General features: G+C 37.7%; 3 protein-coding genes across 5 annotated transcripts; all 3 read right to left on the bottom strand.

Annotated features, from left to right (window-relative positions):
- Positions 1-1,928: 1,928 nt before the first annotated feature.
- LOC117294885 (thyroid transcription factor 1-like) lies at positions 1,929-5,648 on the bottom strand. Its single transcript, XM_033777436.1, has 2 exons — positions 5,035-5,648; positions 1,929-4,146 (listed from the first exon to the last, which is right to left on the bottom strand). The coding sequence occupies exons 1-2, from the start codon at positions 5,375-5,377 to the stop codon at positions 3,368-3,370; spliced, it is 1,122 nt and encodes a 373-aa protein (XP_033633327.1). The 5' UTR covers positions 5,378-5,648; the 3' UTR covers positions 1,929-3,367.
- A 31,034-nt stretch (positions 5,649-36,682) lies between these two features.
- LOC117296040 (golgin-84-like) lies at positions 36,683-47,250 on the bottom strand. Of its 2 annotated transcripts, XM_033778897.1 has the most exons (7): positions 46,949-47,250; positions 43,450-44,099; positions 40,473-40,646; positions 39,055-39,135; positions 38,620-38,705; positions 37,752-37,902; positions 36,683-37,226 (listed from the first exon to the last, which is right to left on the bottom strand). In XM_033778897.1, exons 2-7 carry the CDS (start codon positions 44,095-44,097, stop codon positions 36,783-36,785), a joined length of 1,584 nt encoding a protein of 527 aa, XP_033634788.1. In that variant the 5' UTR covers positions 44,098-44,099; positions 46,949-47,250; the 3' UTR covers positions 36,683-36,782. The 2 variants fall into 2 exon arrangements, with proteins under 2 accessions (XP_033634788.1, XP_033634796.1); XM_033778905.1 differs by lacking the exon at positions 46,949-47,250 and having other exon boundaries at positions 43,450-44,433.
- Positions 47,251-50,953: 3,703 nt separating this feature from the next.
- On the bottom strand, positions 50,954-54,275 carry LOC117296051 (plant intracellular Ras-group-related LRR protein 5-like). Of its 2 annotated transcripts, none has more exons than XM_033778918.1 (3): positions 54,195-54,275; positions 52,207-52,898; positions 50,954-51,288 (listed from the first exon to the last, which is right to left on the bottom strand). In XM_033778918.1, exons 2-3 carry the CDS (start codon positions 52,895-52,897, stop codon positions 51,176-51,178), a joined length of 804 nt encoding a protein of 267 aa, XP_033634809.1. In that variant the 5' UTR covers position 52,898; positions 54,195-54,275; the 3' UTR covers positions 50,954-51,175. The 2 variants fall into 2 exon arrangements, with proteins under 2 accessions (XP_033634809.1, XP_033634816.1); XM_033778925.1 differs by having other exon boundaries at positions 52,207-52,921; positions 54,195-54,268.
- Between the last annotated feature and the right edge of the window lie 17,814 nt (positions 54,276-72,089).

The following is a 72,089-nucleotide window of genomic DNA, read 5'->3' as shown; positions in this document are numbered from 1 at the left end:
TTAAAATATTATGCCAAGCAAAAGAAAACACAATAGTGTCCAAAGAGGAAAACAAATCCCCATAATTAAAAGAAAAAACTAAAAATAAAACAAGCAAAATTGCAACATCAAATCTAGGGGCTAGTAATATTCCAAGGAAACACACGCTTCGTTCATACAAGCTTTACATCAACCGAGGTTTTGATTTTCTCGGCGCATAAACGAATACTTTATCATAATTTCCAACTCAAATGCCTGCGTGATTTGTTTGCACTTACATTACGCTGTGATAAAATATTAACCTATATTGTTTGAAAAATTTACAAATCCTGTTGTTGATTTTCGCAGATAAATATATTTTAAAAAGTCAAATTTTGTTTCAAGGGGTCTTGTGAAACGACTTAATAAACCATTACGAGTAGTTAAAATACTCAAATGTCGTTGCATTTAACATGAACACGGAATCACAACAAAGTATCACCTTGGTTTCGTGAACAGTACCTGTTTTATTATTATTATCTACATCCTCATATTATGTGTCATTATCAAATGACGTCAGTACAAAGGTCCTTTAAATTTATATTATTTATATCATTCTAAAAGTGTCATCTCGACATTTGGACCCTAGTTAAAGATTTTACAAAAACAAATGACAGCAACAATCAATGGTTGCTGCCTTTTTATAATATGGGTATTTCAGGCTTGAGTAATAAATACGCGGAAAAATTAACATTTCGAATTCAAATTTGACAATAAAATTAACCCATGGAAATTGTCCCTTTATACAATGTCTCAATCAAAAAGTACAAGATTGCCCTAATAGGGACATGCATGTTTCAGTGCACAAACTTGGGACCCTTCATCTTATTTAAACGGTGACCATATTGGACTACTGAAAGCTATAAGGGAAATAACTCTTCAACAGACAGGAAAACAGATAACAAAATGACGTAGTCGTTTGTAGTAAAACAATTTTTTTAGCAATTTTACGTAACAAATAGTATTTTTTAAATGTTCTACTTATATCTTGTTCTGCATAATTGAGATTTCAGATGTCTTGTCTGACCCGAGCTGTGCAAGCGCAACCCCGATAACGAACGGTGAGTAAATTTGCCCAGGCGCCTGGTAAATTTACCGTGTTCTTTGTTGCATCGCAAAGGGCCAATTCATTGCATATAATATAGAACATGATTGGAGCTACCAGTACAAGGGACAACTTGACCTGAGGGGTACATATTGGTTTGTTGGGGAGGAAAGATAACTAGGCCAACACTGTGATGAGTTGACGGTTGCCTTAAAAACAGATCCACGTTAAGTCAAGATTGACAATTGCCTGATCTGGTTCTGATATCAAAACATGGCCTAGTTTTAGAATGCTACAATCACGGGTGGTACCAAGGAGCAAGATAGGTTACAAAACGGAAAAGTTGTGATAATGTGGTGTCAAACCCAGTACAAACCCCTCCTCACAAAAAAAGACAGAAAATAAGTGATTTATTTGTAATACTTGAATGTTAATTTATATAAAACAGTTTGAAACATCAATCGGGAAAACAACTTATACAAGGCCTATGAGAAACGGTTCCGAAACTTTCAGTACAAGCAACTCTAGTTTAAAAACAGATATGACAATAGAAAGAACTTGTTGGTAAGGAGGCCCGTTTGTGTAGAGCTTTGAAGGATACGTCCTTTTTCTTATGCATTATTTAGACAATTCCGTAATGTATGCTGTGGATCTTTTCAAACAAATGAAACATTATTTCATTGGTTAATGAACAACTTGTGTACAACACATTGGGTGTGAACAATTATAAAGACAGCCAAGTTTAGTCAGTTCTTGTAGTTTTGAACTCAATCAATGAGTTATTTTAACCCACTCTAACAAATAATGATGATAAATATATAATGATACCAATATTAAAACACAATACAAAAACAAACCAATGAAATAAGAAAGAAAAACAAAGATTTAAAAGAAAATCAAATAAAAGAGGTCTAAATTGATTTTGTTTTTTAAACTGCTGAACGAAACCAAATTATTTGAGGAAATTTTCCTGAAGATGCATCCCGTGATTTTATCTTTCTTATTGGAAATCCCAACAATCTCTAACCCATTTTGTTAGATTAAACTAGAAGGAGACTAAAAATATAAATAAATAAGTTGATAATACAAAAACGTTCGTTGGTTGTTATCAATTTGATTAGATATATTTCTGACCTGCAGTCAGTTAACAAATAGCTGCCATAGATGCAAAAAACAACAAGCATAATGTGGCGACGTGGCGTGATAATCTGATGTATCCGATGTTGTCGTTTTGAAAGAAGATCAAATCTCGGTGTTTTAGTAAGTCATGTCCAAACAAATGAATTAAAGTGTCGAATTTGATAAGCTATACAACATTTTGAATCAGAATGAATGTGTTGTCATCTGCAGTACCTTGATGTTTCACATTTTGTAAGCAATGTTCTCAATATGTTGATAAATTAAGTAGGCTACCACGGGAAAGGTGAGAAAACTAACTTGCTTGGCTTGAAATGATTACGGGCTGTAAATAATTATCTTGTAACTTCTTTCGTATATAACGTTTTTGTGTGTAGACCTTTGGGTGATATTTCTAACTGGACATAAACAGTGGGAAAGGGACAGAACAATAATAAATGAACAGAGTCGGTTCTCCGCTAAGTTTTCTTTCGGTAACCACTCATCAAAAAAAGAATAATGTTTGTTTTCCCAAAAGAAATATTTTTAAACTGTTTTCACAAACTCTTCTACAGACGTGCCCATGAAATACATTATTCCAAACAACAGTAATAAATTATAAGTTCTACTCTTTCTACACACCTGGTACGGGTTCTAAAAGTTAATTCTATAAAAAGAAAAAACAGCCACCGCCCTTCTGATCCCAATTAGTTCAAACAAAACAAAAAGTTTTTACTTGATAGGTAAAGCAGCGAAAATCAGACGTTAATTTCAGGCTGAAATAAGTTCACGCTGGACACATACACGATAGACTCACCTCACCGCAGAGACTAAACTCATCCCAAGTTGTACAAAAACTACACAGAGTGTTTTGATTCCATCATCTGATCAAAGTTTGGCATTCTTGAAACTCTCTTACGAATGTTTCATAATAATAGTATCTGCTTATAATTATAGATACAGTAATGTTACTATGATAACATGTCACCACGCCGTAGTTTCAGAAAATGTTTGGACTCAAATACTCGCGCTCTCACTGGGAGTTCAAACCACCAACCGAATTCGAGGTATTGGGTGGTAAATTGTTTTTTGGTATTATAAAAAAAAAATCAGTTTTTAGTTTTCAACCATTCCAGGGTTACACGGAAAACTAAGAGTTCATATCGAGCTATTTAAAAACGATTATTGTCACCATGTTCTGCCGTGCAAAAGGAACGGTGCGGCTGAGGACATGTTGGTACCATTCATTGAATGGTAAGGGTTCATTGCTACGGGTTGATGGTGCGGGGAATGGGATGAAGTTACCCCCTGCCCCGTGTTAGCGCTGACACCATGTCCGCTGCAAGACGACGTGGAATTCACCGGTACTTGCTTATGAACTGACGGAGTCAGGTGAGCCTGTTGTTGTACGGTCGATGAGATTTGATGTGACGGTACGTGATGGGCACTCGGCATGGTGTTACCGTGGTCGCTACCCGTGCTGTGGGCATCATCTCCGAGTTGAGGACTCGCACTGTCCTGTGCCGAACCACCGCTGCTGCTGCCGTTGGACGAGCCGTTACACGGCTTCCCGTCTTTGACCAGAACGGGGACAGCTACACGTCTTGGTGACTGATGACAAACACTATTGTTGTCTGCCATGTTCTTCTCCTTGGTCTGTCTCTTCATCTTGTACCTATGGTTCTGGAACCAGATCTTGACCTGGGTTGGTGTGAGATTAATGAGGCTAGCTAGGTGCTCCCGCTCTGGGGCTGAGAGGTACTTTTGTTGTTTGAAGCGACGCTCTAGTTCGTAGACTTGGGCTTGAGAGAAGAGCACCCGTCGCTTACGACGCTGAGCAGATGGCAACATTGGCTTGGATAGATCGCCACCGAGGCCCGGCATACTCATGTTCATATTCATATTCATATTCATGTTCATGTTCATGTTCATATTCATTGGAGAGGCTGGATTCATCAAGCGAGAGACTGTTTTAAAAAAAAAAGAACAGAACAGAAAAGAACCGGTTTAATTGGCTATTTTAATTTAACAGTTAGATTATTAAAGTGTTGACAGTACACGAAGAAAGTTCGGTAACCATTTGATTTCGTTAATGTCAATAATGGCAATGAATTTAAATAGTGTTCGGAACATAATGTTCAAATAACAATTTAGAAAACTTTTAATCTATTTTGGATAAATAATTCAGACATGAAGTTGCCAAGACAAATAAATAAAGTATTAACTCATTGGTCTGAGAAATTTAAAGTGTTTGACAGACGCTGCATCTAACATAAAATGGCATGAGATGAAGTATTAGATAAATGCAATATAAGAAACAACTCGGGTATGGTTTGGCATCTAAACATAAACATTACAGAAACATTTTCATGGTACATCAAACAATTTGGATTGAATCTAGCAGTTGGGAAAACCCTCCTAGCTCGCTATAGGGCACTGAGAGGCTAATACCATAACATCAGCGAGGGGTTTGTTAAAAGGACCAAAGACAAGTGATAGTGTTCCACTCATCTGGCAATCTCAACTCCTCTCATACTCTCCTCGTAACCACACTAGAGAAGGAACAAGCACCATTTTGAAGATGGCAAAAGAGGCTTGGGTTTAATGTTCTCCCCCAAGTATCTGGATTGGAGGGGTGCTCTTGCTTAGCCCCTGGAGGAATCTTATGAGAGATGTCATCCAGTCAGGGGGTTGGGTCACTTTGAAGTGACGTTTGGGGTGAAGATGGGAATGCGTCTACAAAGCTATCTAGTTTACATTTATCTGTTGAACCAACATCGAGCGGTAAAGGGTTGCGATTGTACAATTACAGACGTGTTTTATGTGTCTTTTAAGTGGTTGTGTGTTTTACTTACTTGAAAATCTTGGGTCCGGGTTAGCGCCGTACCAGCTCGAAGCCGATTGCCGAACATGCTCGTTGTAGTGGGAGAGTTCTCCGACGGACCCGTTGCAGTACGTGGTCCCGAGAGGCGGATGGGAAAGCTGAGGGACGTGCATGTGGTACGGGTTGCTCACGGGTACGTTCATAGACGACTGCATGTTCTGTGAGTGTTGCGGGCTACGGTAGGTGGGCTGCATGGTGGTCATGAAGTTCCCACTTGGATCCAGCATGGATTTCCTGTAGCCAAATTCCTCTAGCGGACTCAGGATGTCTGTGACCGAGAATGGAGTCGAATGTGTCTTGGGGCTCAATGACATGACTTGCCGGCGCGGAGCGGGCAGCGAACGGGATCGACGAAACTCGACCACTCACTCCCGGTGTGTCCCTGGTTAGTAGATTAGCTTAGAGTGGATCAGCGCTGGTTTTTATCTTGCTTGAGTCTCCTTGCACGATACGTGTGTGTGTGTGATGACGGTGGGTGAATTCCCCCCGTGCTCAGTACTCACTCACGTATTGTGGATGGATGGATGGACCGGCCCACGTCAAGAACTACCACACTGCATACTTGAACGGGCTGTTTACTATCACCATCAGTTAGCTGCAGGGTCTGGTTGGGTGGCGCTGTAACGCTGCGGGCGATATACTCGGCTTTACTGCATTGCCCCGTTGATGCGGTGGCTAAGTGGGCGTGACCGCTCTATTATAAATACACGCATTTAAATAAGATGACGGTGACATGTCACGCGGGACGCCATTGGTGCTCTACATGTGATGACATGATTGACATCGTCATTGATTTACGGAACGTGTGGCCATCCGTTGGTTCAACTGAACACCCCTGTTTAGGATCTCCTTCACTACCCGATACGTCAAACAAATAATGATGGTACCTCATACTTGATATTGGAATCTCATTTCTACCTCTTACTCTCTACCCGAAAAAAATTCCGCGACTGTTTTGTCTCTTAATTAGTCCCGTTCACACTCAGCAGCGACTCTAAAGTTAAAGGGACACACCGGCTCACCGTTTACGCAATTTAGGGGTGTAGAATCATAAATAATGTTTTTATAGATGGTTGCTGTAAAAAAAAAATCATCATACCTGTTGATATTATAGCGTAACTTGAAGGAACGTAAGCGTAGCTGAGTATCTGCGTAGCTTGGAACAGAACCAATTCAAAAATTCAATTTTTTTTGACAAAATAATGCTATGATGAATTTTTTTTTTATCATTATTTTTGTTTCAACCTTTTACAAAATTCTTATTCCTCTGTCCGTTTTTTGTTATCCTTTTTTCTTCTTTGTAAAACATTTTTGAGCTACTCACACAATAACACTGTCAATGTAACACAATGCGGTATTCCTAAGTTTAGACATAATCAATCTTTTTTAATTACCGGAAAACTAACAAAAAGAAACTAGGAGCCATGAAACAAAACAGAGCATTATGCGATCATAAGAAATAACGGAGGTGTACCGACTGACAAACCCACGATGACAAACATGTACTTTGATGTTTGGCCCCCAACCCCTTCCAAGCTAACGGCGAGACCCGCACGCTTGGAGTTCATAGCGCCTGGGATTACACCTCCAGCCCCCCACGAGACACGGCATGTGCGGTACGGTGTAAGCCCCGAGGCTTACGTTCTGATTGCTCCACGTCGTGGGGCCATATAACAAGCTTCCGTTACACGGACTCTTTGAATGCGAATCTTACGTTAGATTTTTCACCATTACATGTATTTACATTTTGTAGCGATAATTTGAATACATGATCTTTTTCGTCAATTATTCGTTAATAATTTTGTAAACAAAATATTTAAATTTGGTTTGGTAAGTTACTTTTAGACGGCTGGAAGTAAAACTAGCTCGGAAGGTCACGTGATTGTTTGTACCACTTTTTGGTTAGAACAATCACGCGACCTGCGTTTTTGTCTTAAAATGCTCAAAATAGGCTAAATTTGATGATTTGTTTTAAGGACTGTCCTTTTTCATTCCTGCAAGACCGTTGAAGTCATATCTTAGTCTATTTTGTAGCCCAAATAGCCCAATTGTGCCGGTGTGTCCCTGTAAAAGAAAAGTGTATTGGTCAACCGTGAAGCTATATATGGTACCACTAACAGTCGTAATACAATATAGGCTGCATACTCAGGTATACTTACACACAGCACAGTGTATATATTTTGTGTGATGTTAGGGTGCTTAGCCATGGAGTGTTCACTTAAACTATATCGTCACAGCGAAGTAGTTTTGCAATAAGAGCAGAGCGGTTCCTCTCCACACATCGTAGGATGGTTCTTTCCCCACACTCTGAAGAATACAAGCGATCAAAGTGACGGGTAAATAAAGTAGTCTTGCGAGCCGACGATGGCGCACTATGTGCAGAAATCTAATCACGCTTTAAATGCGCGAGATAGTGTTACCCACACTTGAATATTTTAATATTTGCACTTGGCCACTTCACGCGGGAAAATACTTCTCTTCAACGCAAAAAGTAGATGGATTTTCCCCCTATATCTTTTACTGCGGTTAACATTTGATACGATGTGGTGATATTTTTTTTCCTTCTAAAGGACATCACTATCGCCTTTCGCCATTGCTGGCCAAGGTGTGTTTTACGATCCAACTAGAGGTTTTTGCCCTTCAAGTAATTTAATGGAAACCTTCCCCAAAGAGAGAGATTACGAATAGTTGTTATTGTGTTATTTTAAGGAACATAGAGTCATACAGTGATTGATATGAAACCACTAAAACTTAGTTTGTGTTGTGTATCAAACACAATGTTCTGAGACTGATGCGGTTGCATGAAACTATTCAAATTGTGTAACCAGACATAATATTCATTTTACTTATTTCCAATTTTGTTTTTCCTTGGCAAAAAAAAGTGCAATTGACCAGCCTGACAAAAGTCTACACCATGTTTACATTGTTTAGGTCAGCCCTTTATGTGCTCATTAAAATTTGCCAACTGTTTCCAGGGACCACATATCATACCTGCCAACGTATTTCATAACTATTAAGAATCTACAAATTCACTCTTGCCCAGGCATGATGTTCTTCTTACTGTTATCTGATTTCCGAACTTGTTCCCCTCAAAAATGTCTTTTAAAGTTTTATTTTATATGCTGGAAAATATCTATAAAATCCTATACTTAGTATACATGTGGGCAAGCCCTTGTACTCAACGTCAACTTATATGCCTGCTTTTGCCCTTCCACGTGAGGGACTCTTTTTACCTATAACAGTGATAAATTGAATTGTCCTAAACGAAGCAAAATTGCCATCCAGAGTGAAACACGAACACATTATCATTGCAATTGTTCTGAAGTAAACATAGTTATACAGGGCCTACTTCCGAACCTGTTAGTTTTAGATGATAAATATCCACCAAGGGCTTTTTCATGTTTAATAGAACATGACCGTCTCACTTGTAAGTATTAAGGCTAAGCCTAATATACTTTTATTTGATGAGCTTCGGTATAATAAAAAATAGTGTGTTCCGGTCTCTATGTTAGTTCATTCCCATGATTTGTCCACCAAATGATTTATAAAATAAACGAAGTTATAAAGACTTTTACTTTCTAGCTCAAGGTTACCGAGGTATATATGCCCCCATTATGCCCGCATGTTTACAAGGTCTCACAGGCTTTATTTATTTTATTGTCGAGACCAATAGCGGATGAATCAACAATTACAGAAATCAACATCTCAATTGTTACATCTCATTGAACAAGAACATGTTAAATCAGTTTCTTACAAAATCTTTAGCGAGAAAGAACAAAAGTAGGATGATTATTTTAAGGTTGTCCTTCTCTTTCCATTTGCTCTTTTATTTTAAGTTAATTATACAATTAAAATTTGCATACTGGAATGATGGGAAGACCAAGGTTGTTTTTGTATTTTCTTTGTTTAATTGTTTTTGTTATGTAAAATATATCTATTACATAATTTAGACTGTTAGTTGCCGTTACCTTTAATCATCACCAATGTGTAAATTGCATTATATGTTTATTAGCCTATACATCTAATATTCATCAACATCTCAGATTGCTATATGCAGGACCATTTTATTGGTATTGGTCTTTAGTAAAGTGCAGGTGATGGTACATAATAAAAGCATCCACCAGTACGCACAGCAATAAAAAGTTTGAATGAATAATATAGTCAACCCCAAAATCATTTACAAATTTACCCAGTCAGTCTCCCTTGTGGTTTATATTGATATCTGAAACAAAAAGTCGCATCCCCTTAAGGTGATCCCTAGCTGCCGCTTCCCAGGTTGTATCGTAATTTGGGTGTGATCCCTGGCTACACGGCAGTTAACGGTTGTATGGCTTCTGACTGGCACCCCCGAACAAACATAGTGACAAAATAGGGACACCGCAAATATAGGGCTAGATAGCTCAGTTGGTAGAGCGCCGGCACGTTAATCCGGAGGTCGTTGGTTCCAATCCCACTCTAATCAATTCTTTGTTAAACCCAAAAATCATTGAATAATATAGTATCCAATCTATAAACGCATCAATGTTATATAGTCCTATAATTGTTTTAAGAATCGCGTTATAGATGATCCGGGTGAAAGATACTGGTTGTAGGAACTTGGGGAGTCGCACGGGCTGCCCCGGTTCGAGATGGGTCTCTAACCCCCCCCCCCCCCCCCCCGGTTCATGATGGGTCTCTGCTCCCCCTGGTTCGAGAGGAGTCTCTACACCCCCCCCCCCCCCCGGTTCGAGATGGGTCTCTACTCCCCTGTTCGAGATGGGTTTCTATTCAGCATTGGAAAACAGGAAGATTGTGCCTGAAATGATGGCCTGAATTGTATAGAAGAGCACGTGGACCCGAGCACTATGCTCACACAATGTAGTCACTAATGATGTCCCCCTGGTCAGTTATGCATGGCGTTGGTTCCTGTTCTCAATCCGGAGATTGTCTGGACCTTACAATTCTACCGGGTACTTGCCACTGATTTCATCGGAACAGGACATGACCCGAGGAGTTGTTTTCATAAAATCATAAAAGGCAAACGACCCGCTAGGGTGTATGCGCGCCACCATCAATGCGGTAATTTTATACACTTTTATTTTCTAATTTCATCTCTGACTGCACGCAAGAAAAATTAATAAAAAATGCCATACGAGTTGCCTGGGTCAGATTTCGGGTGGAATTTCAGTCTTACGTTTTTCTTTCTCAGGATGATCAGAACCTGCAGGGTTTGGCCCCCGTGAGTCTTAGAAGTCGTATTGTTGGTGTTTCTCATGCGACTCGTTGTAGTGATGATGGTAGTGTCCGCCGGGGCCGAACCACGGCCGAGTCTCTCCCCCGTTAGATCGCCCGGGAGATGCTCCGAGGCGTGTGGTATACATACAGCAGGAAATGACTGGCGTTTGCCATCCGTTCGAGCCGTGCCTGCCCCGGCTTCCGATCTCGAGCCCCGGGCCGCCGTGACGGACGGACGGTCGGTCAGCTAGCTCGGCGTTATGCTGGAGAAACTGAGAGGTTTCCCATTTCGGTGGACATAATTACCTCGCTAAATTAATGGGTTTCTTGGTTTCTTTCTGTCTTTACTTATTTTATAGAACATTTGAAAATAAATGAAATTATAGTTTCGTGGTTTAGGAGGTGTATTTGAAAATACAACTGTAACACATTCCGTTGACTTAACATTGTCATTCGAGTAAAAATTAATCAAATTGTGTTAGGCGAATCGACATAATGTTTGCATTTATGGCATGAATTTGTAATATACATATTTGCCTTAGGCCTATATTATTTGATTATAATGATTTTTGAGATATACTAATCACATCTCAAGTGCCGCCCGGGTGAACTGATAACAATGTCTTTTAGAACAAACCACAATTTGACGATGACAAGAAAACACTATTTACTCTCTAATGCTTGATGTCACAACTCCTTTTTTCAGTTTTAAATCTACTTGGCTTTCTTTCTGCCCCACTTTCTTATTGTTTGAGGATTGCTACATGAGATATTCTTATATCTTAGAGCACTAATCATTCTTAAAACACATTTGAAACTTAACTCTGACTGGTCAACCCCAGGTGACAACACATAATAAATCCTTCCGTTTCATCAAAGTTTCAAGCCTCCTTGCTATGTATAATGATTGACACGTCACCTACGGGACTCTTGTCAGATAGAACACCCAAATTGCGATTCGTCAATAGGCTCTTTATCAAATTAAACTGTGACATCCACTGGTGTTACCCGCAATCGCACACCACATAAACCACCCTTTCTTTTTCCCCAGCGACTGAAAACACACCCAGAGGATCACAGAAGCTAAGGTCCGCGTAATTCGGTGGCAAGAGCGGTAGCCACCTATTATCAACCATAAGACTATTGACAAACAGCTTTAAGAGGAAATTCCTTTCAAGTGTAAATACACAGCAATTAAGAAGTCGAAAAGGTGTCAAAAATAAAGCGGCATAATTGATTTTTCTCCCTCCGTCTTTACGAGGCAAGCGATTCGCTTTATTAAGAACATAGATCATAGAACAATGACATAACAGAGTGGTCTTCGTAATGGCGAATGGCGGTGTTGGAATAAACAATGATCTTTCGTGGTGCTGTATCAGATGGGTATACATGTAGAAGCCAGGGGTAGAATTAGAAGAAAAAAACTCCACGGTAAACCTGTATACCACGTTGTGTGGTATGTGTTCTTTGATTGTATATTCTGTCCCGTTCATCAACACACATCAGTCTATAACACAATTAACTATTTGTTTAATCTTTCGGCCCTTCTTTTCTATATCTTAAGTCCATTGAGGCAAACTTTACACAGGTGTGCGATAAAAGGGGGGTACTACCCAACCCGCTTCACCACGTACTTAACATTTACCCACACCATTCAGGGCTCAGTGTTCTGGTATTGTGGGTGGGATTTACCGAGGTGCGAATGGGTCCGCCCCATGAACAGTTACCCCCTCTGTATAATGTGCTCAATTACGGACATTAAGTTCATTAGCAAGTCTCTCCCGGATTTAAAGAAGGATTTTGAGGTTTGGTGTTAAGCGTTGCTGATTGACAGTCTTTTCTCTAATGCTGAATGATGGACAGTTCGGTGAGCTTAAGGTGGATTGAGCGAACTTGGATGGAATTTTATGTTGCAAGGTTGATCATGGAGGAAGAAAGTAGATTCATACTTAAAAGCTATATTAAGACGCACAGACCTTCTTGGCTGTTGTAATACGAGTAAAACCTTGAGATTTGCCCCATACAATATTAATTGACAGCAATGGTGCAAATTCGCGTGTCCGAACAATGCGTTTTCTTTACTTTGTAACTTAATTTTAATTCACATAGAAAAACCCAAACGTATAAATGGAAATGTGGATACTATTTATACAATTTGTTCGCAAAAAAATTTCCCACCTGTGCATAGAAGACGTCTCTATATAAGGGAAAATAAACAGTTCAAATAAGTTGCGTTGTAAACACTAACCATGGAGGTAGAACTTTTACAATTTACAATTGCAGTAAACGCCAGGATTGATAATTTCACACACACTATAAGTCCTCTTTTTCAAACTAGATTTAAAAAGTACCTCTTTTAGTATTATAGGTGATACACTATAACTGTCGTGTTTGACACCATGGACATTGTCACAAAAGAGAGCATAAGAAATGCACCATGTAGTGTTTAAATAACACCGTGTGTGATGGCAGAAATTAGTGTTATTTTGACACTAATGATGCTTTTAATATTTGTTTTTGTAAACCATACAGTTTTTGCAGTAGTTCTATGTGTTTATCAAATGAGGGGAAAACACTTTAATAAAATTAAACATGACTGAAAATGGCACACATTTGCTTGCCGAAAATAAAACACCATGACATTGATGAGAAGAAGAAAAACAATTCCAAAACTAAAAGTAGTTGTGGTCTTTTAGATATGTTGGTGTATATTTTATGTAAAGCTTTATATCCGAGACGACACTGAGGATAACTGCTTCGCTTAGAAATTTAGCAGCCTTGCTTATTCGTTACTAGCGTTATCTGACGTCACACTTCGAGGCTCGTGAATAACACCAGAGAGTGCAGAGACCTGCCTCCAGACTGGAGTGCACTTTCACCTTTGACCTTCATTCATTTTCCATGGAGATACGCAGTCAAATTCCATTGCGGTCGTGACAGCAGTGTACTGTTTGGGCATGGGAAGCCCATGTCACTGCACGTATCTAATGATATCATTGTATCAAATGGAATCATTGGATCTCTGATATCAGGGAACTAAGACAGGAGCCCAGTAAAATATTTCGTTACCAGATATGGTTCACTTTGCAGGCACTGTTGTGAGAGGGAGGGCGCTGTTGGTACTCATCGTCATCGTCATTCAGCCAAAGTCTAAACCTTAGCAGTAAAAACAAACTTTAAAAAAGAGCTCTACCTTGTTGACTTTTGTTTCACATTGACGATAAGGTCGTCCTATGATTAACAATCGTTGATGCACAATCGTTGAAACTACGACTCGCAGTGCGTATCAATATGAGTACTAATTAATATAGTCTTATAGACCTGTAACATAATTAGTCAGTGGCAACAATACAAATGTATTGTTAGTACACATTATTTTTAGTAAAGTAGTCGTACGGTTTACTAGTACAGTAATTGTAAGTTCATTTTTGCCGGTATACAAGAAAGAGACAGAGAATATAACTCTGTGGAGTAACTGCACTTTTATTGTTGCGCGGTATTTCTTTCTTGCATGATCCATCAAATTAGAGCGACAACAATATCATTCTGGGTCATTAAAGCGGCGGCGTGTTCACGCCTGCTTTTGCATGAATGGTATCAGGACGATGGAGTGTAAAGCCGCCTTTAGAAACAAGACACGAGTCCTAGATTTGTATCAATCAATGTCATGTATGATTTCACGCCACAAACCAAGGAGCAAATACGGCTAGACAATGTATTTTATTTCTCTTTCCCATTTGGTTCACACTGTTGGCTGTAGCTGTACTAATCGTATAATCTTTATCATCACACCATCGTCATCATATACATTTATCATTGTCAGAAGCCCGCCGTTGTGTACGGCGCGCGACCAGATTGAATGATCACTGCTAGCTCCAGAGAAATTAATTTGGAATTGGGAGTGGCCGCTGATAGCTCGTGGACTCTCAATAGAATTAAACATATTGAATGAACATAAATAGAACAAGGTTGTGTTTAGGCATTATGTGAAGACCTACTCGCAAAGTGCAGAACCGTATACCTTCTCAATATGGGAGGTTCTATGACGATGCGATTGTTTGTTATGCTGTTGTTGTTGTTGTTGTTGTTGTTGTTGTTGTTGTTGTTGTTGTTAATGTCAATGTTACCGTTGTCGTCATCATCGTTGTTGTTGTTAGTGTTGTTGTTGTTGTTTTTCTTGTTTTGTTGTTGTTTTGTCGGGGTTCACAAAACCTACTTTAACTTATCTTCATTAACTCCCTTTTTTTAGTTGTCTGTTTCAAATTAAGGTGGTTGCTAGTTTCATTAATTTATTTGTTTGGTTAATTTGGCTTGTTTGATTGTGTTGTTGTTGTTTGTACTGGGGGACATAAACCAAGCTGTTTTAGACTTGTTTGTAACGATGTCGTGTCAGTAATGAAACAGACAACGATGGTATAGCTTCGACATGATGGTGTATTGAGGGTTGATATCGATTATGCTCTCCGTGAACACTGTTGACTAAGATTTCTTAAGAACTTCAAAATAAGTGATAAATTTGAATGATTTTAATCTTTCAAAAAAGTTTTTTTCTCGGTTCTAATGACAAAAAAAGCAATAATATTTCTTGCTCATGTGTCAGTGCCCTGTGTGAGGTACTCGTGTGTCCCCACATTCAAACTGGGCATTGTGACGAATGTTATTGATTATATACTTGTAATCTCCACTGTCCCAACCAGTAGCAAACCACGCGCCTAAGGTGAACAAACAGAAGTGACGGATGTGATTAATTAAGAAAACGAACCTTTTAACAGAAATTATGCAAACGAGCTGCCTGTGTGTAGTGGTGCTCCCTAGAGGCGATGGAGCCGAGCGTGGCTGCACCAGCGTTGAATGGGGTTTGGTAGGCGATATGAACAGAGCCACAATGAGCCAATCCGTACGGTGGTTTTAAAGTTACATGCAGCAACAATATTGGCCGCTTCAATCGAGACGCTGGTTATCTGTCTCCGGAGTATGGTAGGTCTGGGCCCTGAGGCTGTACATGAGCGATCTGTTGGTGTTTCTGGCTAGTATTAGACAATACTATAACAGTTATATATCCCCAGCAACAGATCTCTTAAGGCAAGAATGTACCAAACAAATGAAGAAGAATAAAATACGATAGTCATGAAATTATTGGTGCATGAGGCAGCCACGCTCATTATAACAAAACACATGTCGGCTCGAGTCTTTCAATTTGGATTTACAGGATCGTACACATTGAAACTAAAGTCCCCGTAAGACATGGGAAACAAAAATATTTAAACTGCCCAGTTAATATATCGATACTCAGCCTGGATTACCCCCCTTTGTTACCCTTACTGGCACGGCATTAAGAAAAATGACATGCGATATGTTTATATACTTAGCCGAGAACTTAAGTGCAACAATCACAAATTAATTTACCGTCTTGGCAGAATGAGGCCAGCGGCATAATGTTTCCATGCAGCACAATAAAAAGTGGCTCTTAACAAAAGCGCATGCATCAACAAAAATAACACAACTTTAGGAAACCCCAAATGAAAAAAAATATAAATAGAGAAATAAAAGCTAGATCGCTCGCTCCTTTGCTGTCTCTCAGCTCCTCGACGGAGATCTACTTTCAGCACCGTCTAACTCACTAAGGAGGACTCTCCAAAAACCTGTATTTGTTTTCGCCATCGTTTTATAAACTATCGATTCGTCTTTTGTCAAGAAATTAACATTTCAATAATCCTGGGCAATTGGAAGGGTGGGTAGTGGTAGGGGGACCCGAGTTAGTCTTTCTCAATGCGTTTTCAATTAAGGCTCTCTGGGTCTAGCGTGCACCGGGCACTCTGTGTTTACTCTCCCCGGCTGACAACTCCTCTTGCACGGCCAAAAGCCACCGCGACACGAACGCTTTCCTTTCAGCTGAACTCCCCCTTCAACACACGCTGGTCATAGTTAAGGTGGAATTAGATGATTAACCGGATGAAACAAGTCCTTGTGCAAATCATGAGAAAGTCATAACCGAGATCCGGTACAGGCTCCACAAATTTCATGAGTTATAGGCCTACCATATGCAGGAGAGTTGAAATAATAATAATAAATCACCCACATTTTGAACATAACAGCACCTCAGCATTCCGCATCTTCAACTTTCACTACTCCTCAATCTTGCAACATCAACAGCCTTGGGTTGTGTGTTTGTTTTTGTCAGTAAGATGCTTGTTTTATAATTTTAAACTTTGAACGCCTTTTAAGCTTTCAACTTTTAACAGTAACTTAAACAAGTCACAAGTTGGGCTAGAATTGATTCTCAAAGAAAGTGGTGATGCTTTAATCGGCATCGCAATTTGCACGGTAATCACATTTCAGGTTTTATAATGCCCTGAATAAAAACTGATTTATTTTGTCTTGCGTGTCATCGTTCAATATAAATGGCCCAAGAAGAAACAATGTTCGGTTGTTACCGTCAGCTCGTCTTTTTTTATTATTATTATATGGGCTACCTATCTCCATGAGCAGATTCAGACAACGCAGTCCCATTTGAGGTGTTCTTTTAACAACTTCTTACTTCGGGAATCAAGAAAAATAACCAACAGTTAAGAGAAAAACAAATGAACCTTGCTATAGTAAGAAACAGCGTTTTGAATGCCAGGAGTTGTCCCTGCCCAGCCCTGGAGATAGACTTCGATAACCACTACACCTTCATCGCTTCTCGACAGCTCTTAGCTTGAACCCCGAGGGCCGAGTGAATTCTCAGCAATGATGGTAGTCTTCAAGTAGTCCACAAGTGACCAGGATATGTGTGTTTTTATACTCCAACACAGCGCAGCAACGACACCAAGTGCTCTGCGTTTTTAGTTCAAGTTTGTTTGAACAAAAACCACTTTCAAATTGTGCGAAATCATAACATAACACAGATTCTTGCAAAGCTTTTTAAATCGACCAAATCAAATTTTTGTGGATGTCAGATCTCAAACTTATAAGAGATAATGAATGACAATATTTCATTATGCTGAACAGTATTTATAAATCCCCGCTGCAAATATCCGTCTACTTAAAGAGCTATTATACAAGACTTCGGATGGGAGTTTCACATCCTTTAAAACATGCAATATTTTTATGCACGTTTGGTTTCTGAATAACACTTTATTCTCCTAAAATAAAATATAACCTTAAACCCTACAAAAAAAACTCATTTTGCTTAGAGGATAACGTACCGTTAACACCTTCTCTTAAACAGTCAATGATCTGTTTTAAACTCGGCAAACAACGGGGACAACTCCACACACTCCCCAAGCATCGTCCCCCATCGCACTACTGCCTCATAAGAACGCTCCCCAAAATAAACACCCACTGCCAGAGAATAAATACGATTGCAATAATTGGTAAGAGCCAAAAGGTTTTTTCCTCCTACTTTTTTTTCTCCCCTCGCTTTATCTACTGACTATTGACAAGGCAGTTAAGCCGACAATCCAGCGGGTGCTATCTGAGCTGATTGAACCGTTGAATCGGCTCAAGTTTCGGGTCTGTCCTGCCCGGCTCTCGGTGGATTTTTTCAGCTGCCTGAAGAGCTACTTCAAGGAAGATTGCATTTAAACAGGCGCCCGTTCCTTCCATTCTGGCACGAAAGAGAGAAAGAGGGAGAGGGAAAAAGTTCCAATCAAGCGGGGAAATGCCCTCTATATAAAATATGGATCTGCTGGACGTTAAGACGACCCGGTTTGCATGACGGATCGCCACCTTATCCGCACCGTTGAGGCTGTACTTGAGATAGATTGACAGGGGAGCTTTTACCTGGGTTATAGAACATTCGGACTAGCTACAGTGTCTACTTTTTCCGATTCTCTTGTTTTCTTTTTTTCGTCTTGTCATTGAAAGACTGCCAACAAAGAGGCCAAGAGCCCGCGGAAAAATCCCAAGCAGGCTCGATAAGTGGGGGATGCTACACAAACAATTAAAATCTCGGCAGTGGTTTCAGGCTGGGTGATGATGGTTATAGTATTGGGTTTATGCCGAAACAGTTATTGAGGATTTCCCCTCCTTTTTAATCAAAGTTGACGCGGATGTTACAAATTGTGGGGCTGCTCAGAGCAATGTGTGAATGAAAACTGCAGTGGGATGCCACTGTGGATGGTTGCTGATCTAAGCAGATAGGCAGGCTTTGATACGCAATATTTGTGACAGCATCCCAAAAAGATGGTTTGGGCCAAGGAAAACACTTGATATGAAGGCGGCAATTGAAGGTTTCAAATGGAAACTCCAATGTGCAGGTACCGTCTTTGAAGGTGGCTGAGAGGCAAATGATGTCTTGACACGCTGCTTGTCTTTCTGCATACACCCTGGGCTGTTCATTTTATTATTGTTGGCTGAAACACATACAGCAGACGTAACACGTTCAATCGTGGATCATTTGGGAACGTGTAACATTGTTTCATATACCCGTTGGACAAATTAAGAATGACGAAATGACGTCACTTGACGCTCGTTGTTCTTTAATAATTCAGTGTCTCGTTAATGACACCCACTTTGAGTGATTTGATAAACTTGTTAGCGTCACTGAAACGCAAGAGTTCACCATACTGCATGGGCTCACTTCATAGAGCTGCTTAAAGGCAGTGAACACTATTGGTCATTACTCAAAATAATTATTAGCAATAAAACCGTTGGTAACGAGTAATGGGGAGAGGTTGATAGTATAAAACATTGTAAGAAACGGCTCCCCCGAAGTAACGTAGTTTTCGAGAAAGAAGTAATTTTCCACGAGATTTCGAGACCTCAAAATTAAATTTTGAAATAAAGCATGAAAGCACACAACTCGTGTGACAAGGGTGTTTTTCTTCCATATTTATCCCACAACTTCGACGACTTATTGAGCCAAAATTTCCACAGATTTGTTGTTCTATGCAAATGTTGAGATGCACCAAGTGAGAAGACTGGTCTTTGACAATTACCAATAGTGCCTTTAAGCACTAATTGCAAACTAATTTCTGCTAGATATTAGTAGGATACCAGTCACAAATGGTAAGCAAGGTTTCGACTGGTAATCTATATCTGGTAAGCATACTCGTTTTTGTTGAGCTAGTTTTTGTGCTTAGCTCTATGAAATTTGACACAGTTGCAACTGTTGCAATCATAGGCCATGTGCGGTACTTTGCAAGCGTTGAACATGATCATCTTAAACACCTAACGTCTTCGTCTAACGTCTAAACACCTTCGTCTCTTTAATTGTTCCCTCATTCTTGGTGTTTTTTTTACTGTTTCCTCTCTCCTTTACTCCTGGACTTATATGCCATGTTTCTTCTGCTGTATCCGGCTGGTATTAGAACCAGTCTTCTTGTCTGAACGTGATGCTTCCGGTGGTGTGGGAAGTCAGTCGCGTCTGACTCTGCCGTAATAGCTCAACCGTAAAATGAGATGACACCGTGAGTTTGGCACGATCGACCCGCTCAGCAGATTGGAATTAAAGCGACTGGTAGTGGCCATGCGTTTTGGCTAATTACTCCAAACTATTTGCTGAATTTGTGCTGGCATTTGTTGGACAATTAAGCTTTTATTTGGATTGATTGGTTGTTAAGAAAAACATAGCCTAAATGTAGGCGCTGGGGTACCAATGTTTATAATTAGTTAACGCAAGATATTGAAGTGTGACATGCATGATTGGTATTGTGCAAAGGGAAACAACATCGACATGACAAGGAGAAACACGTTATTGTTTAAATTAAACTGCATACCTATACAGAGTGTTCCAATTAATATCCATCTAAAATACCACTATATATGCCGAATGTTAACTTATCTTAATTTTGGACAAATCTGAACATCTATTTTTACATTAATTGCTGGTATACAGTACTATCCCTGTTCATTAGTCCGTGGCGTGTCCTTAGCACTGGACTGATACAAGTCTACGCCTGTTATTTCTGCTTCACAAGTCTTTGCCGAGTGTTATGAGTTGGTTTGTTCACATCATTGTTAGCAACCATATTATAAAATAAAGATATTAATAAATATCTGGACTCATTTTAAGATGAACTATTAATATCAGTACAAGCTGCATTTCGTAAAGACATAAAGTAAATCTATCAACTTGTTAAACTTTGATAGGCCTATGCAAGCTGCAATACAAATTTCACCAGGTTTATCAGGTCTTCAATTTGTTCAATTGGATTGTTTTAAATACGTGGATCAAAATTATTATCTGGTAGTGGTAGAGCGAGAAAGTATGTCTGAGGGAATTAATTTTTCAATTATGAATTAAAAAAAAAAAATCGTTTTTATGTTGTCATGCAAAATCTAAAACAAAAACATTTCTTTTAAAGCTTGTGTGTCGGCTCGCTTATGAAATGGTAACTACATGTATAATATAGGGCCGTGGGATCGAATCCCACCCGAGTAACATGCATGTGATATTTTTTCACATGACTCGGGAAAATACTGAGTATACAGTGCTAACACACATCGGCGTATGGGTAAAAAAAAGCAAAAAAATTATCTTCTTTATCCCCGATGCAAATTTAACATTATCTTATGTTTAATATTCTTCCCAATTGCAAAGGGGGCAATGGATAATTTCCCCCCCCCTTTTTTCCCAAAGAGTTGGTTAATTCCTGTCTTCATCCCATCCCCAATTTCATAAAGTCGTTACAAGCGCAAAACGGTTGATGTTTTGCGATTTCGATTGAAAAAAAACAACCGTTGGAAGCCTTTGCTTTGTTTAATGCTCGTGAGCTTATTTTAATTGCAAAACAATCCGCAACAGTAATTTAATTTAAACTCTTAAAGTGCGCTTTTTTTTTTAAGTTGGCTGTTTTCAAACGAAAACATTTCTCTGGAAAATTAACAAATTGATTTGTCGATGATTACCAATCCGTAAATACTTTTTTGTTTTTAATAGTAATTAGTGCTAGGCAAACTATGGGAATTAGGGGTTGGTCTATATGGATACATTTACGTTGTCAACAACTTAAACTAAACGACACTAACAACCTGTCTTCTTTAAACATTTAAACATTTAAATTTGGCGGGATCTATTAGCTGACAATTATTATCTTGTTGAGCCAAGTTCTTGTTGAGCCATAAAATTTAACTTCACCCAATATATACAGCCATAATAACACGACTCTCTGGCGACGGTTTAGGCAACTCAATAAAAATTCATGTTGCAATTCCCCCCTAAGAATTTCGATGGAGTGGTTTGAAAGTGTTTCCCTACATTTATTCATAAACCGTATTATACAATCGCAGTACGGTTTATCTATACATCATGAATTGAACTCTCAAAACAGACAAAACAAGTACTAGGGGTGAAGGAAAAGCCCGCGAGTTGCTACGGCAGGGGCATTACTTGTCTCTGATGGAGCAATAATCTACATTTCTGTCCCCTTGGTAACTGCTCTCGGCGTTTGCCAATCATGTGTCCCTTAGCATAAGACCGAGCGAGAGGCTCGCCTTACGGTGAGCGGGCTGACGTGCGCTGCGATGAGGGTCCTTCAGACGAGCAGATGGTCCGTTACTGCTCGCCGTATGCAAACACATGGTGACATATTGAAGGTATCACCCAGCCACGCGTATTATGAGCAGTTATACTCCTGATGATATACCAGATTACCAGGCGTAAAGACGTGTGCAGCAAGTTTTGCCTTTCTCGCCCGAGGTGGTAACTCCGGGCCCTGTCTATACAAACGCAACAGATACCTTCGGTTAGAATGGAAGAAACTGGTACATTGTGTTGCCTTAGGGCGTTTTCGCACCGCACAGATGATAGCAAATTAATAAAAAGTTTGAGAAAACAGTTTAGCCAAACCAGTATATAGTTTCCAACTTAATTCGCCGACCGTATACAGGCTTCTATGGGTTTGTATAATCGTGCAACGTAACACCTTAGATAGTTTGTTTGATTTAACTATCACATAACAAGTAACCCTAAACAGCACACAAATGAATTAACTTTTTTAAGTTTAACAGTGTTTATGAGTGGAGGTAGAGATTGTATCCAGTTTGTAAAGACTAAGGTTCCAGTGTTTCATTATGACTGTACATTGTCTAGAACTAATTCATAGTGCAAATCACACAATTAACAGACACGTTCAATAAATTAAAGCTCGTTGAGTGCGCAAAAGTTACAGAGCTTCAGGTGACACATAAACGGGATCAATGCAAATGTCAGCAGGGTAGAAATTCAAAAATATCAAAATTTAGATAATATCACCAAATTTGAAAAGTATTCTGGAATCATCTCTGATTTTGGACTCGAGATACAACGGAATCCTTTGCGGCGTTGTTTATCACTCTTCAACAGGTAGTTTCTATTGTTAACATGAATTGTAGTTCAGCAATGCTACAGGATTGAATGTCCTCTAGAATCGATTTTCATCATAGAAAATCTATAGCACCCTGGTATAGCCAATCCTGATCAGGACCGTACTTCTGCATAGAGGTGTATCCCATAAAGGTTTGTTGATACTTGCCTGTTTTGACCGTCCCCGACCTTTCAACCCTATACAAAGGTACCGTCCAGCTGCAATTTTCCGATGATCCACTCATGCCCCCCTCCCCCCCCCCCCCCCACACAAACAAAAATCAATTATATAGTTACGCCACTATATGCTCACTCTTATTTTAATAAACACTATAATGCCTACAAGGTATACAAAATGATATTTTCCTCAACTGTCGGGTTTTTGCGTTGAATGATCACATTAGTAAAAAATAACTTTTTATCCACAGAGTTTTCGTATGAGGCAGTTATTCAGACGGATTCAAATGTATCTTCGGATGCGTCTTACAGTTACAGCAAAACACAATTTCGTCATCTATCATCTGTTGTATATGGCCCGGCACACCCCCGTATTGATCCAGCCATTCGTTCTCATTATACCCAACAGAGGGAACAGTTCCGGTACAGTCTATACCCAGTCGATATGTATACCACATTAACCATTGCAGTATATCGGTTTTCTGTAATTCTTAAATGACTAACATTTGAAATGTCACAATGAGCAATCATCGATTTATCCCCACAGCGCTTCACTTCCTCTGTAAGTTGTTTTCGTTCTCAGCATGTTGAAGCCCTCATGTGAAGTAAATGAGTGCAGTGTAGCATTTTGTATGAAACGATACCACACGGAGACAATTTTTAGATGAGATGGTTTGTTTGTGTACAAGTGGAGCCTTGTGTTCTCCTTGTTGCCCCCCCCCCCCCACCACCACCAAACAATCTTAGGACATAGCGACTTCATTTAAATAGGTGCTTCATCTTAATGCATAGATAATTAAGAAGATCTTGACTCGATCGTACAATATATTACTCAATCAAACGGGCCTAACTATTTCAAGCAGTAGAAACAACAATTTGAGCATTGTTTACATTCAGATGTAAACAATTAGGTATGCATGGTTTGTTAATAAATTCGTTTTTCAAATGTTATAGTTTGTGAATTAAGAGATGTTAAATTTGCATCGGGGATGAAGAATATTCATTTTGTTTTTTACCCATCCACCGATGGGTTCGAATACCACCCGAGCAACATGCCTGTGATATTTTTTTCACAGGACTCGGAAAAGTACTGAGTATACAGTGCTAACACACATCGGTGTATGGGTAAAAAACCAAAATTAATATAGTTTGTGAATTGTTTAAATGCTACTGATACCCCTTTTACCAATGTCAATTGCATGATAACAAATTTGTTAAGTCATTGAATCTTGATTTTGTTTTACTTTTGCCAATGCATAGCCATTAACCAATGTACTTAAATTTGTGTGGGCACAGCAGGAGGAAAAGCATTCAAAGGCAAATTTTTACCAGTAACTACCATTGTTATTGTGAATGCATTGAAACTGATAATAGCATCATAAACGACCAACGTAATAAAAAATGTATGAATTAATAGAAAGAAGCGTCGACTTAATGATACTTCTGCTGGTCATTATTGAACCAAAATAGTAGACACAAAGCGGTACCTTTTCGTTTGAGATTTAGAAGAGTAATAAAACTTCTATTCATAAATACCTCAGACAGTTTCGCTATTCCTATTGGTGGAGAGCGCATCACGTGGGTGTGTATAAACCCTTGTTAATGACCAGTAAAAAGTGTTGAAACATGGGCGTGACACGCGAGCTTGCACCTGTGCTTATAAGACGGTTTCTTCATTCCTATTGGCCGAGAGCAACGACCGGAACAGTTGTGCCACTTTACGCGATACGCGCGACGCGCACATAATTCCCTTATAAGGAGTTGTAACCCCGAGGGCCTTATCATTGAACAATTATAATTTTTGCATTTGTTTTACTTTTTGACCAAAAAGTGTTGATGTTTTTTGACCGAAAGGTATTTATGAATGGGAATCAAAGTGTGTTGAATCGGTTTTCAACTATAGTGATTTAAACCCGCCGAGGCCTGGTTCTTGATAATTTACCTGGACTTCGTCTCGGTAAAATTATCAAAACCAGGCCTCGTTGGGTTTGAATCACCGGTTGAAAACCTCTTCACCACACATTGATTCCCTTAGTTGGTGCGTTTGCATGACCTTACAATATAGATTAAAATAGATTTAAAACTTTTCCGAAATGAGCAAAAGCTGCGGTAACTTATTAAAGGCAGTGACACTTTTGGTAATTACTCAAAATAATTATTAGCATAAAACCTTACTTGGTACCGAGTAATGTGGAGAGGTTGATAGTATAAAACATGGTGAGAAACGGCTCCCTCTGAAGTGACGTAGTTTTCGAGAAAGAAGTAATTTTCCACAAATTTTATTTCAAGACCTCAGATTTAGTTCTCGAAATCAAGCATCTGAAAGCACACAACTTCGTGTGACTAGGGTGTTTTTTTTTCTTTCATAGTTATCTCGCAACTCCGACGACCAATCGAGCTCAAATTCTCACAGGTTTGTTATTTTATGCATATGTTGAGATTATCCAAGTGAAAAGACTGGTCTTTGCTAGTTACCAACAGTTTCCACTGCCTTTAATGCAGTACGGTAGACGGTGAGTTGAAATGAGGTAGAATATTATGTTGTTTTGATGTTCTAATCCCGCAAGATACAGTATAAGCTGATAACACCTTCTTATTTTCCATGACATTTGAGACCCAAATCCCCAGGGCCTGACGTTAAGACCTCTCTATGAAAGAAGAACAAAAATGAACATTAATTTTGTTTATTCGTTGGGTATTGGCTTGGTTTAATCTAGACGATAAAATACATTAAGAGATTATAACTAAATCACTGTATCTAAAGCAGGTCCCATTGGGAATGCTTTACTTGCTAATCATGTGGCGAGTAGTCTGGCGCCGGACAACCACTCATCTCTGTACTTGAGATCTTCGCTAGAGGATGCGGCGGGGTTCGGGTTATCGGGTTATATACATACATACACTATATTAAGGATTGACTGTGAGGTTGTCATGGAAAGATTATAAGCGAAAGGATGCAATTAAAGAACATGTCTTGCATTATGTAAGGGATGTGTGTGTTGAGAATCGAAAAGGATATTTTGTATATATATAAATAACTTAAAGAAAGACGTTATTTTCCACCAAACTCTGATTAGTATTTCATGATGATCGCTGGCCCGTACGTACGTTTGCTGTTCCGTACAGTTTATTTTTAGCAACTCGATTTGAATTAAAAAGGATATTTTGTTTATATAAAAATATCATAAAGAAAGACGTTATTCTCCACCAAACTCTGATTAGTATTTCATGATAATCCCTGGCACTCCGTACGTTTGCTGTTCCGTACAGTTTATTTTTAGCAACTCGATTAAAAAAAGTTACCAGTAAAATGTCCAAAAGGAAGTTTGAATCAACTATTAACATGTAAAAATTTGGCTCAATTGGTCATCGAAGTCGCAAGAAAATAATGAAAGAGAAAAACACCCTTGTTACTACATTATAATATTGTGTGCTTTCAGATGCTTGAGAAAGGCTTCATGACTGAAGTCTGTCTAAATTTTCTCAGACTCGAAATTGTTGGTAAAAAATTACCGTCTTTTGCTTAAACTGTCAAATGGGTCGTTTCTAAATATGTTTTGTACTATCAACAGCTTTCCAGTGCATTCTCCTAATAGATACGTTTTACGGTCATCAACTTGTGCAGCAGTGTCGAAAAGTAGGTTTACCTACATACGTCTGTTATCATTGCAAGAAAAACATTGTTTAAATCTGAGAGTTTTCAATCTGAGAGAAGTTCACCAAAATAAACCAACTTTTTGAAAGTTATTCCCGTCTTAATAAATACTACAACATACATCGAGGAACAATATTTAGAACTATCGCGATCGAGTTAATCGGAATCAAACCCACTGTGTAGTGCAATGGTAGTAAGAACATGTGAACGAATCGACTTTTCTGAGCTAGTGCAACTTTAGTTTTTGGAAGGGGTTGTTGTTGGGTTTTTTTCCCAAGCCGTCACTCGAATTCTAAACCGTGCAGTGGGCCCGATGCAGCCGAAGTAAAGACAGCTAGAGTTGTGTCAGCCTGGTGTATAACTGTATGGTGCCGTATGTCACTGTACACGGCGATCATACTTCATGTGCAGGTAAACACTCACAACAGCTGATACATCTCAGTGATACACTTTCAACAATACAAACAAAAGTAACCAGAATGTTGTAGGGTTCTTTCTCATGCATCAAGTCCACCCCACAGTATTATTAATCATCACTCTGGCATCATTTGAGACACGAGAGAAACCAATTCCTGGCATGGTCGCTCCGTATCCACGACAGGGCGAACCACCGTTCAAGTTGTTTCGAGGGTGGTCGAGTGGCGGACACGCCGACCAAGAGTGCCTCTCCACGGCTGATAATTTGCCGGAAAGACAAACAAAATTCCGTTATTGTCGCAGTTGAGACCAACACAATTAAGCTTGTTACAAGCACTGATGGGGGAGGTATTATTTGACAAGTGATTAATTAAAAACTAGATGAGCGTGTTGAAACCGCTTATATTATACTCAAAGATGAGATTTTCTGTTTTGAAAGGAAAGGTGCATTATCGGGGTTTGTGTGCCATGTATAATAGGTCGTAAGGCTTTTATGCACAAATGATTCTCAATATCTTTAAACATAGACCTGAAATGGTGATTGTGTTTCTAAAACAATTGACCTAGATCTAAAGTGACCTAGATCTAAATTTCCTTTTTTTTTATGAGAGACGAAAGAATAGCCTGTACTTATTAATATTCAATGTTTCGATACTGTTAACAGCCTGCAGGCAAAATCTATACAATTAAAACCTGAACGATATTACCCTGGTATTGAATCAAATTAAGATGTTTTGACTTTTATTTTTTAATGAGCTCCGAAGTTTCTGCAATCGTGACACATAGTATTGTATAGAAAACATCCATTTCCGAATTAAATTGTTGATTACAATGACTAGGCAGTCGACCTCCTGTACTTTCATTTGTGTGGGTGGATTCGTACTTGATCACTGAGCAATGATCACGAGTGCCGTGGTCGGGGTATGCGAAACTTATTAGTAACTATCAAACTATCACAGAAAACTGCATGAACTGTCGGACAGTTTCAAAGTTAGCTGATGGAGGCCACCTTTTCTTTCTGAGCTCCATTCTCGAGTTATTTTGTATAATATACTTAATAATAGGTATATGGTTAATATTATGACTCGGAAAAGCTTTTGCTGCTGGGATGGGGTTTAACAGATTTTGACATGTTGTTTTGGTTTTTTTTTCCATCTGTTGTAGCTCCAAAGTATTTTAATTAGGCCTAACTGTTTTTTTCTTCAAAGCATCAACAATAAACCAAAATAATTAAATATCGAGTCTGTCTGCGGACCTACCCGTCACGTGACATACCCCCATAGAAGATCATCCTGGGCCCCATTTCATATAGCCTGTAAGCTAAAAGAATCTGCTTAGCATGAGATTTATTCCTTGATAAAACAGGATTACCAACCAAATTTCCACGTGATTTTCAGGATTTAGCAAATAACATTTAAATACCAATATCTAGCAATATGCAACAAAAGAAAATTTGGTTCGTAATCCTGTTTTTATCAAGGAAGAAGTTTCATGCTAAGCAAATTTTCGTGCTTAATACAGGCTTTATGAAATTGGGCCCTGGATTGTGATCGAAAAAAAGTGCAAGTTTAATAACCACGACGTATATAACAGAGTAAAGTGTGAGAGTGAGATTGGGTGTCACACTATCCAAGAGATGAAACCTAATGTGTTGTGCGAGGTCTTGGAAGAAAGTATCAAACTGTAGGCATAGTGTAAGTGACAAAACAAGAGTGATTAAAGGCAGTGGACACTATTGGTAAGTTCTCAAAATAATTTTTAGCATAAAACCTTACTTGGTTACAGATATAGAGAGCTGTTGATAGTATAACACATTGTGAGAAACGGCTCCCTCTGAGAAAGAAGTAATTTTCCACGAATTTGATCTCGAGACCTCAGATTTAGAATTTGAAGTCTCGAAATCAAGCATCTGAAAGCACACAACTTCGTGTAACAAGGGTGTTTTCTCTTTCATTATTATCTCGCAACTTCGACGACCAATTGAGCTCAAATTTTCACAGGGTTGTTGTTTTTTGCATAATGTTGAGATACACCAAGTGAGAAGACTGGTCTTTGACAATTACCAATAGTGTCCAGTGTCTTTAACTATCAGCTATTTTGTACTTTGTGCATAGAGGATAAAAAACAAGTACTAGTTCTTGCCCTTTCAACTTAAGCAAAAAATCTCCCGGGTTGGAATTGAACCGGGACCTGACCCATTTCCCGGTCGGTATGACCCGAATCTGGGTGTCAGAATTACACAGATGGTCGAAGTTCAAAAACAACCCTTATAGAACCAGTTTTCTTGAAAGCCTGATCCACAAATGAGTCAGGCCCCCGGGACTGCGGGTCAACTCTGACCCGGGAACTTTTAAGAGTGGCAGACCGGTGAGTTGTGAAGCATTGCGCTTGAAGTAATAAGTACAGGAAAACAAAAAGTTTGGGTTTGAAAAATTGACTCGAGCAGGACTTGAACCTTCGGCCTCCAGATTAACAAACAGACGCTATACCAACTGAGCTACCCAGCACACTGTTGGCAGTCTCTCTATATTTTAACATTATTATTCAGGGTGCCATTCAGAAGCCAGAACAAATGTTAGGACTAGGTTACAGAATATTTGCAGTGCCTTGAATATGGAACCCTGCCTCATCTTGCCCTCCAAGTAAATCCAGTATATTAGAATTGAGATTTACATCTAACCCTGTCACATGTATGATGGAGCTCTTTATCAAGGAGTCCATCAAGGGAAAGAAAATACTGAATACGGCGATACAGTTTATTCATTTATTGTTTCTAGTGACCGTGGACAGATAAACTGACCGCCAATTTCAATGGAGTGTCGGTGTTATTTTCTGGGAATTAAACCTTCAAAAGTCAAAACAACACTCGAATCAGACAATACGCACATCACAGACAGCGATGAAATAAAGATCCCAGCAACTAGATAGAATCTCGCGATAGTCAAAAACAGCATTGCTTGCTTGATTGACGTTTTCAGATGCACTGCGGCTGCTAGACCATTTTAGCATTGTACACCTTTGGTAATTGTCAAAGACCAGAATTCTCACTTGGTGTATCCCAACATTTGTATGCATAAAATAACATAACCTGTGAAAATTTAGGCTCAATTGGTCATCGAAGTTGCAAGAACGCAATGACAGGGAAAAAAAACATTGTTGCACAACATCAGGCCTGAAGTCTTTCAATCTTTGAGTAAGAAATTACATATTTCAAAAAAATAAAGTTACTTCAGAGGAAGCTGTTTTTATCACTATGTTTTATACTATCAACAGCTCTCCATTGCTTGTTGCCAAGTACATTTTTATGCCAAATTGAGTAATTACCAAATAGTGTCTAGTGCATTTAAAGACAAAGAGGGGTATTGGTGCATGTAAACAAAATTTAACAGTGGTTCTGTATAAAGGCTGACTTTTTCTAGAGTACCTAACCTCCTGCAAGCCTTTTCCCTTCTCAAAATACTGTCACAATTGAGAACATTTATTATTATTGCTGAAATAAACCCGCATGAATGCGAACAAACTCTCTGACGAGACGTCACTAAAATTTGACGACCTGGCCTGTTTCACATTTTGGTTGCGTTTATAGTTGCAGTTATATTTAGTTGTGTGTATAATAGTGTGCATTCAGGATTGAAAAGAATACTCTTCCAGAAAACAATTATTGTCATACCGTAACTGGAAAAAGAAGCAGCGAATCAATGGGCATTATCGCATTATCATCCGATTACCTACTTATTACTTCAAACACAGAACTCTTCAATTTCTCAAACATATTCGTTGGTATACTTGTGATAGTATTTTAACCAAAGTTAATTTTTTTTTTTTTTTTTTTTACAACATAAAGTGGCATCTCTGACTTTTTTCGATTGCTACAATCGAATAAGCAGTTGGTATTATGGCATGGGTCTTTAAAAGATATAGACTGTTAAAAAAGTTTTATATTTTTGAAAAAGCAGCTTTAAAAAACTGCTTTTCCACAAAAAGTATACCAGTCTTTTAGCCGATTTTTTTTTTAAAGATGATCGACCTTGCCTTCCATCGAGGAACGCTGTCAGAACATGCTGACATGTTATTATTTCATTGTCTTAAATCATTGCATTAAAGGCAGTGGACACTGTTGGTAATTACTCAAATTAATGTGCATTAAACTTTAATTAGTAAAGAGTAATTGGGAGCTTTTGATAGTATAAACCATTGTAAGACACGGCTACCTCTGAAGTAACATAGTATTTGATAAAGAAGTAATTTTCCACGAATTTGATTTCGAGACCTCGGAATTAGATTTTGAGTTCTTGAAATCACGCATCTGAAAGCACACAACCTCATAAGACGAGGGTGTTTTTTTTTCACTATTTCACAACTTCGATGACCAACTGAGCTCAAATATTTTCACAGGTTTGTTATTAATGCAACGATGTTGAGAAGACTGGTCTTTGCCATTACCGATAGTGTCCAGTGTCTTTAACCTCGTCGTACACACCAGTCAGCTCATACCTTGATATCCTGAGCTGGACCATGCCACAGATCATAGAGGGGTGTCAATATTAAGGGTCAGTTATTTGAGAGGGAACAGGAAAACAACTCTGTATCCTTTGTTTCAAATCGGTATATCAAAGGTGTATGAAGCAACAATGCGTATTATTTATAAAACCAAAAAGCTTTAATGAATCTAGGCAATACCTTGATTTGATAAAAAAACAATATTGTTGAGAAAGTGCAAAACACACCCTCGTAACGTATGGAAAACGCTTTTGGAAGCATGTGCCGACAAGATCAGTACTTGAGCTCTCATATTGATACTCTGTTTTATTTATTTATTTATTTAATTTATTCATTTTTATGGGTTGCAAATCCTGCAATTTATCTTTAACCTCAGAGCTCAAAGGGTAGCTTTGACTAGGTTTAACTGTAGTCTTTATGGCAGTACTATTTGCTTGAGTTTTATTTGCTTGGGAAACTTAAATAACGTTTAATGCTGCTAAGCACTTCTTGAAATTTACACACAAACGACTTTATTTCTATGAACAGGTATAGCGCTATTGCTGTTATTAAACAGACATGTTAAAACGTTGTTTTAATATTTCAAAGTTTCAATATTTTTTTAAACGTTGAAATGTCGTTGTTCTCATGAACACAGTTTATGTATATTCTCCTGTTGTTTTAATAAAGAATTACATTTAATCTGGTATTGTTGCAGTAACAAAAAATAAAGTATAACGACTATGAAGGCGCATCGGGTTCAATGAAACAATCACAAGAGGGCGACATTTTAATTTGATGTTGATCTACAGGTTTTCCTCCAATCCGGTTTTATTTCTTTTCCTATCTTTTAAGGCAAGAAAATGAATAATATATCAAAAGAAAAAGCTAACATTGATATTGCTATACGTGACTCTTTCAAAAAACCTATGCAACCGTTTTGTTGTCATTACACAAGTTTGCATGCACTATTCAAATTTGTTTTTAACTTTAAATCCATAATAACTTATGTAAAATATACAGAAGGGCCTACTTAAAACTACCATTTTGGTACTAACAGTCCGTTCTGTGATACAGTAAACACAACTTAGTGTTGTGGTCTTCTGCTAATTTTGTTTTGACCTGTCGAAATGAGAATAATATAATGGCACTTTAATACGCTCATTCATTTTTGTGTAACAAAAAATATCGAAAATGAAAGACACACTTAAAACTAGTCAACAGAGGGCGCACTTTGTATTTCAATTCCAGTCAAGATAAACTTTTTGAACCATAAGGATAATTACCAAGCGGCATTTTTTAGTAAAAGTTGATATACCCGTTTCTGCTAGTTTGTGGTGCTGAATCAGAAAATGGAAGATAACAACCAAACTTTAGTCCTTGGAACTGAAAAACCAATTTCGAAACATAAACAATCCAATTGGTTATCTTCATGGTTGTGAGAAGCTGCGTCTGCTTGGCTAAATACTGTAGTATTCTGGCTGGTAGGTCACTCACAAATTCGTAATATTTTGAGGGTTTTGATTAGATGACTTAAGCTAGGGGTATTCAAGTTTCTTCCATTCAATAATTTTATTATTAATCTCCGAAAGTCATCAAATAGGGTTGTCACAGTTTGAAACACAAAGAAAAAGATTTTAGTGCTCAAATGACTAATTTTAGTTTCAGCAATTAAGCAACTAAGTTGATCCACCTACATCATGAATGCACAATCCTCTGAGATAACTTAATATGAAGTGCTTGTATTTTATTGCTTCAGGCCCTTTTACCATCAAATACCACCTTGGGATTCTCAATGGAAGACATGTGACATCATCCAACTGGAGAAGAAACTACCTACAATTTCAGGGAGAGTAAGTCCAAACTATTTAAAGGCACTGGACACTATTGGTAAATACTTAAAATAATTATTTGCATAAAACCTTACTTGGTAATGAGTAATTGGGAGAGGTTGGTGGTATAAAACATTTTGAGAAACGGCTCCCTCTGAAGTAACGTAGTTTCTGAGAAAGAAGTAATACTCCATGAATTGGATTTCAAGACCTCAGATTTAGAATTTGAGGTCTCGAAAGCAAGCATCTGAAAGCACACAACTTCGTGTGACAAAAGGGTGTGTTATTTTGTGCACCTATGTTTAGAAACACCAAGTGAGAAGACTGGTCTTTGACAATTACCAGTAGTGTGTCCAGTGTCTTTCAACCTTTATCCTTTGCTTTTGTATTTTGTTTTAAACAATTTCTCATTTAGTTTAGCCTTTTAATTTCTATCAGCAAGGCAAAATGTAATGAGTAGTGCAACAACATCAACTATGTAAATGAACAGAATGAAAATTAGAATCGGATGGAAGGCTCTTCAAAAGAAAACAAAGAAAAGATACAATGTACATGTATTTTGTATCCCGTAAACATTCAGCTGATTAATGTAAGAAGGAGGTTCATGCTCACAGCATTTGAAGTACAATCTCTTCCTCAGTTTAGTTTTTGACAAAAGAGACTTCTTCTTATCGTTTCCACACACTAGATGTTGGGTTTCAGCCAGAACTGAACACAGCTCCTTGCCATATCATTGTACTATGCAAGGTCCTCAATTTCATTCTTGCTCCAGTAGGGGGCATCTCAAGAAGGGGTCCATAGTTTGTGGCTCTGTCTTACATATGCAGGTCACGTCTTCAAAAGAGACTGGAAGACTGTTTTATAGGTGGATGGCAGAGTGAATATAAACTTTATTCCAGGCAGCAAAGTTTGCAGCTGGTCAAGATCAAGAGTGTGTTCAGGAAAAGATACACAGTATAACAACTTAGCCTTTTCAATTTCGAAAGGTATTTTAATAAAATGAAACTATAGTTATTAAGTTAGTCAGCAGAAGTATTGTTTATACAACCAAAGAATTGCATTTAAAACAAAAAATAATCACATACAGATACTGGCCAAACATATTCCCCATACAATTAGCCTTGTTTATATACAATGTGACCTGAGACATCACATGTTTACAAAAAAGCCACAAAGCCTGGACTTCCTACAAGCACAGTTTGTACACGGTCCAATGGAAGGAAACATAAAATCTTATATTTTATGGAGATTGCACTGTCCAATTCTTATCAACTTTTGATATGATGAAAGGGGGGCACATCTCTAAACTTATCTAGCTTTTACTTTAATAATTCTTGGATTTATGTGGAAGTTATGACACCAAATGTCAACTTTCCCATATGACCAGTGCAGTATCTTGCCTGCCAGACTAACTAAAGAATGTACAAGGTCACACTTATTGAAAACAGAGTTCACATGGTTTAAAAAAAAACAATTGAATTGCATCATATAAGGGAGAACCAGCTTTAGGTTTATTTTTTCAAACAAAGTGAAATTTCAATGTAATTGTTTATTTTTGTCATCCTTTTTTCATTGTCCGCTAAAACACTTTGCCAATGAACCACTGAGCATTTCATCAAGTTATATATGCAATCCTTTTATGAAAGCGATGACAAAATTGTAAATGTTAAGATATTTTTTTCAGCTTCAGACATTATTATTGCAAAGGGCACTTCCATTGGAAAAACTTAAAAGCAATGGGAAAGTTTTAAAGGGCATCCAGGCCAAGACCAGGGACAACAGAGGGCATGTTACTTTCCAAATAAATGATACCCTGGATGGCCTACTGGTTAATACTACTGGTAGGCCTACTGGTTAATACTACTTGCAAAATCCATAATTTGTGTTATTTCAGATTGAAATTATTCTATTTTAATGCTTTTCCAATAGTCATCAATCCTGAACACTGACTTCAACTAAACCATACCTCCAATACTGAACATAGCTCACATGAAATCAAAATGTACCTAGTACACAGAATGTGCTGCGTAACTTTGGCCCCCAATGAGTTGTTAAAGGCAGTGGACACTATTGGTTATTACTCAAAATAATAATTACCATAAAACTTTACTTGGTAACGAGTAATGGGAGAGGTTGATAGTAAAATACATTGTGAGAAAAGGCTCCCTTTGTAGTGACATAGTTTACGAGAAAGAAGTAATTTTCCGCGAATTTGATTTCGAGACCTCAGTTTTAGAATTTGAGGTCTCGAAATCAAGCATCTGAAAGCACACAACTTCGTGTGACAAGGGTGTTTTTTCTTTCATTTTTATCTCGCAACTTCAACGACCAATTGAGCTGAAATTTGTTCACAAGTTTGTTATTTTATGCATATGTTGAGATACACCAAGTCAGAAGACTGGTCTTTGACAATTACCAATAGTGTCCATTGTCTTTAACTTGATCATCTTGCAATGTTGTGATTTTACTTGAGAAAGTTTGTACAAATAAGCGGCTCCCAGGCTTCTCTTAATAGTAAGGTTTTTCCAGGAGAAATCTTTTTGGATACAACAAAGCAAATAAAACAATTTTAAGGTTTCATACAGAATTGAAAGAGCTGACAATGTTGCAGATAATAACAAACCTATGAAAATTTAGGCTTAATATGTTGTGCGAGTCAGGAGAAAAAAAGTGAAAAACCATGCCCCTTTTCAGCATGTAAACAACTGTCCCAGTAACCAAAAATCAGCTGTTGTGTTTTGTTTAGGTTTTCAGGTTAATGTTTTCTGGATTTCAGAGGGAAATATTTCACACACAAAAATGGTTAGAAGTATGAACTTCCTAATCAGTAAGCTTTCAATTATTCATCCTTACCAATCCTGTATTTATAACATATGTATGAAAAGTGTGTTTGTGTGTTAAATAATCAAAAGCTTTTGTTTATTTTACATTATGTACATGGACCCTGAGAAAGAATGGTTAGTGTTTAGTGTTTCATTTCAACACTAACAATTTTGTTTAAGATCACACATTTACTAATAACTAATATCTCCACCCCCCCCCCCCCCCCCCCCCAACTTGAAAACAACCCAACATATAAATTGCTTTAAATTATTTGTGTATTGAATGGTACTGGCCATAATAGTTGCTGGAAACTCGGAGATGTAAAGTAGTTTGCTTAAAGATTTTCCAGAAGAATTTAAAAGGTGTTGATTGATAGGGCTGGCTTGTAGCTTTTCCATCACATGCAGTATGAATTTTTAATAAACCATGATGTCGATTTAAAAAAAGAAAACTTGCTAGAATGTCTGACCTAATCATCTGTTTCAACCAATTCAGTTAAACAAAACACCCTCAGCCTTTTCACATGTGGCAGCATTGGTGTTATACGTATAGATTTGAAACTGGAAGTATTTTGTTTACTAAGGAAGGTTTGCAGTAACACCATGTGAACATCTCTTTTGAGTATTGTTGGTTCTTTAGAACCGTTAGTTATCAACTCAATGTTTTGAGCAGTACTGTTTGATCCTGAAGACGATCAGGGCATACTGATCAAAACGTCAAGTTTTTAACCACTAGTTCTTTTGAGAACCAACACTACTCAGAAGAGATATTCACATGGTGTTACCACAAACCTCCCTTAGCATTGGTGTTCATGTCACTGCACAGGGGCAACAGTTCTGGTATAAATATTCAAACTACATCACTGAGCATGTAGAACTGACAGTTCTTGTTTGTGCAGCAGAGTCCTGCCAACTAGCATCATTGCCGTGGGTGTTTGTGTTCAGTTGGGCACCCTCCGATGAACCCCTACTATGGTCACTCTCACTCTTAGGGGAAGAGTTTACTGTGGAAGAACTGAAGCTGAGATATTTCTTTGCTGCTGGTGATGTGCGACCCTTATCTTTTCCTGACAAGGAACGATTCAACTGAGCTTGCTGGTTGATGCTTAGGTCTCCGGGTGATTTGAAACGATCAAGGCTCACATGGGAGCGCATGGAAGCCTGCCTGTTAAGCGTTGCATTTGGAGAGTGCGCAGAGTTTGTTTGATTCTTCAGTTGGCTTAAGGCAACAGACAGTTGGGTTTCAAGCTGCTTGATCTTTTCCTTGTGTTTTTTCTTTTGGGCTTCTAACGATGATATCTGTCAGAGAGAAGAGGAAGGTTGAGTTCATCAAATATGAAAGAATGGAAATAGACTCAACGTCTTCTTATGTTAAGGAGTATGAACAAGAGGATGTAGATTGGTGAATAAAATGTCAAGCTTGGGTTAAAAGTACCACAGCAAACTAAAGAATACTGTAAAAGTTTTATGTGCTTTTCAGTTTCCAGATTTGTATTAATTTTGTTTAAACAAAGACTACTTTATCTCAAATGCATACTGTTTATGTGTAAATGTTGTCGTTATTCAAGGCATTTTTTAGCATTGTGACTCACTTTCTTAAAAAGAAACAATAATTTTGAGCAGAAGTTTTTTTCAGAGCGATCATTACTTGATAAATGTTACATATACTTGAGCTTTTAGGAACCAACTTGCACTGCTATTTCTTTGATGTTAAAAAGATACACAACTCTTGTACTCTTGTACAACTCATGTACTCTGCCTAAAGTTGAGTATTAATCTGGTTTGTTTTGAGTAAGGGCTACAAAGTTATACACGTAGGCCTACCTCTTCTTTGGCATCAGTTGCATCCATGTCCTTCTCAAACAGCATCTGTTCTGCCTTCTTCAGGTCAACCTGACATTTACGGAGATTGGTCTTCAGGATATAATCATCATTCTCATTCTCTGTAGATGACTTGAAGCTTGATGCTCGTTTCCTACAGGTTCAAACCAAAAGAAACTCATGATAAAGAGTGTATCAAAGAGTTGCATCAGAAATTTCAGGTTTTGTGCCAACTATATCAGTTGCCAAGAAGTCGTGAAACTCGTGTTATGAAAAGCGCTGCTCTTACACAGAATCTGTTATGGGTATTGATAAGTTGTACCAACATCTCATGAATGTATGCCAAGTTGCCATTTGGGAATTCTTTGGTAATACCCACAAAACTGTAATGACCAGCAGGGAAATTGACTTATTGTGATGATAAGACAATGTGAACTTTGTCAATATCAATTACTGTGAATGTGAAGAACTTCACAAAATCTTGTGGATGAAGAGAAGTTGTTTCTCCAATTTCACTGAATGATCCATTCACATCCATATTAAAGGGAAATAGTTTGGAAGATTTGTTTCATTCCCATCCTCAATAAGCACAGAATGCAGTTTCCAACTACAGGGAAAACGTCATCAAACCATTTTAAATGTGTTTTAGCAACACGAAAAAACAGTCCTTCTGTGTTAGTGAGTTTGATGTGCATGTTCAAGAGAGCCAATCAAAATAGCCAATGGTGATTTTATTTGAGTGGTCTTCAAAATGCAATTGTCTTCTCTTGGAGGACCTGTAGTATAAGCTTTCTTAACAACAAACTTCTTGATAAAGCTGATTTTTCTTTAAATGTCCTAAACATGTACTACTTCTTATATTTCACCATACCTTGATCCAACGCTTTTCACATCAAAGCCTGCCCTCTCTAGACGTTCCTTGTCCAATTCAAGTTCTTGTTGTAGTGTGTCCAATTGCTACATTAAAAAAGCAATGAACAACATTTCATACAATTTATGTCTTACCCTGCAGTAAGTGCTAATCATGAAATTTATAATGAGACAATATAATACATGTAAGCTGTTACAAGCTGCTCACCAACCAAACAAAATGATCTTTGTTTGGTGTAAATGCAAAAAAAATGTGAATAATAACCTAGCAGAGTCTTTCTCAAAAAAGTATTGACAACACAACAAACATTAACAGATATTGTGTTGTCATTGAGCCTTCCTACCGTCAAAACGTCAGGACAATAACTTTGTTTTGACATTTTTAACGAAATCTAACTTTGTACATTGCAGTATCAATACAGTTTGCTATACTTACATCATCAAGGCGTCTAAGGTCCTCCTCCTTGCTATTACAAAGCTGTTGTCTTCTGTCAAGGTATCGTTCTATTTCTTCAATCTATAAAGAATAATAATGTATACAAACTTTGTAATGATTTGTTTATGGCCTATACTAATTACTTTGTGTTGATCTGAATTTTTTTTTCTTTCGAAGATTGTAAGCTCAAATTGTGAACCAGGGGGCATGGAGGCTTTAGGGGGCTTCATCTTCTAGTACAAGTGTAGACCCAGGCCCACTCTAGTTTTTTGTGGTAATAAATTTGGAGAAAGTAAAACTTTTGCAAAACTGAAGGAAGTTTTCATCAGGGGGCTTCAGCTTATGGACCGAGAGTCGGTCCCTGACCACTTCATACAGCACAAAACTGACAAACTGTAGAATGCTTTTAAGCATAAGGTCCTGGACTAAATTTCATTAAACTTTCAGAAAATACACCTTTTAACAAATTGTCCATTGCTAAGTGGAACAAAAATTGCAACAATGTAAATTTTGTGGAATGATGGCTGGTTATCTGTTACTGCTTAGCATGATAAGTCTGTGCTTACACTTTATGTTGCTTAGTAATTGTTAGGATCATACCTTTACAACACTTGAGATTTAACCAAAAGGGAAACATTGCTGTTACAAAAATGGAGTTAATGAAACTGAATGTAACATAACCTCCAGGGAATAATGGCAATTTACCCTAGGTCTGCCCCAGCAAATGGGGTACCCTGAGGAACAGCCACCCCTGCCCTGGAGTAGGGGTAAGCATTAAATCCCTAGGGTATTCTTGAAACCGGGACAGTGCGAAAAGGGTTTGTGGGTATCTCAATCTTTACCCCCGAAAATTGGGCACACCCAGCCACCACTGCTTCGAAGTAGGGGTAAGCGTTAAAACTTGGGAAATTCTTGCCTTGCTTTTGTTTTAACCAAAAGATTCAAAATATCAATGGGACTATGATATTTTTGTAAGAGCAATGGGACTATGCCCATTTCTCTTAATATTTTTATATGGAGCTGATCTACTGTTGTAATTGCCTGTAAAGGATGATTAAAGTGTTTCTAATAGAATTTGAATTGAATTGACACAAAGGTCCCAGTGCCTTCCCGAAGCCTCTCAAAGGGATAATACATGTAGATACAGTGCGAACAGGGCCCAATTTCATAGAGCTGCTAAGCTCGCAAATTTTCTTAGCATGAAATTTCTTCCTTGATAAAAACAGGATTACCAACAAAATTTCATTTGTTGCATAGTGCTTATTACTGGTAATCAGATGTTGTTTGCTTATCCTGAAAATCACATGGAAATGTGGTTGGTAATCCTGTTTTTATCAAGGCAAAACATTTCATGCTAAGCAAATTGTTGTGCTTGGCAGCTCTATGAAATTGGGCCCTGGTCTTTGGGTATCTCCTACCTCTGCCTCATATTCCATACACTGCTGGAATCTAGAATCCAGCTCCTGTCTGATGTCCGTTAATTCTTCCATACGTTGACTCAGTGCTTCATGTTGCTCATCTAGCTGTAGGTTTGTCATCTTGCTCAGATAGTCCTGACGTTTGTCATTCAGTTCAGTCTCATACTGAGCAATCTGTAAAGACAATCAAAGACACAGTACATGTTGATATTATTTTATTTTTTTTCTAATGCAAGTTTTCCCCAAGCAAGGCTCAAGGGGTAAGGGGGCTACAAGAACAAACAGGACTTCCAGAAAAGGGACTGAGGTCAAACTAGGGTGAAACTTTTAGGGGGCATAAAGATGAGCACCGTTTTCTGACCAATTCTAAGTGCATTTTTTCTTAATTTCTATTGATATTCTGTGAGAACAATCAAAGATACATTACTTGGAGTTATTATATTTTTTTTTTTTCGAAAGCAAGTTTGCTCCAAACAAGGCTCAAAGGGTAAGGGGGCTACAAGAAGAGACAGAACTTCCAGAAAAGGGACTGAGGCCAAAGTAAGGTACAACTTTTGGGGGTCCTAAAAAGATGAGCACCATTTTCTGACTGTTTCAAGCTGTACTTTCTATGTACATTTTTTATTAAACCAGGCAGATAGAAACCTCCCTTTCTATCCCATTGAGGCCCATTAATATTTTGAATGGGCTTCAATGGTATCCCATTGTTTTAATGTGATTCAATTGGGTCCAATGGGATCCTCTGTGGATCCCATTGGATGACATTTAATATGTCCAAAATTCAACACCAATCCCATTGAATCCCATTAATCCAATTCAAATTTTAATGGGATCCCATTATTTCCCATTGATTATTTTGTCAATGGGTATTTTTTCATAGTCCCTTTTGCCGGGTGTTGTTTGTTTGTGAGACAATTTTGGAGGTAAAAACAAACGCATTGTATGCAGGCAAATTTAAACAAATTGTTTTAAAAACTTTTGATTTGCCACATGAAATTTAACAATGAATCTGCTGATTGTTAATCTGAGAAGTCAAGATTCGGAGTTCTCAAGAGGGTACAAAATCAATTGATGATGTACATGCCTAAACCACTACCTAACTTCACTGAAAAGAGAAACAAATTAATGGACCGAATATCCCAAGAACTAACGTTGACAGAGCTGAGCCTATTTCAAGTTTCATAATGTCATTTGAAGTAGCTACCCAAACTTAGGTCACAAAAAACAGTGCCCCATCAAATTCATCCAATTGTAGTCACACACAGATTCAACCTTAGAATGATAACCTAGTTTGTTTAAGACTGAAGTTCACACTGAACAAAAAGAAAGAAATGGTGTATGCAAATACAGCAGCTGCTATTTATTATATCTAGTGTGATCGGTTGACAATTAACGCTCGCATTGCTAAACGGGTAAATAAGACCCTTGGATATTTGTAAAAGCAATACAAATACTATGAGCTGGTCAGGCCAGTGCTGACTGTTAATTGGGGCAAAAACTACTGTTCATCAATGGCAATAGTGAAGTGATGTAAAGTCTTTTAAAACTTTTTCATAAAACTGTTTCATCACAACAGTGTTTTTAAACTTTGTGGAAGTTGTTTTAAATTGATAACTAATCATTGTCTTTGAGACAAAATTCAATCTCATCCTCTAGTTTTAAGAACAAGTGAACAACCAACCATGACAATTTCATCCCTGTTTAGTAAAAATTGTTTTGTCTTATTATTTGTCAATAGAAGGGTAAACCAATATTATCATATTTCCCTTATTTACAAAATTAACCCCTATTCAATATTTTGTCTTGCCAGCAACTTTTTTTGCACACTTCATACACTTGCATGATTGTGTACAGTAGTGCAACAGTATAGACCAATCTTTTTAAGCCCTTACACGTCACTGATGGGACGCTACTACTACTACTAGCAGGGCAAGATTTTGTACACAAAGACATGGGAAAATGTTGTTTGTTTTACTATTTATGTTTTTTATAGAATTTCCTGACATAACAGGACAGCCTGACATGAAGATATAGAACATACTTTTAGAGAAAGTCAATACTAAAATTCCGACAAAGAAACTTGATGGTGTAGCGCATTTAAAGGGCTATGTACTTTTTGTAGGACAAAAAACACAATGTCCACAGATTTACATTAAACTTACACAGTTTGAAGATAATGATAGTAGAAAGCTTCCCTGAAAACATTACGTACTGAGGTGCTGTAGTTTTTTGAGAAATGAGTAAAACAATGTCATGAAAATAATTTTCGTCTCAATCATGAGACAAAAATAATTTTAGCATGTAAAAACGTCGTTTCATGACAATGTTTTACTCATTTCTCAAAAACTACAGCACCTCAGCCACTAATATTTTAAGGTACGCTTTCTACTATCATTATCTTTAAACGGTGTAATTTTAATGTAAATCTGTGGACATTATAAGTTATCACACAAGCGCGAGTGGAATACGGAAAAATATAGCGCATCTGTGTCCCATATCCAACTAGGCCGACGTGCTTTGTTTTCCGTATTTCCACAGGCGCGCGTGTGATAACGTATTTATCTTTAAGCAAACTTGGCGTGTGACATAGAACACACAAGACGCAGGTAGTGACATTAGCCGTGCAATATAGGTTTTTATCATCACTCCCTTCTGCAAATCTGATTGGGGGATTAGCGCGTACTTGAAGATATTGTGTTTTGTGTTAAAAAAAAGTACCCAAATCCTTTAAACCAGACCGTGCAGTTTCCATATCCATTCTCACCTATGTATTGCCTGTGTCATTTGCAACATACTGGGCATGAACTTGGACATAAGAATATTGAACTCAGTTGATAAGATTCTGTATAATGTTCTTGACTAATTTTCTTTTCCTTGTTAATGTTGTTGTTGTTTCATATAGGACCTACATTTAGTGAACATCAGTGTGTTAAGTTTGTTAGTGAAATGAAAACTGAAACTCATTTGCAAAGCCTACCTCCTCCTTAACGTTTCTCCTGGCTTTCTCCATCTTGGCTCTCAGTTGTTGTTTCTCAGCAGCATACTTTTCTTTCTCATTCAGCAATTTCTTCTTGATCTTCTTTTCCTCCTTGTGCAGTCTGTCTTTATCTGATGATACCGTGAAGCTGTCCACATGAACCACAGAGATTTCTGCATCATCCTCACTTTGGTTTTCAGGATCAGCAGTCATGGCAGTATCTACAGAGTTCTTCTTTGCAAGATTGCTGTGTTTTTTCCGATGTTTCCCAGCACTGCCTGACCAAGTCCATGAGTTTGATCTCTCTTTGGAAGCATCCTTATCCTGGTGTTTAGATTTATGCCGACTTCGGCTTTTCCTCGAGCTTGAGCTACTACCACTACCATGTCGGGATCTATGACTGTGGGTGCTACCCCTCCGTAAGTCTGTATCAGTTTCACCGTTGACTAGATTCAGCGCTGTTGCATCACTTGAGTTCTCTTTAACTTCATTACCACCTAATGGGGACCTTCTACCTTCTGTTTGAGCAACACTGGATTGATCGACTGTGATACTTTCCTCTTCTTGTTTAGAACTATCTGGTGCAACGACCTCCTTGCTTTCACCTCTGCCTTGTTTGACATTGTCCACTTCATCCATATCGCCCATTTCTGATTGTAATAAGAGGAATGTATGATATCAACTATTGTGTGGATTTTATAAAACTTAAATTGTCATCAGATCACTGTTTATTGATGAGTGACTGCAGTCTATGGCATTAACATCCAAAACCCAAATCTCATCTTGTTCTGAGGGTCAGCAGATTGAGATTAGACAGGATTAGACGTCAATTTCACTCTCTCTTGAATTAACCCATTCTTGATTTCCCTTTGCAATCTTCAGGCACTGAGTACAAGATCAAATGGAGTCAGACAACCTGAGTGAAAACAAGACAAAAGTGTCATCCTAACTGAAAATACAGCGTCGACAGGTTGACTTGACGAGTTCATGACCTTTTTATCAGGTAGGTTTATATGATTGGTCTGTCCTTTCATAGTCAAGTTATTAAATTCTTTATAAAATAGATGTTCAACATGGCGGGGAACAACATGTTCGTTTTACCCTTACACCGATGTATGTTAAGCACTGTAATATTCAGAACTTTCTCGAGTTTTGTAAAGAAAAAAAAAGTTCACAGAAATTGAGAAAGTACTGAGTGTGAAGTGCTTACACACATATCGGTTGTACAAGGGTACAACCAAATCATACTCTTTATCCCCAATGCAAATATAACATCTTTTATTAAATCGCTTTGATACCTGCCGTTAAATAATATCGGATTCAAACTGCATAATGTAGCTACAGGGCATTTTCAGTGTTCTAGTTGGTAAATAAGACATCCTCTCTAGAATGCCAAGGCTAATGGGTTTGAATCTTATCCAAGTTATATGCCTGTGATTTGTCCAGGGAACTTTGGGAAAAAAACAGAGTATACAGTGTTTACACACAATGGTGTAAGGGTAAAAAAATTCCAAATCTCATTTTAAATCAGTACACATTGTTTGACAGCATAACCAATTGGAAGAAAAAACACCATAAAGTATAAGAGGTCCCTGTGTACCTTACCTATTCAAGAAGTTTGTTTTTCTGTTGCAAAAATGTTGATAAATCACCTGAGATTTTGTACTCATTCATATCAGGATTGTTTGGTGTAAGCTTATAAAACCAAATAATGTTCAAAACCACATTTTTTTAATCTGTACAAATTTTTTGACAGCATAAATTGAAAAGAAAAAAAAGAGAAAAAGAGGTCCCTGTGTACCTGACTTTGATCATGTGGTTTGTTTCATGATGAAAAACGGTTGATATTTATCTGAGATTTTGTGCAGGACTAAATTGTTTGGTCGTGGCAATCAAAATGAGCAGCAGTGATGTTCACTTTTTAAACATGATGTTGGACACTCTGCTCCTTTGCCACTTTGTACCCAGGACACTTCGTACCTTCGGGACACTTCACACCGTAACCAAACTGGTCACTTCGTACTGTGGGCAGGGTACGAAGTGACTATCATCTGTGTCACTTTGTACCGTCAGCCGAGTTATTTCACAATCATCTGAACACAAAGCACAAAATAATCATAAACGATGCCGAAATCCTGATTCAGTACGAGGTATGAAGTGTCTTGTAAGAAGGTACGAAGTGTTCAAGGTCTGCTTCGTACCTTGCAAAGGTCAAAGTGACAAAGGTACAAAGTGTCCTGACACCTTTAAACACTATATCCTTCACTTTGAGAGTATTTCAGATAAAGCTGTTTCTCTGCCGGATATGATCCTGATTTAACAGTGAGCTTTTGAATGTTTGTTTTATTCCAGGTTTTTGTCTTGAAAGCAATTAGCTGATTGATTGCTTGTAAATATAACCACAAGTGTACATAGTGAAGCTCACAGGACATGAAACAACAAAAAGGTATTGATTGCAAAGTTAGTGTAAATTAAGTTCATTCAGCTCATTCCTCATTATAATTAACAGCACTCATGCCTATTACTTAGGGAGTGATAACAGTACATGGGGTAGCATTCAACAATTTCCGTCAGAACTAAACTCATCATTAGCCGCCTTTTTGGTTTTCTCTCTCTATCTTTGTCTTTCCATTTTGTACTTGCATGGCTCAAATTTGTGGGTAAACTAAAAAAGGTCAAGGTCACTGAGCTTATAGTCAAAATGTTTACTTGAGTCTTGACCAGATGTTTCTGTGAGACAAGATTCACATTGAGCCTATACTCTGCACATTTAACTCTCTTATAGACACTGGACACTATTGGTAATTGTCAAAGACCAGTCTTCTCACTTTGTGTATCTCAACATATACGAACAAAAACAAACCTGTGAAAATTTGAGCTCAATCAGTCCTCGAAGCTGCGAGATAATAATGAAAGAAGAAACACCCGTGTAACACAAAGTTGTGTGCTTTCAGATGCTTGATATCGAGACCTCAAATTCTAAATCTGAGGTCTCAAAATCAAATTCGTGGAGAATTACTTCTTTCTCGAAAACTACGTTACTTCAGATATACTCACAATATTTTATACCACCAACCTCTCCCCATTACTCATGACCAAGTAAGGTTTTATGCTAATAATTATTTTGAGTAATTACCAATAGTGGCCACTGCCTTTAAACTGTTTAGACTTGAAGAAGCACTGAGAGAAGGTTCATTGATCCTCCTGGCCAAATGCTTGTTAAAACACCTATGAATAATCTTGTGGTCTGGCCGGCTAATTCAGTGTTGCAGAAGAACATAATATTGCACTGTCCAAGGAGAACAGTTAAAACTTTTAAGATCAACAAGTAGAATAAATAGCATGACAGTTCTCTAAAAGAACAAAAACTCCACCTGGCAAGTACATACACACATTGTTACCGCAAACAAAATATATAACAAAGAAATAGTTTGTCAACATGTTTATCAACAAAATATACCAACACCAATTGTACACATCTTTAATAACAAACACTCACCTCATGGACTCAAAACAAATTCATCTCTGCCATCAATCATAGTTTCTTATTATATCCAAACAGCAATAAAAACACATTCACCACCAATCCACAATCGTCAACAAAAGTAACATGCAGTCACAACAAAACTGTTTTCTGATGGATAACCCCTATCATATCACAACAATCCTGCATGATGAATCCTATAGGTGCAACAGTATGTCCATATTGTGATTGCACTAGTGAGCAAACACCATGCGTTAATCAATGGGGGCAGTAGAAGAGTAGTGACAAATTAGCATAATAACAGGTAGTTCCTTAGCAACTGGGTACATGTACTTCAGAAGCCAACCCCATTCAGCTTGTTGGAGGGGGTGTAGTATGTGAGCATTAGTAATCCTGAAACTTCATTGACTGTACTCACAAAAACTGGCTTAGTCTATGCACAAACTCCTTGAAACTAATTATATGTTCCTTTTCATTGCAACAAAAGTTGCTACATGCAGGATCAACCTGAATCAGCCAGCCTGAAATCATCCTTGAAAACTTTTTATCTCTGAGAAAATGAAAGTGTTGTGGAAAACGACAAGTACATTGAGTATTGGGACATACTTAATGTTGTCGGTCACTAAGTACCCATGACACTTCAAACCCAAAATATCATATCCAAGTCACTTCGTACCAAAAATATCATACCCAAGTCACTTCGTACCCAGGACACTTTTTCCAATCATTTCATGATAACTTGAGATGCCAATTTACAACAGATTGTTGAAAGGTTGTTGAAAGAGTCTTGATACTTAAAGGCAGTGGACACTATTGGTAATTACTCAAATTAAATATTAGCATAAAACCTTACTTGGTAACAAGTTATGGGGAGAGGTTGATAGTAAAAAACATTGATAGAAACTGAATTGACATAGTTTTCGAGAAAGAAGTAATCTTCCACAAATTTGATTTCGAGACTTCAGAATTAGTCAATTTTTAGGTCTCAAAATCAAGCATCTGAAAGCACACAACTTCGTGTGACAAGGGTGTTTTTTCTTTCATTATTATCTCGCAACTTTGACAACCAATTGAGCTCAAATTTTCACAGGTTTGTTATTTTATGCATAATGTTGAGATACACCAAGTGAGAAGACTGGTCTTTAACAATTACCAATAGTGTCTTTAAGTAATAATCAGTTTTTCCAACTTCCCCCAAAATCCTGGCCCTGGTTTTTCCTGATTCTTATGGATTCTGTCAATCCTACTATGCTTGGCATAACACCAGATCTTTGATAAGACTTTATTGGATGTTAAAATTCTATAGGCTGCAATGTTTTCATGGGAAGGGTTGCCTACAAGAATAAATCCAATCCCTTGGCTTGTATTTGGAAGTATTATAACTTTTGGAGGAGTAAAAACTGTAACAGAATTGGGAAATATAGAAAAACAAATTGGTCTCAGTCTGGAAGCTCAATGATTGTAAAGTTTGTAAAGTTCAGAGTACGCCGAATCCCGGCCTTATTCCCCGTTTTTCAATAAATTTGTAGAATACAATTGGATGCTTATCTTTGTGCTTATTGTGTTCGTTCATGAGGGTAAAACTGTTTTTTATGCGTATGAGCCAGTGTTGTAGTCGAGACTTCTAAGTCCAAGACCAAGACTGAGACCTCCCCATCCGAGACCGAGACCAAGGGGGAGACCAGCCCTTCCGAGACCGAGAACAGCCCTCGGAGGGGGAGACCTGGTCTCGAGACCTACAACACTGGTATGAGCGTAGCGAAGGAGGATGAAATTGTAAAGTTTGTACCAGTATAAATCCTTTGCAAAGCAATTGATTAAGTCAAGAAAAAAGCACCATAAATCTCACTGTTGCTTATTTTGTGCGCTGTTTTGTCATTTAGTTTGAGAAAGACTCTGCCATGGCCAGGTCGAAACGTCAGACCATTACCTATATTTTGATTGTATTAATTGTCACAATTGAAATAAACCTTGATGTTGACGGTCACAAAATCTTTCACAAAAAGCAAATTGTATGAATTCAATCAATTACAAGGTTGAAAGACCAATCCTAATGAATAGTGGTACAAGTAGGATTTGAAATGACCTGCCCTTGCTTGCAATGGGTCATTTAATCATGTCCTTGCCATTTTACACACAAAAAAACAGCTCGATAACATGCAGGAATAATACCTTAGGTCAGGGCTAAATTTTAGAGAAGATTTTCCTAAAAACAACCAAGCTTGAATGTCAAAAGGTTCAGCGGAACAGAATTTTTTCTACAAGACGAGAATCAAAATGAGGGAAATCTTTTACACAGTTTAACAATACAATAAACTGTTTTATTTGAACAAAACACTAGATAAATTCTCTGAATTGTTTTTAGAAGAAATGAAAAACATTTTCAGTATCAAGATTACAGTGGCGTCAATATATGAACATTCTTTAGTGTAAATAAAGATGATTTTATTATCATTTGAAAAACACAACAACGCTGGACTTTTCTGGTGACCAGTTTACTGGCCAAATGCTGAAATCACTGGCCTCAGCCTCTGGTCAAGTTTAATTTCTATCCCTGCAGCTGCAGCGCTAGAAATGTTCACACATATGAGATTTCTCCTCTAGTGCTACATTTTTGTTTCATTCTAGTGAGTAGCTGTTGGAGACGAGGCTTACGAGGGGGGGGGGGCAATATTTCAGTAGCACACACTGAACTTTTTTATTGGTAATGTAGAAAGTTTGGTGCATGAATATCAACAATATCTGAACGATCAACTTTCAGAAAATTCCAAGATAAGAAAAACCCATTCCAAGAAAAAGTCAGCACTGGTGTTTACTCTTGTTGCTATTAAATTGGAAAGGAAGTAATCAAACAGTCATCAACAAGTGAACTTTTGAATTTTTATAAATGTGAACATGATAAATAACCCAGAAATTTTAAAAGCTGTTTACTGTGGATAAAATGCTACTAGATAGACAGACCTTAGCATTCATCCAGCATGTCATAGCCAAGTGGTATTTTCCAACAAATGCAATATCTGCTCATGGCGCTTATGTGCTTGTACAAGGTCCCCATAATTGCTTCTCTTAACCCAGATGCACAACTGGTACAGTAATGTGTTTGATTAACTCAATGGGGGGGGGGTCTAGATGATGACATGATGACATCAATGGTCTATATCCTTGGGGGTGGATTTCACAAAGAGTTAAGACTAGTCTTATTTCGAGTTGGGACAAGTTACTCATCCTAACTTAGGAATAGCTACAAGTTTTTGAGTATCTATAATACCAGGTTCAGAAATGCGCTCAAGAGTCGCGGCAAACCAAATAGATTAGGAGCTACATTACTCTGGGTCGACCCAACTAAGTTTTGGTTTCAGACAGGCAAACTTAACATAACATTTACATTAGGTTTGGCTCATGACAAGTTCCAGAGTCGTTCCAACTGACTGCAACAGTCGATCTTTCGACTTCTAGCGTGTCCACCGCTACTAACTTTTTCAGTCGTCAAACTTGTTATGGACTTTGTTCAGAATTTTGTTTGGCATGACTCTGGGGCGCCTGTCTGAAATGGGCGTAACTCTTTGTGAAATTGACCCCAGGAGTAATTATAACAAGCTTTAAGAAATTAAATATCAATCACTGTTTGAAATATCAAGACTTTACTACATCTCAACTATGATTCCACTCAGAGCCAGCACTTCTCTTAAAGACAGTGGACACTATTGGTAATTGTCAAAGACCAGTCTTCTCACTTGGTGTATCTCAACATATGCATAAAATAACAAACCTGTGAAAATTTGGGCTCAATTGGTGGTCGAATAATAATGAAAGAAAAAACACCCTTGTCACACGAAGTTGTGTGCTTTCAGCAGATACTTTATTTCGAGACCTCAAAATCTAATTCTGAGGTCTCGTAATCAAATTCGTGAAAAAATTACTTCTTTCTCAAAAACTATGTTACTTCAGAGAAAGCCATTTCTCACAATGTTTTAATCTATCAACAGCTCCCCATAACTTGTTACCAAGTAAGGTTCTATGCTAATAATTATTTTAAGTAACTACCAATAGTGTCCACTGCCTTGAACAGAGAGTTTATTCACATGTTTGTTACCCGTGATCCTACTCAGTTAAGATCCTTGTGATGACAAAAGACAAAAGTGAACAGACTTTACCCAGAGTCCATGTAGTCATAGACTGCTGTCAATCCAAAGACTTTTTGCCTTAACTGTTACTAAGTCACACTTTGCAGAGTCTGCTTCTTTATGGTGGATACACATAACTGTACAGTTTCTCCAGAGCCTTGCATCCAAAGCTTGACTGTTCCTTGGCAGGCACACCTGGTATATGTGGCGGGCACATCATCCAATCATTACCTGGCGAAGAAAAACATTACATTGGTAAAAATGGGAATCACTCTTACAATTAAAACTTTTGGATAGAAGCCTACAGCAGCTTTCAATAAAGCATTTTGAGAAAAATGTCAAATCAAATCAAATCAAAGTAATTTTTGTTGACAATTTTTTTTATATCAATATTTTAAGTTCTGATGCAAGATTTATTTTAAAGCAATTTTTACCCGTCATGGGGGGAGTGATTAGGGTCCATTCAGTTTGCTTGGCTGGGTCGACCCAGGTGTGCTTAAATCTCGGTCAGCCCCTAACAACATCTAATTGATTCCACTGCTAATTTGGTTATTATATGCACACGTCTGAAACCCTTCACGAATTAGATACTGTACAAGATAGTTTTGCTCATTGTGAAATTTCAAGGTTAATTGGTTTTACAAGCCCAGATCAGTACAGGTGAACACAGCTCGAATACAATAGCTGAATACTCAAAAAGTCACTGTTTTGAGCGTGCAATGTGTCAAATCGGGTTTCATTTGGTCTGACCCAGATCAGCCATGACATTGAACGCACTCGAACACACTGGGGTTACTCAGGAACACAAATTCAACACACCCAAAGTAACTACAAAGAACACTGGGCCTTCCTTATAGTGGCTTTTGGAAAATGTTCAGGCCTTTTCATTCCCATCGTTATGTATAATTTAGGCGTGAAGTTTTACTCAGAACAATAAAGATGGTTTTCAACTTCACATTTAAAACAATGACAAAACCAACAGTTCACAATTAAAGCTTTTTTATAACCTTTTTTTTTCCTTCTCATCTTTCTACAAGTTTGTATTTCCAACTTAAACATTCAACAGCATTCTTAAACATACTACATTTTTCCTCTCATGTTAAAGGCACATGCCCTATAAAAAAATGTTCAAATGGTTGAAATACCCACCAGCATGATGGAAGGCTTTTAGTTTCCTCAGTGACCTCATTGTCGACGGCAAATAACGACAGCAATTTTCACTCAAGTCCAGCTCTTCCAAGTTGTGCATTAAGCCTGCTTCTGCTGGGAGAGTCCTAATCAAGTTTCCACCGAGCTTCAGAGTGATCAAACTACAAGACATCCTCCCTGCAAATATCTCTCCTGGAACATCCCGAAGGAGGTTCTTAGTCAAGTCCAGTACCTTCAGACGAGCCAAGTCACCGATGCAAGACGGTAGAACCACAATCTTATTATGAGCTGCCGTGAGCTCCTCAAGACTCTGCAGGCAGCTGATTGTCTTGGGTAGGGTTATCACCCTGTTGAAACTGACATCTAAGGTGATAAGTCGGGTCAATTCTTCACAGATTCGTTGAGGTATCTCATTAATGGCATTCTGCGAGATGTCCAGTGTTTCTAAATGATGAAGTCGGGTGAGACATGATGGAAGAGGCCCTCTAAGTCCACAGCCACTTAAGTACAGATGTTTCAGGCAGTTCAACTTGTCCACTAGTTCACTTGGTAGGCGTTGAAGTTTAATTTGATTTAGGATCAAGCAACCATGCACCCTGGCTTCTTTTATCTTTAGGTGAACAACAGCTTCAGTGGAAGGATCATCCCTATGACTACTTTGTCCAGTCTTTTTCAATCCAGTTGCTGGCATACTAAGGAAAGATTTTTAAAGATTCTTAAAAGAAGGATAAACACCAACAATTAAGATTGTGATTGAAAGGTACAACATGCCACGGATTTCATCTTGTACATGGCAAGGCCACTTAGTTTCAAAAGGTCACTTCTATTGGAAATCTTTAAAGTCTATGGGAAAATGTTGAAGGGGCACCAAGGACAAGAACAGGGCAAGGAAGGTCATGGGTTTAAAGTAATTCCAGGTCTGTTACAAAACCTAACGGTAACAGCGGATTTGGACCATTTTAAAAGTTTGTTTTCAGTCTTGAAGTTTGAAGATGTACCTTGGTTTGAAAATGTACCTTGGTTTGAAATTATAATAAACATTTGAGAAAAAAACATATTCAGTAGTGTTTGTGTAAAGATTTACTAAATGACTATTATAGACCCAGCAGTAACTATGGTTATTGAAAATACGTACTACAAAAACTACAAATGAATACTGTATCATCAGTAGCAAAAGGTCTGAAACTTGTAGCAAAAGGTCTGAAACTTGAAACAAAATGAAAACAACAATTCTTTTCAATTAATTAGGAAATTAAGAAAGTCTGATGACATTTACCTTCGTATAGCTTATATCTCCGTTTTTACTAGTCCGAGTTACTGGACCTGGGACTAGACAACGCCTTAGTCTTGAACATTTTGGACATTATCTGGTGTTTATTATACATTGTAGATGAATTTAGAAATACCCCAAATCATGTCAGAAAGGAAATGTCGTTTTTAAAAACATGCATTGTTTGGTTGGGTTGGGTCTAGCATCGCCCCACTTGTGCGGCCAAGCTGCCAAGGCTAGCTGAATTCGCTGAATTCAGCTAGCCTTGGCCTAGGTCTTGCCTAGCCCTGCGTAGGACGGCAGTCAATGCCATAGGCCCACTTGTATTTACACTTCGGTTCAGCTCAAAGCCAAAGGTTGGGTATGACACCTCCATCATCATCATGATCATGGTGGTATGATTACACCTAAATGTTCTCATTCTGCCGATTGTTTTTGATTCATTGTGCACCAAATATGTTTTTTTTTTATCTCATGCTACTGTGTTTCTTGGGTAAATACAACATAATGTGCTTTTTGTAGTGAATTACAGCATTTAATTTTGCAATAAATGTTATTGAAAAAAAAAATTATGGTTGGTTGGGTCCAGAATTAAACTCGGATTTGACTTTCACAAAATGTTTAATGAAATCCAGGATCGCGGTTTAAAATGTGATTCTAACCCGTCCTCCTTAACTTAATTAAAAAATAACAAAGATGCTTTTTATTTAGAGAATACCTTTTGTTTGTGTGGAGATTATCAGCCTTGCACGTGTTGATCCACGTACTTCCGTCAACAAACCAACATCAACGATCAGAGAACTGTCAAAGTAAAGTGGAAAAGGCCCTCAAGAGGTGGAAATGCGTCAGTCCTCACCTTAAAGGGAATTTCTCTCTCTCTGCGCCTCGTTTTATTAGGGCGGGGGGGGGGGTGCTATGTTATGATGTTACCATAGAACTATATTAGCTCTATGGATGTTACCCATACTTTTTTGTTTGTTTCGAGTTATTAATCTCTCATCCCTTGGTTAGCTAGTGTTTGGAATGGAAATAAAGTGAAATAATTATATAATCTAATTTTTGAGAACAATACCGTACAGACACACTGCACTGTACATTGTTTGAACCAACTGCAGGTCTCAGCCTCATCAGTTGATGGCTAGATCTCTTCAGAGATGACAACCCTCGCTGTACCAAAGAACATGCTACTTAGTTAGCTTTAATAAGACAAGTAATGAAACACATAGTTTGGGATCAGAATTGGTAAGAACCAAAAATCGTGAAGATCACAGATTTAAATCAAAGTTGCATGGTCTAATGATGATGATGGTAGAAAACATCCCATGAAATATTATTGTCTGATATGTCATATTTGTTGAGAAATGAATAATCTTATTTCGTGTATGGAGTTTATCGCTCAGTGAGCGTTTTATTCATTTTTCGTGACCCAAATGGCCGATCTCAAACTTCTACAGGTTTGTCAGTTCATGTATTTGGTGGATTACATAAAGTACTTACACAACTAGCAACTGTTTGATTAGCAAACACCATTATTCTGTAATGTTCCTTTAAAGACACTGGACACTATTGGTAATTGTCAAAGACTAGTCTTCACAGTTGGTGTATCTCAACATTATGCTTAAAACAACAAACCTGTGAAAATTTAAGCTCAATCGGTCGTCGAAGTTGCGGTGGTGACTTTGTATGAATTTTGTTGACACATTAATTTCATACAAATCGGCTGTTGGTTCATTGGATGAATGCAGTAATGCTGCAAACACACAACAAGTTGTTAAAATCAAACTTGTCTTATTTGATTTCACTCAAGCTGGTATCTGAACTCTGCTGGCAGTTCCCAATCATCCCAAGCACTGAGTTGATGTCTGGCACCTACAGCTGAATGTGGCATGTTTTTGTTTACATACTCTCAGGTAAGTTTATTAATTATAATACCTTGATATGTTTAAAAGCAGTAGACACTATTGGTAATTGTCAAAGACTAGCCTTCACAGTTGGTGTATCTCAACATTATGCATCAAATAACAAACCTGTGAAAAGTTTAGCTCAATCGGTCATCAAAGTTGCGAGATAATAATAATAGAAGAAAACACTCTTGTCACACGAAGTTGTGTGCGTTTAGATGGTTGATTTTGAGACCTCAAGTTCTAAACTTGAGGTCTCAAAATCAAATTCGTGGAAAATTACTTCTTTCTCCAAAACTATGGCACTTCAGAGGGAGCTGTTTCTCACAATGTTTTATACCACTAACCTCTCCCTATTACTTGTCACCAAGAAAGGTTGTATGCTAATAATTATTTTGAGTAATTACCAATAGTGTCCACTGCCTTTAAAGGAAAGGTAGTTCACCCATTCATGGGTCTTTATAATAAGAGTTAGTTTTTTATAAAGTGCATTTTTTTTCTACATTAACAGATCAATGCGCTTTACATTAGTGAAGCGTTCGTGGACCAATAGCGTCTGTAATCTTTCTCAGCTCCCTGAGGAATATTCAACCTGGGCTGCTATTGCGCTCCAAACGCTTTTTCAAACATCCCCGTGGAGATTTCTTTTTGCATTTTTTTGAACCCACTTCCCAAGACCAGTGATCTTGACCCACACGCCTACTGCTGACAATAACCGAAATGCTTAAGAGCAGAAAGCAGTCCTAGCAATGTGAACTTGTCAAATTTTCCTTGAAAAAAATCTTTAAGTCTATAGCCTTGTGAACGTGTCAAATTTGGCTTGAAAAAAATCTGTAAGGCTATAATCCTTGTGAACTTGTGAAAATTTCCTTGAAAAAGTATACAAGGTTTATATTATAGCCTTGTGAACTTGTCAAATTTTGTTTGGAAAAATCTACAAAGCCATAGCCTTGTGAACTTGTCAAAATTTTGCTTGAAAAGGTCTACAAGGCCTTCAGTGTAGGCCTACTTGTCAAATTTTGTTTCAGTTTGTAGCTCGAATTGGTTATAATATTTTGGTATTGTTTTGTTAAAGTTAAATAAAGTTAAAGTAAATTGTGCATAGAGTTAGTCATAGTGACGACCAGGCTTTCAGGGGACTCAAAGTCTGGCCGAAACCAGCGTGGTGATCACCCATTAGAACCCTTCAGGGACTTGCCGTCCCGGTCCCTCCTTTACCCTCCCACACGGTAAATCATCCACACCTAATTTGGGGATAGATGACGGACCCCAATTCATTACTGGTGCAAGCAGTAAAAGTCATGTCCCTCTTGGTACGGGTAGGATTCGAACCGGTGTCCCAGCTCTGGATTGCACGCACAATGGAACTACCAGTACACCGTGTCGCCACAGTGCCCGCTGGTGTTTGGACATGATTTTTATACTACTACTTTTAAAAACTGCAAAAAACACATGATAAGTGCGGGTTTTTCTTGAAAGTTTTTATGTCTGGAGAAAGGTAATACGTTTGTAGCTTTGTGTTCTACGCCATCACGGAAGTCCTCCATTCATGATGCCATCGATGTACTTATTTTACATCGAACTTATTTATTATCTAACTTTAAAAAATGGGGAAAATTTGCAACATACAGTCGGTGAAATTCGAGAGGCGCAGCATGGAAGTTTGTGACAAAACGTTATTGTTTGATTTAGGCGTATTTGCAATGGTCTCCTTCACTTGTCTGCTCTCGCCTGACGCCAGTTAAAATATCCAAGAATTGCCAGCGAATCTAGAATTAGAAACTTCAAACCAAAAACAGTTCGCTTATCCCTAGCAGCAACTAAAACATAACATTTTACTCCCCTCTTGTTTTTTTTATTATTATATGTAAACTTACCCCTGTGGTTAAAATTATCAAAATGCATTTAAGGACACACATGAAAAGACAATTTAAACATAAAAAATAGCAGGAGGAAAAAACAGCATTATCATGGTTAAAAAAATCGTGTAATAATATTATGTCTTTGTTGTTTTGCATCTTTGTGAGTGACGACTTTTGAAGCAATTTTTATTTAGTAGTGAGAAGGGATTTCTCTCTTAGATAGTGATGTGGTGTGGTTCATATTGGGGATATTGTTTGTTTTATTTAATTGTTTATCCTGTTGCGCTTGGTATTTTTAACCAGAATTTATCAAAATCATACAGCAGGTGCATCAATTAGTACAACTCATTAACTTTGCGCGGGAGACTCTACAATCCGCCAACAGAGGGCGTGATTCCTATTTTAATACCTAGTCAGATACCCTAAACCAAATTCAACGCTGAATGCACGGATGAAGTCCAGCTTGATAAATCACGTTATTCCCATTCAGAAACGCATGCTGGATTAGAAATTCTCACAAACATGGACGGAGAGGAGTCATTTGCTTCTTCGAGAGTATTTTGCCCGCGATTTGGCTCCATTTTACCGTTTCCTAAAAAGAGAACGGTAGTTATGAAATGCAAGACATGTCCTCACAAAGTAAATACAAAAAGTAAGTTTGGAATATATGTATTTCTTGTGGAAACCGGAGCTTGTAAAGTTGTGTGTGATGGCCCCCTGGACTTGTGCGTTATTTATAAAATTGGTAGGCGGGGTCGGGACGTGGCCAAGGAGGCGGTGGGGGAGGAGGCTAATGCATGATCGCAACATACTTTGAATATTATATTAAATACATTAATGCAAATTCAGCTCAATGACTTTGACTCTGATGATGTAAATGACATGTGATTGATAATTTGTTGGTTACAAAACAAATTGAATATTTTTTAAGTACAAAAAAATATATTTATAAATATAAAAAATTAAATAATAGACTTAGGGTTTCAATATTAATTTTGTAATTTACTAGGTCTGTCTGTAGGATTAATGATTGCCTTTATATCATCCTTGTAATGATTGCACCCTGGTGGCTCATCCGCTGTTGTTTGGTCATGTTATAATTTATTAAAAAAATATATATACATGTAATATAAATAAAATCATCTTTTTTAGTTGTGGTAAAAAAAACTGAAAGAAATACCCTTGGTACAACCGCTTTTTCATTTGATATGAAATATTATAGTATCTAATTTTATTTACCTCAATGAGATATCCCTTTGTTTGTAAAAATGAGTGAAAAAGTGATGGCGCCATACGGAAAGTTATCCCCATTGACTGTCTGACTTGTCTTTTTTGGAAATGAATGTTTCAGATTTTCAAATCTTATGATGAGGCATGGTCTGTGCTGTGCAACCTGCCGGTGCCGGGCACTCCTGATTTAATTGATTTCTCATGATTTAAACACAAGTTAAAATTACATTCCTTTCATTCACAGATTTTCAACGGATAACTTTCCGTATGGCGCCACCACTTTTTCACTCATTTTTACAAAAAGGGATATATCAATCAGGTAAATTAGATACTATATTATTTCAGGCCTGATACTTAACGGAGGCGATTGCCTTCGTTGCCCCTTGCCATTGCCTTGGTGCCCTTGAAATGCTCCAGTAGAAATTTACAATTTCCTCATAGGGTGCCCTTTGCTAAAGAGAAAATGCCTTGGTGCCCTTGCCCTTTCAAAAACGAAGCATACAGGCCTGGTATTTTATTTCAAATGAAAAAGTGGTGGCGCCATACGGAAACTTTTCCTTTTCAACAAAATGTAACACTTGTGTAAGTTGTGTTTATTAATATTATCAGTGAATTTTTTGTTCTTTGTATCACTCAGCTGTGACCGCATATATCACTATCATTAGCACAGACAGCATATTTTTGAATGAATGAAAAGTCACTTTTTGTCTTCCTTCTTATTACAGCTGCACTACATGGTGTGGTCTATCATTCATACCTGGGTCTCAACTCTAGCAAGAATGTTGAAGGTCGTCACGAGGTCGTCAGCCAGAAAGACCTAGAGGACCACTGGTGAGTGAAACACTGGAGTTTTAGGCCAAGTGAAAAAAGAAACATGTTTTTAGCCGCCCGCTTCCTTTTTACAGATCGCCTCCTTTTTTTATTCTTTTTTTATTTTATTTTTGTATGCACATTTAAAACAAAAATTATGCACATTTTTTTTAAAGGGTATTTTTAAACGTTCTCAGCTAAAACAATCTGAATGTCTTGACCAAAACGTTTTATTTATGTATTGTGTGTTTGAGCAGTAGAAAAAACAATGGATATTTGACATTTTAAAAAGAATGGTGGCCATCTTGAAATAAAAAAAAATAAAATAAAAAGCCCCTACTCTTTCCTTTTTTTGAGAAACCCGGCGCTAAACATGTTTCTTTTTTTACTCGGCCTTATCTTAGGAAATGTCCAAATTGTTTAGGTTTACGTCTTGATGTTTACATACAGAAATGTTTGTACTTTATTGTTGTTTATTTGTCTATACTATAACCACCAAAACAATTTGTTTGTATTTTTTTCTTTCAGAGGTTTCATTATTTATATTTAACTCTAAATTAACAAAAAAAGATGTACAATTAAAATCTGTGAAAAGGGTTCACCACCCACAGCGAAACCTCTGGCAATTTTTTAAATTGGTTTATGAAAAAGATGCACAATAGATGAAATTTATCAGGTGATTTATTTCATATGGTTTCTTTTGAAGAATATAACCCCCAAAATATTTAGGTTCACCGTTCTATTTTATTTCAGGAAAGAAACAAAAACAAATCAGTGTTAAGGGTTTGCCACCTGTAGGGGAACCTCTGGTCAATTATGAAATTGTTTGAAAGATAAATGCACAATTTTGGTTTGAATAAAAGGTGGTTTATCATTTGGTAAAAAAAAGAAAGCAACCCCCAAATGTCTTTGTTTGTACTTGCTTATTTTATGCCAGAGGTTTTATCCCTCTGAAAACAGCAAAAATCACTGATAAAGGTTTGCCAACCGTAGGGAAACCTCTGGCCAATGTTTTAACTGTGTTTAATTGAAAAATGTACCAGCACTTTTGAAAATTACCCCCCCGGCCCCCAAATATTTGGCTAGAAATAGTTTTGTTTTATTTCAGAGGTTTTATATTTAACTCTTAAAAAGAGCAAAATTCAGTGATATGGGTTCGCCACCCGTAGGGAAACCTCTGGCAAAATTTTTAACTGTGTTTAATTGAAAAATGTACCACTTCATTTTAAAAGGCGTTTTTTTAAAAATAAATTTGATAAATTTTGAAAATTACCCTCCCCCCCACCCCAAATATTTGCTTAGAAATAGTTTCATTTCAGAGGTTTTATATTTAACTTAAAGGAACCTGTTGCCTTGGATCGGACGAGTTGGTCTATACAAAGCGTTTGTAACCGTTTTTTATATAATGCATATGGTTGGAAAGATGTTTTAAAAGTAGGATACAATGATCCACACAAATTGGCCACGCAGTTGCTTGGTTTTCCCTTTACTGTGCGAACTAACACGGTCGGCCATTTATGGAAGTCAAAAATTTGACTCCCATAAATGGCCGTCCATGTTAGTCGACGAGGTAAAAGGAAAACCGTGCAATTTCGAGGCATGTTTGTGTGGATCATTGTATTCTACTTTTACAACATCTTTCTACTCGTATGCATTTTATAACAGACGGTTGCAAACGCTTTTCAAAGACCAACTCGACCGATCCAAGGCAACGTGTTCCTTTAAGAAGAGCAAACTTCAGTGATATGGGAAACCCCTGGCAAATTTTTTAACTGTGTTTGATTGAAAATTGCGCCACTTCAAATTAAAAGTTGACATTTGGTAAATTTTGAAAAATAACCCCAAATATTTTGATATACAAAAAGGTGTTTTTCATTTCAGAGGTTTTATATTTTACCTGTGAAAAAAATCAGTGACAAAGGGTTCGCCACCCGTAAGGAAACCCCTGGCCAATTTTTTTGAAATGTTTGGGGAAAAAAGCAAACCTAATTTGTTGATGTATCGAAATCTTTACCTCGGATGGATTCATCGCTACTGTGACATGGTTTTGCTTCTTTCTGTTCTCAGCAAGTAGAACCAGTAGACCTATTTTGCTGAAACTTTCACAGTTTTATTTCATCTTAGGCGCTTTATCACAAATTTTTTTTTTTTTCAATTGTTTTTTCATTGTTTAATTTCATTTTTGTATCTGGTCTGGTTTCAGATTGACAGGGCATGTACCAAGTGCGGTCACGATGGACTTCATTTCCACACCAGACGATCACGATCAGCTGATGAAGGACAAACCGTCTTCTATTTCTGCCCATCATGCAAGTAAGTTAATCACTACTTAAGCCTGGTTCCTTTTTCCTGCAAATGCAAAGTGAATTTTGGCGACACAGCCCTGTTTTCTTAGCGAATGTTTCGAAGGGGTTGAACACAGTTCAACTGTTGCGAGTTATTCATTGCGAGTTTGTGACAACAAAATTTGCTTCGCATTCGCAGGAAGTATGAACCGGGCTTTAGGCTTGAAGACCCTTTTAGGTTTCTTGTGATTTATTTAGCTTGGTCACTACATATTTGGCTGCACAGGCAGTTTATTCCCAAGGGAGCTGAGTTGGTTTGATGAATAAAATAAATGGTTAAGTGATCAGGGGTAGCACTGTTGAAGAGCCACGAGCGTCACTGATTTACGGATTTCAGTGCTACATGAGGATAAGTACAATCAGAAATTCACTGTTTACATGACATGTGTGTAAAGCACAATATGGTTACAAGTGTAGCATTCAGCAAAACAGAAACAAACAAAACATGCAATTGGATCTTGAAGGATCTGCGGTGGACTTCACAAAGAGTTAAGACAAGTCTTATCTTGAGTTAGGACAAGTTACTCGTCTAACTTAGGACTAGCCTTAAGTTTGAATATCTCATGGGACTAGTCCTAAGTAAGGACCAGTCCCAACTCTTTGTGAAATTGACCCCAAGATGGTTAGGGTCAAAGGTTTTTTTTTATGTAAAAGTAATTTTTTTATCCATTTTTTTATATTTACAGCCATCAAGAGATTGAGTACTCCTGAAGAGAATCAACATCTTCGGATCAGTCTACACTTATAGATCTCAAGACAAGAGCTCACTGGAACAAGGAGATGAAATCACCACCGGCGACGAGGACAACGATGACGACCTGATGCCACAGAGATGTCTTACTGATGAGGAGGCCGATTTTTTGACTGGTTTATTCATTGAAAAATGCGCCACTTCATATAAGGTGATTTATAAGTTTTGAAAAACAAGCCTCCTACTATTTGGTTTTATATTTTGAACTCTGAAAACAGAAGAGCAAAAATTCAGTGACAAAGGGTTCGCCACCCGTAAGGAAACCCCTGGCCGAATTTTTAACTGTGTTTGATTGAAAATTGCAACACTTTAAATTGAAAGTTGACATTTGGTAAATTTTGAAAAATAACAGGAAACCCCTCCAAATATTTTGATATACAAATAGGTTCGTTTTATTTCAGAGGTTTTATATTTTACCTGTGAAAACAGAGCAAAAATCAGTGACAGTCTGTAAGAAAACCCCTGGCCAATTATTTTTTAAATGTTTGGGGAAAAAGCAAACATAGTTTGTTGATGTATCGAAATCTTTACCTTGGATGGATTCATCGCTACTGGGACAGGGTTTTGCTTCTTTCTGTTTTCTAAGCAAGTAGAACCAATTAACCTATTTTGCTGAACTTTTCACCGTTTTATTTCATCTTTCTAACCATTTGTGAAATCGACCCCAGGATGGTTAGGGTCAAATGTTCATTTTTTTATGTAAAAGTAGTTTTTTTATATATTTTTTTATATTTACAGGCATCAAGGGATTGAGTACTCCTGAAGATAATCAACATCTTCGGATCAGTCTACACTTAGAGATCTCAAGACAAGAGCTCACTGGAACAAGGAGATGAAATCACCACCGGCGACGAGGACAACGATGACAACCTGATGCCACAAAGATGTCTTACTGATGAGGAGGCTGATTTTTTGACTGGTTTATTCATTGAAAAATGCGCCACTTCATATAAGGTGATTTATAAGTTTTGAAAAACAAGCCCCCTACTATTTGGTTTTATATTTTGAACTCTGAAAACAGAAGAGCAAAAATTCAGTGACAAAGGGTTCGCCACCCGTAAGGAAACCCCTGGCCGAATTTTTAACTGTGTTTGATTGAAAATTGCAACACACTTCAAATTGAAAGTTGACATTTGGTAAATTTTGAAAAATAACAGGAAACCCCTCCAAATATTTTGATATACAAATAGGTTCGTTTTATTTCAGAGGTTTTATATTTTACCTGTGAAAACAGAGAGCAAAAATCAGTGAAAGTCTGTAAGAAAACCCCTGGCCAATTATTTTTTAAATGTTTGGGGAAAAAGCAAACATAGTTTGTTGATGTATCGAAATCTTTACCTTGGATGGATTCATCGCTACTGTGACAGGGTTTTGCTTCTTTCTGTTTTCTAAGCAAGTAGAACCAATTAACCTATTTTGCTGAACTTTTCACCGTTTTATTTCATCTTTCTAACCATTTGTGAAATCGACCCCAGGATGGTTAGGGTCAAAGGTTCATTTTTTTATGTAAAAGTAATTTTTTTATATATTTTTTTATATTTACAGGCATCAAGGGATTGAGTACTCCTGAAGATAATCAACATCTTCGGATCAGTCTACACTTAGAGATCTCAAGACAAGAGCTCACTGGAACAAGGAGATGAAATCACCACCGGCGACGAGGACAACGATGACAACCTGATGCCACAAAGATGTCTTACTGATGAGGAGGCTGATTTTTTGACTGGTTTATTCATTGAAAAATGCGCCACTTCATATAAGGTGATTTATAAGTTTTGAAAAACAAGCCCCCTACTATTTGGTTTTATATTTTGAACTCTGAAAACAGAAGAGCAAAAATTCAGTGACAAAGGGTTCGCCACCCGTAAGGAAACCCCTGGCCGAATTTTTAACTGTGTTTGATTGAAAATTGCAACACACTTCAAATTGAAAGTTGACATTTGGTAAATTTTGAAAAATAACAGGAAACCCCTCCAAATATTTTGATATACAAATAGGTTCGTTTTATTTCAGAGGTTTTATATTTTACCTGTGAAAACAGAGAGCAAAAATCAGTGAAAGTCTGTAAGAAAACCCCTGGCCAATTATTTTTTAAATGTTTGGGGAAAAAGCAAACATAGTTTGTTGATGTATCGAAATCTTTACCTTGGATGGATTCATCGCTACTGTGACAGGGTTTTGCTTCTTTCTGTTTTCTAAGCAAGTAGAACCAATTAACCTATTTTGCTGAACTTTTCACCGTTTTATTTCATCTTTCTAACCATTTGTGAAATCGACCCCAGGATGGTTAGGGTCAAAGGTTCATTTTTTTATGTAAAAGTAATTTTTTTATATATTTTTTTATATTTACAGGCATCAAGGGATTGAGTACTCCTGAAGATAATCAACATCTTCGGATCAGTCTACACTTAGAGATCTCAAGACAAGAGCTCACTGGAACAAGGAGATGAAATCACCACCGGCGACGAGGACAACGATGACAACCTGATGCCACAAAGATGTCTTACTGATGAGGAGGCTGATTTTTTGACTGGTTTATTCATTGAAAAATGCGCCACTTCATATAAGGTGATTTATAAGTTTTGAAAAACAAGCCCCCTACTATTTGGTTTTATATTTTGAACTCTGAAAACAGAAGAGCAAAAATTCAGTGACAAAGGGTTCGCCACCCGTAAGGAAACCCCTGGCCGAATTTTTAACTGTGTTTGATTGAAAATTGCAACACACTTTAAATTGAAAGTTGACATTTGGTAAATTTTGAAAAATAACAGGAAACCCCTCCAAATATTTTGATATACAAATAGGTTCGTTTTATTTCAGAGGTTTTATATTTTACCTGTGAAAACAGAGAGCAAAAATCAGTGAAAGTCTGTAAGAAAACCCCTGGCCAATTATTTTTTAAATGTTTGGGGAAAAAGCAAACATAGTTTGTTGATGTATCGAAATCTTTACCTTGGATGGATTCATCGCTACTGTGACAGGGTTTTGCTTCTTTCTGTTTTCTAAGCAAGTAGAACCAATTAACCTATTTTGCTGAACTTTTCACCGTTTTATTTCATCTTTCTAACCATTTGTGAAATCGACCCCAGGATGGTTAGGGTCAAAGGTTCATTTTTTTATGTAAAAGTAATTTTTTTATATATTTTTTTATATTTACAGGCATCAAGGGATTGAGTACTCCTGAAGATAATCAACATCTTCGGATCAGTCTACACTTAGAGATCTCAAGACAAGAGCTCACTGGAACAAGGAGATGAAATCACCACCGGCGACGAGGACAACGATGACAACCTGATGCCACAAAGATGTCTTACTGATGAGGAGGCTGATTTTTTGACTGGTTTATTCATTGAAAAATGCGCCACTTCATATAAGGTGATTTATAAGTTTTGAAAAACAAGCCCCCTACTATTTGGTTTTATATTTTGAACTCTGAAAACAGAAGAGCAAAAATTCAGTGACAAAGGGTTCGCCACCCGTAAGGAAACCCCTGGCCGAATTTTTAACTGTGTTTGATTGAAAATTGCAACACACTTCAAATTGAAAGTTGACATTTGGTAAATTTTGAAAAATAACAGGAAACCCCTCCAAATATTTTGATATACAAATAGGTTCGTTTTATTTCAGAGGTTTTATATTTTACCTGTGAAAACAGAGAGCAAAAATCAGTGAAAGTCTGTAAGAAAACCCCTGGCCAATTATTTTTTAAATGTTTGGGGAAAAAGCAAACATAGTTTGTTGATGTATCGAAATCTTTACCTTGGATGGATTCATCGCTACTGTGACAGGGTTTTGCTTCTTTCTGTTTTCTAAGCAAGTAGAACCAATTAACCTATTTTGCTGAACTTTTCACCGTTTTATTTCATCTTTCTAACCATTTGTGAAATCGACCCCAGGATGGTTAGGGTCAAAGGTTCATTTTTTTATGTAAAAGTAATTTTTTTATATATTTTTTTATATTTACAGGCATCAAGGGATTGAGTACTCCTGAAGATAATCAACATCTTCGGATCAGTCTACACTTAGAGATCTCAAGACAAGAGCTCACTGGAACAAGGAGATGAAATCACCACCGGCGACGAGGACAACGATGACAACCTGATGCCACAAAGATGTCTTACTGATGAGGAGGCTGATTTTTTGACTGGTTTATTCATTGAAAAATGCGCCACTTCATATAAGGTGATTTATAAGTTTTGAAAAACAAGCCCCCTACTATTTGGTTTTATATTTTGAACTCTGAAAACAGAAGAGCAAAAATTCAGTGACAAAGGGTTCGCCACCCGTAAGGAAACCCCTGGCCGAATTTTTAACTGTGTTTGATTGAAAATTGCAACACACTTCAAATTGAAAGTTGACATTTGGTAAATTTTGAAAAATAACAGGAAACCCCTCCAAATATTTTGATATACAAATAGGTTCGTTTTATTTCAGAGGTTTTATATTTTACCTGTGAAAACAGAGAGCAAAAATCAGTGACAGTCTGTAAGAAAACCCCTGGCCAATTATTTTTTAAATGTTTGGGGAAAAAGCAAACATAGTTTGTTGATGTATCGAAATCTTTACCTTGGATGGATTCATCGCTACTGTGACAGGGTTTTGCTTCTTTCTGTTTTCTCAGCAAGTAGAACCAATTAACCTACTTTGCTGAAACTTTCACTGTTTTATTTCATCTTTCGAACCATTTGTGAAATCGACCCCAAGATGGTTAGGGTCAAAGGTTCATTTTTTATGTAAAAGTAATTTTTTTATTTTTTTATTTTTTATTTACAGGCATCAAGAGATTGAGTACTCCTGAAGAGAATCAACATCTTCGGATCGGTCTACACTGAGAGGAACTCGAGGCAAGAGCGCACTGGAACAAGGAGATGAAATCACCACCGACGACAACGACGACCACCACCTGATGCCACAAAGATGTCTTACTGATGAGGAGGCCGAGCATCCATCCCAGTATGGGTACTTAAATAAGATAAGGATCCTTGATCACTGACAGTGCCATCAGGATTGTCTCAAGAAACAAAATGAGGCTTGACAACAAAATTAAGTCTGGTTCCTTTTTGTTAAACTTTGAGGGTTTCGAGCGGGTTTTGATCGGTACACGGGAACCAGACAAAATGGCCGAACTGTGGTAAAGGTGTTTTTAAACTGTCAGTGTTGCTTACATTAGTTTGCGATAAATCGTGCTTTATAGCTTGTTTCAAATAATGAGTATCTGAAATTGAATTGTTTACCATCATCAATTGTTGTTTTGATCGATCCTCCCCTAACCCCTGGGGTGGGTTAATCGATTGAAAGAATGAACAAGAAACTTGAGTGCACACCGTTTATGATAAAAGCCTTCTAGCTCTGGTTAGGATTATGGCATACTTAGTAACTTATGGGTCATGACAAGACTAAAACTCCCTTTCTCCTGAGAGTTGGTCATTGCACAAATGTCATCCTCGATACTGTTACTACGACACGCCTGATGCATTACGGAGGCAACGTTGCCACTGGTCATTGCCTGGGTGCCCCTTGAAATGTTCTTGCAATTATTCCATAGAGGTGCCCTTTACCAAGAAAAACCACCTTGGTGCACTTGCCCTGTTTAAATGACAGAGCTGTCCTTTTCTGCTAGGGGTTTGCGTCATAGCAAACTAGGAACCTATCAACGTGTTCTCTAGCAGTGGCTTACTGTTGTACCACTACCATCACACATGACTTTCATCCCTTTCTGCAAGGGATTGGGTCACAGCAAACTTAGTAACGTTTTGCATTATTGGCTTACTGTTGTACCACTACCATCAAACATGACTTTCATCCCTTTCTGCTAGGGATTGGGTCACAGCAAACTTAAACAAGTTTTACATTATTGGCTTACTGTTGTACCACTACCATCACACATGACTTTCATTCCTTTCTGCAAGGGATTGGGTCACAGCAAACTTAAAAAAGTTTTACATTAGTGGCTTACTGTTGTACCACTACCATCACACATGACTTTCATCCCTTTCTGCTAGGGATTGGGTCACAGCAAACTTAGTAACGTTTTACATCAGTGGCTTACTGTTTTTACCACTACCATCACACATGACTTTCATCCCTTTCTGCTAGGAATTGGGTCACAGCAAACTTAGTTACGTTTTACATTAGTGGCTTACTGTTGTACCACTACCATCACACATGACTTTCATCCCTTTCTGCTAGGGATTGGGTCATAGCAAACTTAGTAAAGTACTAGTTTAGTGGATTACTGTTGTACCACTACCACCACACGTGACTTGCATCCGTTTCTGCTAGGGATTGTGTCGCAGCAAACTTTGTAACGTTTTACATCAGTGGCTTATTGTTGTACCACTACCATCACACATGACTTTCATCCCTTTCTGCTAGGGATTGTGTCGCAGCAAACTTAGTAACGTTTTATATTAGTGGCTTACTGTTGTACCACTACCATCACACATGACTTTCATCCCTTTCTGCTAGGGATTGGGTCATAGCAAACTTAGTAAAGTACTAGTTTAGTGGATTACTGTTGTACCACTACCACCACACGTGACTTGCATCCGTTTCTGCTAGGGATTGTGTCGCAGCAAACTTTGTAACGTTTTACATTAGTGGCTTACTGTTGTACCACTACCATCACACGTGACTTTCATCCCTTTCTGCTAGGGATTGTGTCGCAGCAAACTTAGTAACGTTTTATATTAGTGGCTTACTGTTGTACCACTACCATCACACATGACTTTCATCCCTTTCTGCTAGGGATTGGGTCACAGCAAACTTAGTAACGTTTTACATCAGTGGCTTACTGTTGTACCACTACCACCACACGTGACTTTCATCCCTTTCTGCTAGGGATTGGGTCATAGCAAACTAAATGTTGAGGTTCATATGTACATACATGACCTTTTTCCCTTCCTACCTGGGGGAAATGATTGGTACTTTCTATTAATCCACCTGCCGTGTGACCACTGACCCTTCTTCTGTGGGGTAAGATTAGTTTAAACCTTTGCGGCTGTATGTCAGAAATGGCCACTTGCCATATTACCTGTGCCCCCCCCCTTCCCACCTGGGGTTTTTGTTGCAATAACACAATGATAAATCTTAAATCATGTGTTGTGAATTGTTTCTGTAGACCAACAGGCCTGTATGCTTCTTTTTTGAAAAGGCAAGGGCACCAGAGCATTTTCTCCTTGGTAAAACGCACCCTATGAGGAAATTGTAAATCTGTACTGGATCATTTCAAGGGCACCAAGGCAATGACCAGGGGCATCGAGGCTATCGCCTTCGTTGCCTCCGTGAAGTATCAGGCCTGGATTTATTCATGATTGTGCATTTGACTGCATCTGTGATCCAACTTCACAAAAAGAAGAAGACAAATCATTACGTGAAACATTTCGCTTATCATTCTTTGTGTTGGCCACACACGCAAAATAAATTACTGTCAAAGCTATTCTTAATTTTGGCTTTAAACTTAATTTTGGGACAAGAAATACGACAATGCAAAAAGATTTGTCCTTTTTGGTAATTTGGGTCACAACTGCAAAATATTTGTGTATTTTACATAAATTATCTTTATTGAGACATTCCCACGAAATTAGTTCACATTACTTTATATACAAAATGCGTACATTTTTCATATAGAATGCTCGACTTTACTTCCCAAAATACAAAATTCTTAGCAAATTTTACAGAAATTTTTGTTTTCTGTAAAATTTGCCTGTGACTCAAATTGTGGGAGTGTCTCTGGTCCTATATTGATACTTTGATGATTGTGAAGCCAAGTACAACTTGCACTCAATACAATTAATGCAAGCGGAACGCATCCTAAAGTTGTATTCTTGGGACCAATCTTCATGACATACAAGTACGCCATCATTTTAACTAAATTTATTCCTTTTTGGCACGACATGTTTGGATAAGTGTGATGCACACCTGTCCAAACTAAAAATGAAATACGAGTACGTCATCAATTTAACCAAATTTATTCATTTTAGGCATGACATGTTTGGACGAGTGTGATTTACACCTGTCCAAATTCAAAATTAAAAAGTACAATATTTTTTACGAAACAGTCACAAACTTCATTTGAAATCTAATCTCAGAGATAACTTTATTTCAACTCAAGGATTGTAAATGTTGTACTTGGCTGTTTTTATAATTTGAAAAATTATGTAGTAAATTAATTGGTTACCATTCATTAAATGCTGTAGAAAGCACCACTGAACTGTAGAAGCAGCAGAGTTGTGCAAACGTGTGTGCCGGTCGGTGTGGCTAACTACTATCTGGAAAGTGTGACGACCTAATGATCCAAGAGTTAATGGTTGGGTAAGCATTTTATTAAGTGAAATCTTGTTAATGTGGCGCTGGTAGTCTGTCTTACCGGTGTCCTACCTTACATGATTGACAAACTATTTCAACTTTCTCGATCTCCGACAAAAAAACGAAACCTAAGAAAGAAAGGATTTGGTTGCCTGTTGAAGTCTTTGGGGGCCTGTATCAAAAGTGTCAAGGACTGAGGACCATTGCACTTTTTTGCACATTTTTTACCTGATCATTTTGTTATCCTAAGTTGGTACCCGTCTCTCTATACTGTTCCTGTGTAAACGGGTCTACTTTTTGAGCAACTTCTCTACACTGGACATCCTCTTCTGATCTGAGGGAGCCTCTGAACTTGACGGATGACGGAGACTTCTACCCAGATGTTGGTGTGAGGGTCGGAGAAACGAGATTCTGAACATGGCTATTCATATTTCAATCAGGTACTCAGGCTTTTACATTGGTTTCACTTGTGTTAAGAAGTTTTGACTGTATCAAAAGGAGATATCAAAGATGACATTGGGATTGTGTAGGAAGTTAACAGGGTCCTTTATAGAAGAAACATTGTCGCTTAGATAGATGCCGTTGTGCATTAGGTAATTGTAACCGGTTCAATTCTCAGCCACAGTAGATTGTATGTACACTCCTTCGTCAGTTAGAATAGTGTTTAGATTTTAGATTTAGTTAAAACCCCTGTTGAACTGGTTGACAATATTCAGTCTATGACGTTAACTATTGGTCTATTTCAGTGACCAATTAACTAGGTTGTCCATTGTAGGTTTTGAGTGGTCAGCTTTATGACAGATTCTACAGTAGGTATGTTAACGACAATCAGTTGAGGAAATGATTTACAAAATGATGTTGACCAATAGACATTGCTTTTTTAACAAATACTGCCACTGTGGTGTGCATGATTTGTATACATTTTTCATAAACATAGTAATTTAGCTGCACTAGGTGTTTTCAATCCTTCAGGGTATTAATTATTGATAATAATTGTAAATAGTTTTTACAACTGGTTAACCCTTTTCCAGCTGAATATGATGACGACACTCAGGCGGTTTACAAACACTCATAAAATTTGTTCAGCCGCAATGTTTGAATCTTGTTTCTCTAGTTATTTAGGATGTTAAAGTGACAAAGACACTTGGTCATTACCGGTAATATTTTGACAGGTTCTAAAAAGAGTTGGCAAGTTTAAGATATGTAACCCGTAGAACTGTTGGGAACAAATGCAACCTACTAGTTTTTTGTCAGTACAACAATTGTATTTTATTTTATTTTTAAGATCTCTTTGAAACGAGACAAATTTTGTGCGATGTCCATCAATAATTTTAATTCTTTTATGGTTAACATGAGAACGTCTCAACATGTACAACAGTGAAGTGTACAATGGATAAAACTAGGTGT

The sequence above is a fragment of the Asterias rubens genome, chromosome 1 (genome assembly GCF_902459465.1).
Source record: "Asterias rubens chromosome 1, eAstRub1.3, whole genome shotgun sequence".
NCBI lineage: Eukaryota > Metazoa > Echinodermata > Asteroidea > Forcipulatida > Asteriidae > Asterias > Asterias rubens.
This window is presented reverse-complemented; position numbering and strand designations above follow the sequence as displayed.

What these genes read in the sequence shown, in the direction of transcription:
- LOC117294885 (XM_033777436.1), bottom strand. Translation starts at nt 5,377, where the DNA reads ATGTCATTGAGCCCCAAGACACATTCGACTCCATTCTCGGTCACAGAC. An exon ending in CCCGGACCCAAGATTTTCAA is followed by an intron (nt 4,147 to 5,034) that starts GTAAGTAAAACA and finishes TTTTTAAAACAG; the next exon opens with TCTCTCGCTTGATGAATCCA.
- LOC117296051 (XM_033778918.1), bottom strand. Translation starts at nt 52,897, where the DNA reads ATGCCAGCAACTGGATTGAAAAAGACTGGACAAAGTAGTCATAGGGAT. An exon ending in AAAAGCCTTCCATCATGCTG is followed by an intron (nt 51,289 to 52,206) that starts GTGGGTATTTCA and finishes TTTCTTCGCCAG; the next exon opens with GTAATGATTGGATGATGTGC.
- LOC117296040 (XM_033778897.1), bottom strand. Translation starts at nt 44,097, where the DNA reads ATGGGCGATATGGATGAAGTGGACAATGTCAAACAAGGCAGAGGTGAA. An exon ending in GGAGAAACGTTAAGGAGGAG is followed by an intron (nt 40,647 to 43,449) that starts GTAGGCTTTGCA and finishes TTGTCTTTACAG; the next exon opens with ATTGCTCAGTATGAGACTGA. An exon ending in ACCTTAGACGCCTTGATGAT is followed by an intron (nt 38,706 to 39,054) that starts GTAAGTATAGCA and finishes TTTTTAATGTAG; the next exon opens with CAATTGGACACACTACAACA.